General features: G+C 38.5%; 4 protein-coding genes and 1 long non-coding RNA gene across 8 annotated transcripts in view; all 5 read right to left on the reverse strand.

Annotated features, from left to right (window-relative positions):
* Nucleotides 1–17659: 17659 nt before the first annotated feature.
* LOC113646323 lies at nucleotides 17660–19095 on the reverse strand. The gene is made up of 3 exons (XR_003441411.2): nucleotides 18729–19095; nucleotides 18196–18228; nucleotides 17660–17898 (listed from the first exon to the last, which is right to left on the reverse strand). It is a non-coding gene; the product is annotated as an uncharacterized LOC113646323 (long non-coding RNA).
* A 4980-nt stretch (nucleotides 19096–24075) lies between these two features.
* Nucleotides 24076–29471, reverse strand: LOC113646256 (interferon-induced protein 44-like). Its single transcript, XM_047815100.1, has 10 exons — nucleotides 29363–29471; nucleotides 28979–29108; nucleotides 27207–27239; nucleotides 26505–26771; nucleotides 26201–26231; nucleotides 25859–26051; nucleotides 25614–25754; nucleotides 25311–25482; nucleotides 24770–24870; nucleotides 24076–24622 (listed from the first exon to the last, which is right to left on the reverse strand). Exons 3-10 carry the CDS (start codon nucleotides 27229–27231, stop codon nucleotides 24434–24436), a joined length of 1119 nt encoding a protein of 372 aa, XP_047671056.1. The 5' UTR covers nucleotides 27232–27239; nucleotides 28979–29108; nucleotides 29363–29471; the 3' UTR covers nucleotides 24076–24433.
* Nucleotides 29472–30169: 698 nt separating this feature from the next.
* On the reverse strand, nucleotides 30170–37887 carry LOC113646254 (interferon-induced protein 44-like). 2 transcript variants are annotated; one of them, XM_047815099.1, is made up of 9 exons: nucleotides 37785–37887; nucleotides 37183–37214; nucleotides 36904–37016; nucleotides 35926–35956; nucleotides 31949–32141; nucleotides 31693–31839; nucleotides 31390–31561; nucleotides 30883–30983; nucleotides 30170–30740 (listed from the first exon to the last, which is right to left on the reverse strand). In XM_047815099.1, exons 3-9 carry the CDS (start codon nucleotides 36941–36943, stop codon nucleotides 30552–30554), a joined length of 873 nt encoding a protein of 290 aa, XP_047671055.1. In that variant the 5' UTR covers nucleotides 36944–37016; nucleotides 37183–37214; nucleotides 37785–37887; the 3' UTR covers nucleotides 30170–30551. The 2 variants fall into 2 exon arrangements, with proteins under 2 accessions (XP_047671055.1, XP_027008215.2); XM_027152414.2 differs by lacking the exons at nucleotides 35926–35956; nucleotides 36904–37016; nucleotides 37183–37214; nucleotides 37785–37887 and adding exons at nucleotides 32310–32340; nucleotides 32618–32884; nucleotides 33321–33353; nucleotides 34624–34730.
* A 16244-nt stretch (nucleotides 37888–54131) lies between these two features.
* The window catches only part of LOC113646250 (interferon-induced protein 44-like), a 20448-nt gene continuing 2490 nt past the window's right edge, over nucleotides 54132–72089 (reverse strand). Inside the window, exons 1-9 of one of the 2 annotated variants that reach the window (XM_027152406.2) lie at nucleotides 59615–59739; nucleotides 58834–58920; nucleotides 58140–58406; nucleotides 56821–56851; nucleotides 56460–56652; nucleotides 56210–56350; nucleotides 55910–56081; nucleotides 55474–55574; nucleotides 54134–55346 (exon numbers count right to left, since the gene is read on the reverse strand). In XM_027152406.2, coding sequence (XP_027008207.2) covers nucleotides 55158–55346; nucleotides 55474–55574; nucleotides 55910–56081; nucleotides 56210–56350; nucleotides 56460–56652; nucleotides 56821–56851; nucleotides 58140–58406; nucleotides 58834–58873 — 1134 coding nt within the window. In that variant the 5' untranslated portion in view covers nucleotides 58874–58920; nucleotides 59615–59739 and the 3' untranslated portion in view covers nucleotides 54134–55157. Of the gene's footprint in view, nucleotides 55347–55473; nucleotides 55575–55909; nucleotides 56082–56209; nucleotides 56351–56459; nucleotides 56653–56820; nucleotides 56852–58139; nucleotides 58407–58833; nucleotides 58921–59614; nucleotides 59740–72089 lie in introns of those variants that run through there. The other variant, XM_027152407.2, reaches the window with a different exon arrangement.
* The window catches only part of LOC125141467 (interferon-induced protein 44-like), a 19179-nt gene continuing 15434 nt past the window's right edge, over nucleotides 68345–72089 (reverse strand). For both annotated transcript variants that reach the window (XM_047815088.1, XM_047815090.1), the window contains exons 2-10: nucleotides 72023–72079; nucleotides 71855–71925; nucleotides 70798–71064; nucleotides 70447–70477; nucleotides 70098–70290; nucleotides 69853–69993; nucleotides 69592–69763; nucleotides 69053–69153; nucleotides 68345–68935 (exon numbers count right to left, since the gene is read on the reverse strand). In XM_047815088.1, the coding sequence (XP_047671044.1) occupies nucleotides 68747–68935; nucleotides 69053–69153; nucleotides 69592–69763; nucleotides 69853–69993; nucleotides 70098–70290; nucleotides 70447–70477; nucleotides 70798–71064; nucleotides 71855–71925; nucleotides 72023–72079 (1222 nt within the window). In that variant the 3' untranslated portion in view covers nucleotides 68345–68746. The remainder of the gene's footprint in view (nucleotides 68936–69052; nucleotides 69154–69591; nucleotides 69764–69852; nucleotides 69994–70097; nucleotides 70291–70446; nucleotides 70478–70797; nucleotides 71065–71854; nucleotides 71926–72022; nucleotides 72080–72089) is intronic.

Here is a 72089-nt window from a genome sequence, read left to right on the forward strand (position 1 = left end):
AAACACACCCGGTACTCACAGCTGTTTTTTGGACGGCTAATTTAATAGACGTCCGCACTGATGGTGTAGTAATATGATCCAGCTCGAGCCCTTGAGATGAGGCCTAATGTAATCCTCGGATTGACAGAGATAATAAAAGTGTGTAAAAGGGGCATATTGGATTATGTGAAGTCAGTAATTGTGTGTGTGTGTGTGTGTGTGTGTGTGTGTGTGTGTGTGTGTGTGTGTGTGTGTGTGTGTGTGTGTGTGTGAGTGAAAGAGAGAGACAAAGAACAGAAGTGCTACATTAATTAATGCAATCTGATTCTTCAATCTGTTGAGCTGCACATGTGAAATAGGAAAATCGACAGCTGACAGGAAATAGACATCTACCCCCTAAACCGCATACACACACACACACACACACACACACACACACACACACACACACAAACGAGACAGAAATGAAGAACAGACATTATAGGGGGAAAAAATGCCTTTCAGTCTTTAACTCTGTAGTTGACCTGCAATATGTTTCATTCATCTCTTCATCTGTCTCTCTGCGCATATGCATGACTGTCTGTCTGCTTGACCGCATGACTGTCTGTCTGCTTGACCGCATGACTGTCTGTCTGCTTGACCGTCCTCTGATCTGTTCATTTGGCCATCGCCATTAGCAGATTTAACAGTGATCCAGATGACAGCACAAGGATTTTTTTTTCTTTTCCTTAAAAACAGAATATGTCCTCTAATGTAAAAGGGGAAAACAGAGCAGTCATGACACCGTAGTTAACATTCGGAGGAAGAACACAGCCTTGTTTTTCAGTGTCTGTGATGACTCAGATGACCATGGCGGAATGATGAGGGTAATTATGTCAGGCAATTTAAAGGTTGGATCAGTCCAACATGCTGGTCTGGTGCTGATAGATGACCCAGAGCAACGCTGATGATTACCGTGTCTCACTCACTTCTCGCTTTCCTCTCTGTCTCTTTCTGTCCTTCTCTCATCACGCTCACAATGACTCTTTCATTATGGCCATTTTTCTGTCTTTTTTTTTTTAGCAACACATGCATACACACATCACATTCCTGATTAAGGCTTGAAGCCTAACCATGAAAGAATGAAAGATAACTGACCCTAATATACATCTCATAGGAGCTAATATTCAGGTTTTTTTTCTATTTCCCAATAAATGATTTACCGTACGGAACGTAACAGAATTGAGAAAGTTCTGAATCTAATGACTTCTATTATATCAAATGTGACTCTTTGTGACTCGTTGTGACTCTTTGTGACTCTTCGTGACTCCTAGTGATTCTTTTTGACTCTTTGTGACTCTTTGTGACTCCTAGTGATTCTTTTTGACTCTTTGTGACTCTTTATGACTCTTTTTGATTATGACTCTCTGTGACTCCTTGTGACTCTTCGTGACTCTTAGTGACTCTTTATGACTCTTTATGACTCTTTGTGACTCTTTTTGACACTTTATGACTCTTAGTGACTCTTTATGACTCTCTGTGACTCCTTGTGACTCTTCGTGACTCTTAGTGACTCTTTATGACTCTTTATGACTCTTTGTGACTCTTTTTGACACTTTATGACTCTTAGTGACTCTTTATGACTCTTTGTGACTCTTTGGTAAAATAGATTTGTTTGTAAATCTCATCACAATCATCTGCACAAACTCACATTCCAGGACTTCCATTATATCAAATGTGAGGTGGTGACTTTGTGACTCTTTGTGACTCGTTGTGACTCTTTGTGACTCTTCATGACTCCTAGTGATTCTTTTTGACTCTTTGTGACTCTTTGCGACTCTTGGTGACTCTTCGTGACTCTTAGTGACTATGACTCTTTATGACTCTTCGTGACTCTTAGTGACTCTTTATGACTCTTTGTGACTCTTTGGTAAAATAGACTTGTTTGTAAATCTCATCACAATCATCTGCACAAACTCACATTCCAGGACTTGATTAGGATCCAGTGACAAGCCACTGCTGGGGAATTATTTCAACAGCCATCTGCTGAGACTCGAAACAATTGTGATTTGATGGGCTCTTGGCAAATAAACAACAAAGACCAACTATTCAGAGGGACGTCTAGACAGATATTACATAGCAATACAAATAGAAAAGCCTATTACATTGTGAAAAAAAATACAGACCTGGGGACACACTAAAGACACACAAAGCAGACCTGGGGACACACTAAGGACACACAAATCAGACCTGGGGACACACTAAAGACACACAAAGCAGACCTGGGGACACACTAAAGACACACAAAGCAGACCTGGGGACACACTAAGGACACACAAAACAGACCTGGGGACTCACTACAGGCACACAAAAAAGACCTGGGGACACATTAAGGACAAACAATTCAGACCTGGGGACACACTAAAGACACACAAATCAGACCTGGGGACACATTAAGGACACACAAATCAGACCTGGGGACACACTAAGGACGCACAAAACAGATTTGGGGACACACTAAGGACACACAAAACAAAGTTGGGGACACACAAAACAGATCTGGGGACTCACTAAGGACACACAAAACAGATCTGGGGACACACTAAGGACGCACAAAACAGATTTGGGGACACACAAAACAGATCTGGGGACACACTAAGGACACACAAATCAGACCTGGGTACACACTAAGGACACACAAAACAGATTTGGGGACACAATAAGGACACACAAAACAGATTTGGGGACACACTAAGGACACACAAAACAGATTTGGGGACACACTAAGGACACACAAAACAGATTTGGGGACACACTACAGACACACAAAACAGACATGGGACACACTACAGACACACAAAACAGACATGGGACACACTAAGGACACACAAAACAGACATGGGACACACTAAGGACACATAAATCAGACCTGGGGACACACTACAGACACACAAAACAGACCTGGGGAAACACTACAGACACACAGAACAGACATGGGACACACTAAGGACACACAAAACAGACCTGGGACACACCAAGGACACACAAAACAAACCTGGGGACATTATTAAGAATACAGTGATATAACAAACTGATTCAGTTATTCAGAAAGCTGCAAAATGGAAATGTTGGTGCGTTTCTCAGGTTCTGTATCAAGGTCCAGATGGCAATAAATTTTCTTTTCTGGACAACAAATTCTCAGTCCATTGAAGGGGATTTTATGTAACAGCGATGTCACTGAGGTGTAAAGCTAATTTACATCGGTAAGCCTAATTCAGTAAACATTAGCAAATGAATCATCAGTGAAGTGGTGAGGAGTTTATCACTGCTGTTCTCTGGCAGCGATGCCACATGGCACACAATTAATCGGCAGTTTTACATATCAGTAACAATTATTTTTGCAATATCATTTCCTGTATATCACGGACGTGTAGAGCGCTCACACCATGCGCTCCGTACTCCGAATAGCTTCGACTGTACAGTACCTCCTACTTTATCCACCAAAATAATACCATACAATACAACGAGACTAAGGGACATCGTCAGGACATTCATAAACCGTGCGTGCGAAAGCCTGCTCGCATGTTTACAACTGCCGAGATGATTTATTGGAGCAACGTTAGTGTCCGCTGTGCATTTGTTATCATCGTGGCCCGGCTCTCAGCTTAAAGAGCTCATTTATTACATGTTAATGAGTTGTTGATTATAGTACTTCATGTACAGTGCTGCCAAAAATACATGTGGGACGGAGGGAATGAAGATGATGCCAAAAAAAAAAAAAAAAAAAAAAAAGATTTCACCTGGAGGAAAGATTACTGCATGCTGAGTTGAGACCTCGTAATGTAAAAGTCATCACATCGAAGCATATTTGGTTGAAAACTGCTGGATAGCGAGATTGTGTTACTGTCATGCATTTTGTCAGCTTTAGATCATTAACCAGACAAAATGCACGACCGTAACACAATCTCGCTATCCAGCAGTTTTCACTATAAATGTTCGCTATAAAAGGAAACGGCTAGTTTATTAACCGTTCAGGACTTATAAAAGGTCATAACACCTTTATAATTGTAGGGAATGAGAATTAAAGGACTCATTAAATGTCACAAAATGAACAATTCTGGATCAGTGGTTAAACTGGTAAGCTAAATAAATATATAACAGGAATAAATGAATATGTATCGCAGACCTTGATGGCGTTATTGGTGTCGCTGTGAGCTCATGTTGATGAAGGAATCGGGAACACTAGACAAGGTCTGTAAGTGTTGTAAGTACACAGCAGAATCATAAATTCATTAACATTCCTCTGGGGATTTTTTTTTCTGGCTGATTAAAAAGCTGTCACATTATCATAGAAAGAAATTTTATTTATTTATTTATTTTTATTTTTTATATGTCTAGCCAGGTGATGGTTTTGGTACTGAGGTTAGCAAAAGATTTCAATGTTCCTGCAGAGATAGTCAATATGTTTGACTGTCTTTCTTCCCTCTTCATATATACCCAGATTTTAGTGAGTAAGTTTCAGATCTTCCCAATCACGCCCCTCCAGGTGTCACTGTCGTTGCCCACATGGGCGTTGAAGTCCCCCAGTAGAACGACGGAGTCCCCGGTCAGAGCACAAGAAGATGCCATTTGGCCCGTAAGCACAAATAACAGTGAGAGACCCAATCCACATTGCACCATACCCTTACGGTTCCTCCGGCAGGTGGCAGGCCCACAGGAAATCAGCCCCACGTCGCTCCTTTGGGCTGAGCCCGGCCAGGCCTCATGAGGTAAGACCCGGCCACCAGGCGCTCGCATGCGAGCCCCAACCCCAGGCCTGGCTCCAGGGTGGGGCCCCGGTTGCACCATACCAGTCGACGTCACGGACCTTGTTTTATTTTTCCTCATGAGGGGTTTTGAACTGCTGCCCCCGTGACCCGGTTCCGGATAAGCGGTAGAAAATGAATGGGTGGATGGATGGATGGATGGAGTTTCAGATCTTGGTAATTCTCTTGGCCTTGTTATATGGTGAGCTAAATATGTGATTTACGAATATGAAAGAAAGCAGTTAGTGTTTTACCTCAAGATTATTCCTCAAAAAGATGTGGTGGATGGCTTCTCTGTATCTTGTAGGAAACACAGCTAGCTGGTGTGTTGGGGAAGATAGTGATAATGTACTAGACGGCAGTAATAAACTCCCAAAGTAAACAGGCAGGAGAGCCACAACACGTCTTGCATATTTATTTGAATGCATCAAACCTGCTAACCAAGACGGTCACAAAGCATCTACAAAGAACTGCTGGACCTGCCGTCCCGTTTCCTTTGAATATGATCGGTCAGATATTCAAATACACAGTAAAATTTCCTATCCCATGCAGTTTCTTATTTTGCAGCAGTGTTATTAGGTATCTGATTGAGCGACGCCTGGCAAGCTTTTTTTTCTCTTTGATTAAATAATCAGTTCCCAATTGAAGATGAACACAGCGGGTTTCATCGCACTTTCTCATTCACATGCACATTCTATTTGAAGAGTTTGGGCTGAAGTGATTAGTGCTAAAACATTTTAATTAATTTCACCTTTTTATCTCTGTTAAAACATTAACAACTTTTGTTGCACGTCAAAGCAAATTTATCGTTCACTCTGCTGTGTACTGCATTTTGGAGTGCAGAAGGTAGACCGAGTCTTTATGCTGCTGTTTTCCAGACGTCTTCGATTTGGTCTTCATTCGAGTCTTGACGGCTAGTTTATAATAACACAACCTTGTAACGGAAAGCCGTTTCTAGTTCTCCTTGAAACTACTGCAAGAAGAAATGAGCAAAAGTTTGCCTCCTTTAAAAAAAAAAAGATGCAGCTATGATGACAGATGATCCACCGAGACACTTCTGTCTGAGCATTTGGACGTTCATACTCATGGGCACGTTGCTGGCTGTACAATTTCAATTCATATTCGGTTTTATGTTTATACTTCACTTATCAAGAGGCATTGTCACAAAACAGTTTATAGGTATTCAGTTATTTAGATCCCTGTTGTATAAACCATAGGTGAGACTGGGAAAGAAAATCTCCCTTCAGATGTTACGGCGAAGACATCAACGTCCGTATTTATAAAGACGGGTCTGAGAGCTCCTAATTTAGCTTCGATCTCTGGTCCTGAATCACGCTAACGATTCTGAATTAATCTCAGAGCAACTCTGAGCAAGGAAATTACAAACACTTTTATGTTAGAGAAAAGGCGGGGCTTAACCTGTTGACATGTTCCTTAGAAGACTGTGATTGGTTGTCTAATTAAAAAAAAAAAAAAGAGCGCTTTCAAAATCTGGTCTATTATAAACCTTTACTTTGTCTCTATGTTAAAATATTTAAGACTATATGGTGTAGGGATTACGTTCCTGACTGATCAGATTAGAGACATACTAAATGTAATAAAGGTAATGTAAATCTCTATCTCTAAATAGCAGCTGGGCCTGAGATGTGATCTGTAATCTGATTGGTCACAAAAATAATCCCTACATATTATTTTATTAACTCGCTATCATTATTAAATTTTGTCAGCCATTTTCTCCTCTGATAAAGAAACTTGTCATCCTCTTAAAAAGTCCTCCTCACTGCTCCTAACACTTTCTGACCTTATGAGCTCTTTTAAGGGTTAAGATGCTTTATGAAGAACTTTTACCTTTACTACGATCTTCTCTTTAACTTTAAGGCGAAACACCCACGTTTTTCACTAGGAGAAACTCTATCTGAGAATCTTCATGAATTCAGGTCCGAAGGGACTGAAAAGGAAATCAGCTTCTTCTGGTTGGCACTGAATATTCTGGTCATTCTGATTATTTACATTTGTGTAACTAATTATTTTTAATTAGTTCAGTATAAAATCCCAATTCTGTTGATACAAGTCAATGAAATATGGTCATATTCTACACTAAAGAAAGTGTGAAACGTGGGCATTATCTGCTTTTAACTGGGTTAGTCTGATATTTCCAGTTTATTATTGGTGTCTCTCTGAATATTATACATATTATTAGGACTGGCTTAATCATTCTGCAGTGCCTGTGTTAGCTACCATAGGAACGCTCACCAGAATGGTCCACTGGGCTACTGCATCTGCCCCTGCTGGATGTGGGTGTGTGGCAGTGCCAGCTGTAGCTCAGGTCTAATAAATCATCTGTTAGTGTGTGTTGGTGGCAGCCAGTTCTGCAGAATGCTGCATTATTCCTCCTCCTGGCTTTGACAAATGGCTCTCAGATTGTTCGGGGGACAGAATGGCGGTTTGTGTAAACTGTTTTACTTTTTTTCCCCCCACATCTGTGTGTTTCATTTTTCCTCCCCCCATCCTTTGGCCCTATTTTGAGACTTTCTTTCTTTTTGACTCGTTCTTCATGCAGTCTATATTCATCTCCCTCATCCACTCGATCACTCTCTCTCTAAAATAATTATAAGCAAGAGACAAGGAGGAGCAGATTTCAGCAGGACGGCTCCGTTCGTTTATTTTTCTTTAGACGGATGATCTACGTTGAAAACTGGCCATTAATTCCAGGTCTATTGATGTATAAACTGAAAGGTAACCTAGGGGTTAAAAAGCCTGCGTACACGTTCGGCTCTTATGTTCGGGTCATTAACCTGAAGTGGATTATTTTTCCTATAACATAACATTTGGCGACAAATATATGAAAAGAATGAGGGAAAGATTTGTGCTTAATTCAAAAAGGTCCAAATTTGTGTGTAAGTGTTAATTATTTTGTGGTTTAAGACCAAAGCTTTGATTAATAGATGTAAGGATTGTTATTATAATTATTATAATTAGACCTTCTGTGTTACACACTGTGTTTAAACACTCGAACGTTTCACAGAAGCTTGTTTTATCGATCACGACAGGTCTTTGTCCCTCTTCTCTATATTGTTCTCTTTTGTCCAGTTGGTGTTAACATGCAAATCCTCTAAGATGGTTGTCTTTCTACTCTATCCGGCATAATCCCCCTATTCTCATTCCGGCCCTGATTTGCTGCCGCTCACATTAAAGGCAATGATTGATGATATATCGATCATGAAGCTTTTTTCGTTCCGCTAGGTGCTGAGTCAACAGCGATCGGATGCCTTATCTTTTTAAAACACCTTGGCAAACAAACCTTTATTCCCCTTACTTCAAAAAAACTCATAGCTTTGAGGGGTTTGAAATCTACTGTTAATTTTGCATACGTTCTATTGAACACTTGTTTGCTTTGTATTAAAAGGAACATGCCGGCGTGTAAATGTGTGTCATGATTGACTCAAAGTCACGTTGTTTTTAATTAAAAATTAAATAATTCTACCTTTGTTTTTAAGTCTTTTATATGCGCTCTCTTTATCCCGAGCCTATCCACCGTTTTTTTGTCATTTTTGGTGATTTTGTTTTGAACTCTCATCTGTTCCTTCTCCTTCATCATTCCATCTTTTTGTCCTGCTTCTGGTCTGGTCCTAATGGTGTGATAAACATCACTTGATCTGGTGCTTATGTTCAGCCCTTCCAGCTATTTCCTGCCAAGAGCAGTCTGTCAGTAAGCTAAGTGATCGCTTCCATGCCAAGGAGCCGATTCGTGTCTTTCCCGAGGTAAGTAAGGGACGGATGGGGCGTGATTTGCTCCAAGATAAGAGGCTAAAAGCTTGAGCTCACCTTTGTGACTGTGCATTTAACATTTAAGGATCAAAATCCCATTATATAGCTGCAGCATGACAGAAGAGGGAGATTGTTTAGTATGTGTTGGGAAAAGACATGTCCCATAGGAATGAACAGCAGAAGGCAAAGCTGCCAGTGACATCCATTCTCTCTCTCTTTCTCTCTCTCTTCTTTCTCACCCTGCTTTATTCTCATTCTCTCCCTCCTTCTGTGGCCTGGCCCAGTTGAACTGTAGCTGTGAGATGCCCGCCATCATTGCAAAATATCTTATTATGACCTGTCACTAGACTCCACGACACCCACTCCCTTGTGCTCTTGCCCTGATTCTGCCAGAAAAATACCACCACTTCTCATCCAGCACTGTTCCAAGCAAGACTACTTAGGGAAAATGTAGTAAATGGTAAGATAACAAAAAGGGAGCAGAAATAGATGGATAGATTTGAATGGGGAGGAGTAGCAAGGTTAAGGAAAAGGTCAATCGCTTGATTAGTTCTCTAGGGTACGACCAATGAACGAGGCAATCCAAATATTGTATCGACTATAACCTCGTATGTCATAATTATATAGAGAGATATAAAAGAAACAAAAGATAATGAGGCATAAATAGACTCGAATACCAGCACAGAAATTAAGATAACTGTGGGTCATCATGACAGATGACACTAGCCAGGCGGAACAGAACAAAAGAAATGGCTGAAACAAAGGGTAGGTAACGTTATGAAGCAGAACGGAAGATAAGATTTTTTTTTCTATTATTTCCTGGTGCTCTACTGAACTGTTATATATGAGAACATTGATATTGTTAGATCTAAATATGGTTATATCTCTATATTTTTTGCAAACCTTACAGAAATTTAAAAAAAAGTGATTGACCGTGGCATGTCGCTGAGGAAGGAAAACAGTTCAGAGAAAGAAGAAAAGAAAGTTACGATCCAAGGCATAGGATGGAGTAGAGCAGTGTTATGAACCGGGTCAGTGGAGTTATTGATGATGTGAATGTTGAAGTAGCAGGATGAACTATACGTTCGGCTGAGATTCAATAAAAGCCTGGCAAAGCAATCTCCAGACTTGAGGAAGGCATTGACTCCAATAGGTATCAATGCTTATATTTATAATACTGTAATAATGTAATAAGGCCGTCCTTAAAAATATTTTGGTTTGCAGTAACAGTAAAAAAAAAATAAAAAATAAAGTGTCAGTAGGTCTATATATATATTTTCAAGTTTCAATGTAAAAAAAAAAAAAAAAGGACAATTTTGGTGATGGTGATTACGTACTGTAGGTATGACTTTAAACAAATATTATATTAGCATATGGTGACGTTACTGACTGGGTCTTCAACCCGTGCCTTCGGGCGCATCATCGCAAACCTAATTTTGATGCTGGGCAGTTTTTCCAGAACTTTGTGCCAAGTTAAAGCGGTGTCGAGCTGTTTTAATAAATTTTTTAGATGTATTATGGCGCCCGAACCGTCGACTCTGACATTGAATGAGAGAGTGAGACGAAGCGAACTCACAGGCCGTAGTGTGACATCCGGTAACCAATAGTGTAAACATAGATGATGTCAGGGGTTTTTATTTAAAATACGTAGCCTTCGTTTGTATGTAGGCCTAGGCGATTTATATATTTACAACACTTTCTAAAATATAATTAATATTATTTTATTGGTTTTGTATTAGATGTTTGAAGAGTAAAAAAAAAAAACGGTCGGTCTTATCGCAAATTTACAACCGGCAAGTCGGTCGGACTTAAAGCAAAAAATATACAAAATTTGAGTCGGTCCTAAATTGACAGGATCGGTTGGGTTACGGCAAACAAGAATATTTTTAAGGATGGCCTAAGCGTATAAAAATTATAATTTCCTAATGGTTGATATGATTTTTTTTAAATGGAGTTTACACATCGATAACATATTGGTGACTTCATTTAAAAGCTATTGTTGTGGTGTGCAGTACAGAAGCAAACACGTTTCGCTGTCCAAATACTTATGGAGCCGACTTTAAATTTCTCCATAATCATTTACGTCTAAGTTTAAAAGCGTATGATTGCATGACAAGTAAAATCTGTGTCAACATTCACTGGTTAGTGTGAGAGTGGGGTGTAAACATGCTGAGGTAGATAAACTCTGAGTTCTGTAGCCTGGGATTTCTCCCTGAATAAATCATCTATTGGACAGGGACATAAACCAGGGCATGAGAACTGCTGAGTCCACAAAGCTTTCTGTGAACATCAGGAGATACAGTCTCTCTATTGTTCTCCTCAGCAAACCGCATTAAACCCGCGATCATGTGAAGACACACTTCATCGAATCGTCGAATCTTTCGCAATTCACGAGATTGTTATTGCTTTACATGATCATACAGTATGGCCTTCAAAATGACCAGGAGTAAAAGGATAATGTATTTTGAAATCTTTTTTTATCAGACACACAGTTTATAAATGATGCATGAGCATCAATGGTCAATGATTTGTTGGCTATGAGATGCATGAAATGTGTCCTGAAACAGTGCAGTCGTTATTACTTTTTCATGGTGCAGACTCCATGACCTCCACAAGTCCTTGCCTCAAGGTCCAGAAGGCAACTCATTCTGTTTGTGTGTGTGTGTGTGTGTGTGTGTGTGTGTGTGTGTGTGTGTGTGTGTGTGTGTGTGTGTGTGTGTGTGTGTGTTCTCTGTCACTGTGTCATATGGCCATCTTTTCACACACATTGTCAGATGACAAAAATGACAGAACACAAATGCTTGGAAAAACAATACTGTGTCTGAAATACCACAAGGACAGAACACACTCAGGGTGCACTTCACGCCCATGGCTGCTCTGTTCCACTTCCACCGAAAAAGAGCAAAGTCAGGGTAAAAATAAAACTTTAGCAAGCGAGCAACTTGTGGCAGAGACGGAGAGTCAGGGTTTCACCTGCAGTACGCAATGTTATTCCCATTGTGGGTTCACATTGTTGTTCTCTCCTGTGAGAAACACACCTGCTTAGGCTAAAAGGAGTCTTAATTTAATCTTTGTTAGCTGTACATTAAACAAAAAATAAAAAAACATAAAAAAAACATTATCAGATAACACATACCTTTGGTCTATTTTTATTGTAGTAAGTTTAAAATTTCAAAGTTCACTCGTTATAATGTATAAGTTAGATATAATTAGAGCCTATTTCCCAAAGTTCCTTGAATCCTCAATTATAAAACAGATATAAGACATTACTGTTATGACTCATGAGCCTGGACTTTGGCCACGTGCAAGTTGTTTTGTTTTTGCCTTCATCTGCTCCTCCCTGTCACCACACCTGCTCCTCATTGTGTCATCAGCGTCATTTGTATTTAAGTGTGCCGCGTTACCGATGGCAGCGCAGAATCTACTGTTGTCTTTGTCCTGTCTCTAGTCCGTGTCGTGTTTCGTGTTCCTCTGTTATTAAACCCTGTTTTGTTTTGCTATCCTGCGTTTGGGTCCGCTTCCTGCCCCGCGTCATGACAATTACAGTATATACACATCAGTATGAAAATCGATACGGTCCATTAATGTGGAGCTCTCAGAATTATCTACATCATCATATGTTAAAAATCGTTCAAATGATTCACATCAAGAATTATGTACTTTACTGTATATTATTATTATTATTATTATTATTATTATTATTATTATGATGCCAGGTGCCAACCATAGGCCAACGAAGGCATGATCTTAGGTTTATATTCAAGCATTTAGGAGCTGATGATGTACGCATTCTTCAGTCCGAGTTTCTAAAGTGTAGGTGTAAGAATTATTAAAGACGATGTCCGATGCATTCATAGGCTTCAGATCAATCCCAGTGCAACATGGCGATGAACATTTTATGGTCGCTGAACTTTTGAATGTCCAGATGGTGCTCAGAAAAACAATGTGGGCTTTATAGATAATATATAATTGGAGCGATTATGAGAGCAAGGCAGGCCTGTTAGGGCAGGATGGGGTCCATACCACTTGGGAAGGTGCGGCTATTATTTTTTCAGCACAGCACATGGTTTTTAGAACAGGCCTAGTTAATCTGTGTCGATCCAGAGGCAAGGCCAGAGCGCTGACAAACAAAAGGCTAAATGTCTGCTAGCTGCAATGAGTCATCACTCAACTTCCACCATATATTGTGAAACTGTGTTTGTTCCACAAGCTAAACAAAAATGTAGAAATACCATAAAGCCAGAACCTTAGATCTGAAGCCAGGACTGAAAAAAAGAAGCCTTTATTTTTGTCACATATACAATACAGCAGTGTGTAAGTTTTTCTTTAGTGGTTGGAGGCAGCGCACAGCCATGCTACAGCACCACTGGAGCAGAAAGGGTTAAGGGACTTTCTTCTTGAAGGGCCCGAGAGTGGCGGCTCGGCAGTGCTGGGGCTTGAACCCCCATCATCCAAATAGCAACCCAGAGCCTGTCAGTTAAAAGAGGTGCCTTCCTGGATAAAAAGGCCCAAATGCAGGGATAACATAATAAGGGGGTTTTATTGAAGGGGAAAAATAACAAATGGCTAGAAACAATGGAACAGAATAAAACAGACTATTAGAATCTAGTCCAACTAAATTAGTAGCATTTCAAGCAGCATGGAAGGAGAGTCTCCTGGGCTACAGAACATCTCTTAGTGTTGTTAGATCAGCATATCTGTCCACCGTAACTGTCAGGATGCAAAGTTTTAGCTGGGATGCAAATGCAGAACATTAATTATAAAAAGTTTATAATTAGGAATAGTTTGAAAAAAAAAAGAAAGAAAACAGAACGATGGTCACTGGAAGTGCAGGTGATTGCTGAGTGAGAGTCTGTGGTGGCCATATTTGTAGGTCATGGTGAAACTATATATATCTTAAATTTTTACTACATTGATTCTTTTTTCTCCTTATGTTTAACTTCTGTTCTATGTTTATGTTCTGTAAAGCTGCTTTGAGACGAAGCCCATTGTAAAAAGCGCTATACAAATAAACTTGAATTGAATTGAATTGAAGCATTGCTTGTCGTGCGAGGTGTTGTGACAGAACAATGGACTGTAATCTATGGCACAATCGAGAATCTTAAACTATCTTTTATCATTTATTAGTGACTGTTGAAATTGTGCCAGAGTTAAACTGCAGCAAGTTTGCTTCATGTTTGTGATCTTTTTTTGAGAAATAATAATAATGCATGGAGTATAAATAAGCAATGCCGGTCCCTGGCTTGCCCATAACTGTTTAAAGTTTGATAAAAGACATGTTATTTTGTGCTTTCTGATCCAAGTGTCATGTCAAAACTCTGAACCTCGGAAATAGAATGAAAGATTCTTTGTGGAAACAAACAAACAAACAAACAAAAAAAACAATGCAATGACGATCAGGCTTCCTGGTGAATAGTCCATTAAAGAAAGTTGACACAGAGAGAAGAGAGAGAGATGTATATACAGTACAGAGAAAACCCTGTGAGATGAGTGGTGCAGTGAAAGAAAGTGATGAGAGATGCCTGGTCAAAGGCATGACAATTTCTAAAAGTTCAATCCTCTCTGTATGTTTGCTTTTGTGAACTATGGCTCCTGAATTTGTTGCCATTTTTGCTGGGTTTTTGTCTTTGCTCTTACACCGGTGAAAGACGCTGTCTGCATTCCGCCGTTATCATATCCTTTCAGTACGATATTGCTTATTTTTATGTATATATTCATGTATTTTTTTTTTTAGCAGTTTTGGCAGCAGGATGTTTAGAGTAAAATACTGGGTTTGGAGTGACAGTAAGTGTTAGTAAGCGTTAATGTACAGTTACAAGACAGACTGCAAAATCACCGTGGGCATTGTGAGGTGGCTGAGTAATGAAAAGCGGTATAAAATTGCTGTATTGTGTATGTCTGAGATTTTACCAGCAGCTAGGAGAATGACACCAGACTTGCAGGGTCTCCAACAATCAGATGTAATGAATGACAGTAAAATGTCAGAGTGTCAGTGGCTTTTGAAAGCCTAGCATTTATCCAGCGTAGCATTTATCCAGCCTAGCATTTATTTGGCTCATTTAGAGCCTTGATGGGAAAGAAACACTTTCTCACTCACTCATGAATGTAACATAAAATGATTCAATTTTAACCTTACATGTTTTGTGTATGTATGAGTTAAAGGTATCAGTATTTTTTTTTTTTTTTTGGACTTGCCATGACTTTAATTAGAAAATCATTTCATAATGAGATATTACTTAATAATAGCAATAATTTCCACATTCTCTTAACGATATGTGATTAATTGTAGAACTAGGACACGTGAAGTAAAAAGATAAATACACGTAATACATGTGAATAAAAATAATTCCATATAAAAATAGATGCAATCTGAGAATATATGCAAATATAATATAGTTTTCTAGCGACATTCCAATGGTGTGTCTTTGGTTGGTTCTGATCCATCACACATCATAATAATCAGCTGTAGCATCAAAGAAAATATCAGTGTGTGTGTGTGTGTGTGTGTGTGTGTGTGTGTGAGAGAGAGAGAGAGAGAGAGAGAGAGAGAGAGAGAGAGAGAGAGAGAGAGAGAGAGAAAGAAAACCAATCCTCATTCTGGCATCTCCCGGGATTGTACTTTTAGTACAATCACTTATGTCACTTATTCTGCACGTAATTGACTACTTACACATCTGACCACATAGTCATTTGCCCAGTGAATAACATGCTTTAAGGCATCGAGCATCAGGCAGTCCATGTCCTTGTTGATGTGGGTCTCCTCGTGATAGTTGCACACAGGGAAGATACGGTTCGAAGGCACACCCAGTAAATATCTGCACTTTTGCATCCGGATACACACAGCGTCATTAAATTCTGGTATAATATGATAAATAAATATACTCCATTGATGCTTACACATAAGTACTCACTTTATCTCTGATCTTCTTGCTTTTGTAGACGTTGTGCAAATTACCCTTTGTCATCGGACAGATGCAGTCTGCTTTAGTCATGAAAACCACTTGAGCGATTTCTGTAGTGTGGACAGTTACATAATTGAATAATGCAATACATACACACTGTTCTTAGGATTTTTTTTATGGTTGTGAATTTCTATAGTGTTTTATGTGGAGTGTGTGTGTGTGTGTGTGTGTGTGTGTGTGTGTGTGTGTGTGTGTGTGTGTGTGTGTGTGTGTGTGTGTGTGTGTGTGTGTGTGAAAGTGCCATACGGCCCATACTCAGAATTTGTTCTCTGCATTTAACCCATCCAAAGTGAACACACACACCGTGAACACACACCCAGAGCAGTGGGCAGCCATTTGGGGGGTTTCGGTGCCTTTCCCTGTGTGTGTGTGTGTGTGTGTGTGTGTGTGTGTGTGTGTGTGTGTGTGTGTGTGTGTGTGTGTGTGTGTGTGTGTTATAATAAAGGTTACTTTCTGCTATTGGAGCTTTAGAGTTGAACTGAATGAAAAGGACAAACAAAAGAAAAAATGATTGTTTTCTTAGTTGAGTCATGCATACAGGATACAAGGGAGTTGTACACTTTATAATGACTCACATATAAAGTGTGACTCATATTTGATTCTCTAAGCAGACAGTTGACAAACTGACATCCTTCAAACACTTCTGATGGTGTTTATAGTGCTGGATTTTCCTGCTCCGATCGGCCCATAAAGGAGGAAGAGGAGCTGCTCGACTTCATTACAAATTTTAAATGTTTTGAGAGAATTTAACATTTTGTCTTGTCTGAGGAAAGAAAATATACAAGTCCATCAGCTTATATATTAGTTTTATCTCAGTTATAACTATTGCAGCAAATATAGTGTTTATAATGTAGATTCAATATAAATACTATACATATTATCCATCAACTCAGTGCTGTCATACTTATACCAAAGAATGTTTATGGACTTACTTCCATAACATAAGCTTATTATTCACATGTGATTTATACTATCTTATATATTATTATATTATTAGCATAAACAACCTCAATTTCCAATATTGTCCTATATAGGTACTAAATATATATGTTCACAAGTTAATATATAAGGGGAATCTTAGGATTTTTGTATTTCCAAAACACCAAACTTATTAATTGTAGTATGGGTTTGATAGTTTCATTAATAATAAAAAAATAATAATACATGATTTTTGAATAAATTGCTGTCTCAGATTTACTAAATAGGGCTGTCTTGGACTCCTTGGACAGTTCCTTGACAGACCACCAGAGGGCAGGGTTTTTTCTGTCATTGGTTTTTATGCCATACTTATTGTTTTTCCATGTGTGCTTGCACTGACTTGTCTTGTGTTAGTCTTTGCTGTGTCTCAGTTCCAGTAACCATGTCATGTTCTTTACCCCTAGTCTCGTGTTAATTACCAATAGTCTCGTGTTCCTTTCCCCTAGTCTTGTGTTCTTTACCCATATTCTCCTCTTCCTTACCCATAGTCTCGTGTTCCTCCTTCCTAGTCTCATGTTTTTTACCCCAGTCACTTGTTCCTTACCTCTAGTCTTGTTTTCCCTGTTCTCATCTTCCTTACATTTATTCTCGTGTTTTTACCCCAGCCTCATGTTCTTTAGCCTGTGCTCATTTTTTGTTGTGTATTTTTTCCATAGCTTTCTCCATTTGTCATTTTTGGTTGTTTTCATAATAGGAACCCCAGTATGATTTTATCCTGCATTTAGTCAGAGACCCGGATTCAACCCCCACCCATGGTGGTGTCACTGGCTGCAGTTTTCTATTTTGTTTGCTTTTAATTTTTTTTTTTTATTCTAGTCAATCATGAGCTGCACTTAGTGGGAGTATCTTCTGCTTGACTAAAATTGACAACACACACTACGCTAGTGGTATCTTTGGATGTGGTATCTCAGTGGTCACAAGGTGTTGGACTACTAATTGGAAGTTTAAATCCCAGGACCCTGAGCTGCCACGGCTGGGTCTTTGAGAAAGGCCCTCAAACATTGATTGCTCAGTTGTATAAATCCAATTAATGCAACATGCACTTAAAAAAGGTACTAAATGCTATAAATGTGTTCATGAGTTTGAACAGTCAGGGGTTAATTTGGCAGAACTGCATAACTCTCGGTATAACTATATATATATAATAATATATTAATATAATATATAATAATATATTTCAGGAACTTCTAGTTTTGTTTGGAGAAGAGAGTTATGAATAAGAACATGTGTAATAAAGTCAGTTACATTTTATTTCAACATAACAAAAAAAGTAGAGTCACTAAAGTAAAGAGTTCTTACTTACCGACTCTGATATGGGCAGAACATGAGCTGGAACCTGATCTGTTCCTCAGGTTTAAGGTGTAATTTCCTTCATCGCTCTCCTGGGCTTTTTCAATTTCCAAGACATCAAAGTGCCCCAAAGTTTGCTTGAAAACAAGTGTGCAAACATACCAATTCATAGCCATCCTTCACCCATGATGCAGTTGATCAAATTTGCCTTGCATTGGAGAATAATATAATCTCCAACTTTATCAGCCAGAACCGTGACAAAGGCTATTGGAAAGATTTAAAAAAAATAATAATAATAAAAAAATCCAAAAACATTTGAAATCTGAATGAAAGACCTCCAGTAAAGTGTTGTCCAGTTTAATAATACTGTAATAGTTTGATTTAATAATACTCTAATTCAACCTTATGTTTAAATAAATGTTTATGTTACATACCAGGCTTGGATGAAGATGATCCCATGTTTGAATCTATAAAATTGTTGGAAAATATGATGTAAACAAAACGTTTGTGATGGTTACTATGTTAATGTTGATATTTTCACAGTCACAGGGCTGTCAAGTGTCACACACCGGTCTTTTGTCACGCTCTCCCACCACACATCGTATTTCTCGTGCAGAAAAACTTTTTGACTATTTATCATATATTTAATAAGCCGAAGCGCCCAAAACGTATCAGTCCGCACCGCTGTCTCTATGGAAACGGGCAGGAATCGAGCGCGTCTCCCCTGGAGTTCTTAGTCGAGCCTGACACTTATCAGCCAATCAAAAAAAGAGGCTACACAACAGCCAATCAGAAAATAGCACTATTGTATCTGGGTAAGATTTAAGACACAAGTTTTCATCTATCACTACTATTATTTATTGGGCAACATTATATATATATACACACACACACACACACACACACACACACACACACACACACACACACACACACACACACACACACAAAGATTGCAAACACTCACCAGCTTCCATTTTCCGGAGCCAAACCTGTGCAATATACAACCTCGGACTTTTATACGCTTAACATGCTGAGCAGCCATTTTTGTGTGACGCAATATGGGTCACCAGTTCATGCCTGTATAAAAATTTATTGTTTTGGTGGTGAAAGTCTTAATGGGGGTTGGACATGTGTTGAATTGTATGTTTGTGTTTATTTATTCTCATTAATGTAGATGTTGTTGGCCAATGATTGTTGCCCATGTTCCTATAGTTAGAGGAGAGAACCCCCTACCAATTTTAGAATGGTTAGATCCAGGGGCGGGACTAAGAGAATAAAATGGCTCCCACACAGTCAGTCTGGGTGGGTTATTGTAACAGTTGGTGTTTGTAGGTGGTGTACCAAGTAGATGCTATGGTCTTACTGAATCTGTGCACTAATAAATCACCCTTCACATGACTCCAAGCGGCTTCTGTGTCACATTTGCCTCCTATCCCCGGGTTAAATCCTAACACAATGGGAAAAAACATATTCATTAGAGAGGGTATTTTTGATGGTCAGTTTGAACAAAACCTCAACAGGAAACAGCTTGTCTCTGGACGGGACATTGTCCTCAATCATGACCCTAAATATGCCTAGGCTTGTGCTGAACTGTTTTATATGGGAGCAACATTACACATGATAAAGGAGTCCAAAAAGGCAACAAACACAATAAACAACACCAGTCATAATCTCTCTCTCTCTCTCTCTCTCTCTCTCACACACACACACATTAATAAATGGAAATTGAACAAATACTTTGTATTTGATTAAAATGTGGTCAGTGATCCTGGTGGAAACCCCCCCCCCCTTTTTTTTTCATTATCTTTGCTCATATTATATTAGGTATGATCAATCTTTCATTTAGAAACTTTCACACAAAAGAACAAGGTCACACATCCAAGAATGAAAGTTGAGGTCAGTTTGTTGTTCTCCGTCTGCAGTTTAGGACCTATCTTTTTTTGTATGCTTTCTTCCTGAAATGGGAGTGTCAATGGAATTCTAGAGTAAAACTTGTCTGTCTACTCTCCTTTTTGAAGGCTACCAAAGATTGTGATCAGTTAACTATGTGTGATGATTTAGCATGGCACCTTCTTCTGTCTATGCCTACAAGACCATAATTTATACTTTTTGAGTTCTAAGTTTGGATGTAAGGTCATGCTGCCTTTGATAGGATAGGCACTTAAAATTGATGACTTATTCGACAGAATCTTAAGACTTGCTTAAGCCCAAATTACAGTTGGAACTGTAGACACATACAATAGATAGCTTAAAAGATATGACTAGTTCAACATACTGTATATATCAGTATGTTCCCAAGCTATTTTTATAGATTCACACCCATTTGTACAACACCATCACACTGAATGCTGTTAAGGCAGATTTGTCTGGATTTCTAAATACGTTTCCTTGCCATCTGTAAGCATGGCTATGCAAAGATAGAGTAATAAAATAAGAGACTCCACTCTAATGTTATAATAAACGATGAGAACAAATTTGGGGCTGATGCAGTTTTAGCTGTTTCCTTATTAAACTAGTGACATTAATTTGTTATTTATCAGCCAACTCCCTATTATGGAATTTGCATCATTACACATTGTCATCCAATAGTAACAACCTACGATAAAAAATGAACAGAAACTCTGCTTTTGCCGTGAACTAGGTCTTGTTATTCTAGTATTATATAGTTTACAAGGTTGCATACATGTGAAATCCCTTTAACAACAATTACCCAAGCCTAACTATTGAAATGAATGGCTTGAAATCAGTGGTATCAGGCACCAAGATATTACTATAAGTTACAGGGTGGAGCCTCCATAGATTGAACTTTTTGACCAGAACGTCTCACGTCGCTTGATCAGACTGAGATCTGTGGAAAAGAGGTCACATCAACAGAGAGCATTTTCCTGCTGAATAAGGCCACTACTATTAGGGAATGCACCTGTGACGCCTGTGGAGCAGGTGAGCAGCTTTACGTTTCTGTGTGTTAACATCAGTGAGGATCTCATCTGGTCCACAGACACTGATGCAGTGCTTAAGAAGGCACACCAATGCCTCTTCTTCCTGACACAGCTGAGGAAGTTTGGAATGAGCCCCAGCATCCTCAGAACATTCTACACCTGCACTATAGAGAGCATCCTGACGGGCTGCATCACTGCCTGGTTTGGAAACAGCACCGCTGGCAACCGTAAAGCCCTGAAAAGGGTCGTGCGAACTGCCAGCCACATTGTTGGAGGTGAGCTTCCCTCCCTTCAGGACATCTACACCAGGCGGTGTATAAGAAAAGCTCAGAGGATCACTAATGACTCCAGCCACCCATCCCACAGACTGCTCTCTCTGCTCCCCTCAGGAAGACGTCTCCGCAGCATCCGATCCCGCACCAGTCGACTGAGGGATAGCTTTTTCCCTCAGGCCATCAGACTAATTAACAGCCATAACTAACACAGCCTACAGCATACTTCCACAACATGGTATGCTACACACTGCACTCTAACTTCAACACTGGACTACACACACACACACACACACACACACACACAGCATTCATACTGCATTTATACACACTGGACTATACACACACACACTGCATTTAATTTAATATAATAATCTATCTGAAATTAAGCTATCTGTACCACAGGACATTTCTGTATCTATACAGTCTGTTGCACCTTAACACATTATATATATAATATTTATATTTATACTTATACATACATATGTAAGTACATACTGTATATAATGTGTATTGCATTGTAAATATGTCTAGTAGTACACTGTGTGTACAGACTATGCATGAGCTCTTTTCCACATTTGCACATTTCACCTGGTACTAAGCATTTTGCACATTTTTCATGTAAATTGTTCTAACTTCTGTTTCTTAACTACTGTATGTAAATGGTTCTGCAATTTCTGGAGCTCACTCCCAAGAATTTCACTCACCATGGCACATGTGCTGTGGTGATGTGACAATAAAGGTGACTTGACTTGACTTGACTTGATGCAATTCCCATTAAAGGACATGGTCTACAGCAATGTTTAGGTATGTGGTACTTGTCAAAATAACATCAACATAAAAAACAGAACGAACGGTTGAAGAACATTACCCTGCTGCTTTGCCCTCTTTCCATAATGCATTCTCGGCCGGCGATCATTTTATGTGACCAGGCACTATATAAGCACACTGCCTACACATGGTTCTTTCCAGATGGTCTTCTCAATCTGCCTTGAGGTCTTGTTTAGTCATCCCTCCATTGCTCCTGTTTCTGCTCTGCCTGGTTTTGTCTCTGCCTGTTCCTGGACCCTGATCCTGCCTGCTCTATGACACGCTGCCTGGTTGACCATGTTTGTACCCTTTTGCTGATATCTGCCTGCCCTGCATTGCCCTGTTTGTCGATGTACTGGATTATTGGATTGCAGACACCTAAAGTGTTCCGGCTCTCCTCAACACCCTCTTCCAGACCACTAGCTCCTACAAGCAAGAGCTGCTAGATCTCACCATCACTATTCAAGGATTGATGTGTCATTTGAACTTCCAATCTAGACTAGTCTTAACTGAGACCCCTCCAGCCACTGTTTCACCCCATGAGCCACATCTCCCTCACACAGAGTGATTCTCAGACAAACCGGAGCCATGTCAGGCGTTTCTTATGAACTGTAATGTCATACTGTGACATTCTTATGAAGTGTTGAGCTCCAGCCCTCATTGTTTCCTTCAGAGCGCTCCAAGGTGGTGTACGTCATTTCTCTGCTATCTGGCAAGGCTAAGCTGTTGGCAACTGCCAAGTGGGAACAGCAATTCCTGCTCTGTTCCTCCTGCTATGCTTTCTCTTGAGAGCTGAGAAAAGTTTTTGATTCCATAATTCCCAGACTTGATGCTATGTGCATCCCTTTTGAGGCATCTCAAGGCAACCGTTCCATCTCTGAGTTAGCCGTGAACTTTCACATAGCACTCTGACACTTTTTACAAAGGTCACTCTACAGAGGTAAAAGATGAGCTAGCTGCCCAAGAACTGCCACCCGTGATTGACAATCTCATCTTTCTAGCAACCAAAACTGACCAAAGAAGCAAAGAGCGCCACGACGAAAGGGAACCCACTTGGCAGTGCAGAGCCCCGCCAACCCCGTTCCTATCTCCTTCTTGCTCAGTAGACCCAGTTCACAGCATGTGCTGCTTGGCCACCACCATCTGTACTGTGAAGAGACTGGACACATTGTTCTTGCCTACCCGGCCAAAGGGCTAGGCTGGGCACCAAAGGGGAAGTGCGGGAGTGATTTTGCTATGGCCACCTCCAAGCCACTATTAAATGTTTGTCTTAGAATCAGAGAGAGGGGTCATGATCTGGCAGTTTTTGCGAAATTTCTGGACGAATTATTAGCCCAGCAATTGGGGGTTGAGTCCGATCCCCTATCGACCACCTTCTAGGCCTGGGCCCTGGACGACTCTATACTCTACTGGGCATTCCAATGCACTAAGCCCCTGCTGGTTTCAGTTGTGGAGGATCTGGTGTGGCTGTTGTTTTTGCTAATCCCACCTCCTCAGGTCCCTGTCTTATTCGGATTCCCCTGGCTGGTGAAACATGACTCTACTCAAAAGTTTATTGTGGAGGTGGATACGTCTGACCTGGGCATGAGGGCTGTCCTATTCCAGAGAGACCCCAGAGACAACAAACCTCACCCTGCTTGTTCTATTCTCAACACCTCGGCCCCTTGGAGCGGAACTATCAAGATCGCACTAAAAGAGTGGTGCAAATGGGTGGAGGGCACTGACCAACCCTTTCTTATGTTGACTGACTACAAGGACCTGTGCCTGCACTCAGTAAAAGACATCCCGGGTTTTTCCGGTGTTCTGCATTTGGGTCCTCGTCATTCCTGACACTGATAAATTGTCCCTTTAAAAGTAAAATTTTCCTTTTGTTGTACTGAAGCTGTTCCATTTAATGGTTTTAAGCATTAAAGACAAACTGCCCATTTCATCAGCAGATTTAATCTCTGTGAGGGCATGTAGGGTTGTTTGTTCATTTTTTATTTCATAATTCATTCATTCATTCATTCATTCATTTTCTACCGCTTTATCCGAACTACTTGGATAAATAATGATACACCTCATAATATAACTAATGAAATGATAGAACTCTGACACTGACCCTGACTTTTCTTGAATTTGCTTGATGATTAATGTAAAATTTTTTTCTATTTTCAAATTCAATCCACACATTTGCCTCTGAGAATCTGTCAATCAAATCAATCAAAAAACTTTTTAAAATCTGTGTTTATTGAAATTATTGTTGTAGTTTGTTAGAAACCATTTAATTTTACTAACAATAATTTTACTAATAATACATCAGAATTTTTTAAATAAAAAGCAGATCAATGTAACATTCAATATATGAAAATATATCCACATAAATCCTATTACATTACAGAAACTGAGCTAAATATAAAAGATTTAAAATGTCTGAAAAGCTCCATGTTAGCATTACACTCTTTATTCAGGCTGTGATACTGATGCACAATTCCAAATCAATTCTATAATCAAGTAAAAATCCTTTACCAAACTATTTTATATACTAAAAAGCAAAAATTAATTGTAATCATTAATATATTTGCATTAATTATTGGATTAATATGAATATCTGATTAACTTATTAGAGAAGCTTTAAAATTGTTTGTCACTTATCATGTGAACTTTCTTTATTCAAAGATTGGTTGTTGGTGTGAACTCTTTTTGAGCACATAGTCATTAGCAAAGTAGATAATCTTTGTTAAGGCATCAAGCATCAGGCAGCTTATATCTTCATTCATGTGGCTCTGCTCATGATAGTTCAAGACAGGAAAGATACGGTTCACAGTCACACCCAGTTTATAACTGCATTTCTGCATCTAAACACACACACACACACACACACACACACACACACACACACACACACACACACACACACACACACACACAAATACAAATATACATATGATGTCAAAATTTGTAGTTATGAAACTCTACAGTTTTCAATAAGAAAAATGACTCACATTCTCTTTGACCTTCTTGCTTCTGTAGACGTTTTGCAGGTTCTTCTTGGTTATTGGACATGCGCGGTCGACTCCTGTCATGAAAACCACTTGAGGTATTCCTGTAGCATCATCAGGAAACACACACATAACAATTCAGTCATTTCAGTGTAAAACCTTAGAAGTGTGCTGGATTTTTGCAGTCTGACTAATGATTAGTTTATTGGATTTATGTTTCTGTGCTAAAATTTCTGCCAACCAAAATGATTTTTTTCCAGTTCCAAATGTTTGTAGGTATTCTAAACTGCAGACAATCTTAATTTATATGTTTTGTACAGGTAATATGATCCAGTTATGCTATTATGGAGAGCGAGGTTTTGGTCTTAATGTAGAAATGAGAATCATGTGAGTCAGAGTATCAGAGCAGTCAAGATTTTAATACTGCTGTTTTATTTTTATTGTTACACAAATGGAGAGGAAAGGAATGAATTGATTAAATGTAATTAATTAAAAAATAGATTTAATAAATTTAAATATATTTTAAATTTCATGACTGACTCACCCATGCTGCTTGCTGCTTTTATGACACTCTTCATTTTTTGCATAAACTTTTCTTCTTGGGTTGAAATTGTGTCAGCTGGCATGACGAACACCAGGCAGTGCATCTGATCACTCAGGGTGGGGTTTTTATTGTAGTAAAGGCTGTTTTCAGACAGTGGAGTTTGAGGGTTGAACTGAAAAAAAGAGGGTTCAATAAAGACTGTTTATACTTGTAGTATTTTCTAGTGACATTTGTTATTTATGCATAATGTGATTAGGGCAAACTACTGTAATGTGAATTCAATAGAGAGTAAGTGTTACACACCGGGTAACCCTCTTTAATGTGACCTTTTAAAGCACTGATGATATCTTCACTGAGGACTCCAGAGTCTGTTTCCGCACCCATTATATCATTGAAGACAAACGGAAATGATCCTTCTTCATTTGCAAATTCAAATCGTTCATACTGTAATGTTACAGAAAACCATGTTAAAGTTTAACTAGATAACTGTCTCATTCATACAAAGTGAAAGGATGTCACACACATAGAACTGTGTAATATAGACTCACGTGTAGAGTATGAGTCTCTGTTGATCCTGCAGCAGCCAGACAGTTGATAAACTGACGGCCTTGAAAAATGGATCTGATGGTGTTTATGGTGCTGGACTTTCCTGATCCAACTGGTCCACAGACGAGGAATCGTAGCTTTTGAACTTCATTACAAATTTGAAATGTCTTGAGAGACTTTAACATTCTCTCTTGTCTGAAGAAAAAAGGTGATTCCAGCATGTTTATATTTACTAATTAGATTTTTATAAGATTTCATATTTAACTTTTATATTTTTGTGCAATCCACTGTGCATGTGCCATCGTCTAAGATCTTTATGGATAATGGTACGTTTGTGAACTTACTTCCATTCCACTGTCCTCCATTCTTTTGTAACTGTAAAAACAACACAATATGAAGATGATGTGAATTAATATTAATATTAGTATGCATATAACTTCACTAACAGTATATTCCCATTCTTACGAGCTGCATTGTAAAAAGAAATTACGCCCTCCTTTATTTATTAATGATGAAAATGTTTAAACCTGTACAATTCTCACCATTATATAGTCATTGCTATGTATTTGTCTGATTAGGAATAGTTATTATTAGCATTACTCTAGTTAACTGATATCATTTAATGTAATAATGACTTCTGTTACTTACTGATTCTCACAAATGCAGAGCATGAGGTGAAACCTAATTTGTTGCTCAGGGTTACGGTGTAGTTTCCTTCATCACCGTCCTCAACGTTTGAAATTTCCAAGACACACTTTGTACCAATTTTGCTCACTTTGTGCTTGCCCTCAACACAAAGCAAATTTTGGCCATGCTTTTCCCATGAGACTGTTACATCTTCTCTGTTTGCCTGACAGGAAAGAATAATATCCTGTCCATGTTCAACTTGTTTCTCAGCCAGAACTGTGACAAATTCTGTTAAATGGATAAGAAAAATGTAAAAAAATTCAAATATTATAAAATGTATATAGATATATGTTTGTATTTCAGGTCATGAGCATGTCGAGCCAACCGTACACTCCTCAGGATGCTTAAAGAATCTTTTAGAATTTTTCCTTTCATATATTTTCAAAATGCTGAAACTTAGATTTAAACATTTATTAGTTCATCTGAACCAGCTAACGTGTGTTAGATTAGGCCATTGTCATGTACAGAGCCCAAACTCCCAATATCTCTGTTTAAATTACTGAATAATTATTTAATTATAACACATTCAGAATTATAATTAACAAGTTATTCTGCAAGAATGCACCAGTTCCAGAGTCACTGTGGTAAATTTCTGATATATTTCAGACCCTAAATTAACATTAGACCGTGTTGAATGAAATGTTTCAGTTTGTGTTTACATACCAGGTTTGGTTGGAGTTGATCCCATGATTGATTCTATATTGAAGAAAAAAATTAAATATTAATAAGATATTGAGAGCATTGAGAGAGTCTTTACAGGAAGCACCACAAACTGGTTTGGGAACAGCACTGAGCAGAACAGGGAGGTTCACGAGATGTGTGTAATCATCATCTACTCTCATCTGCCTGAACTGTTATCTGTCTAGAGTAAACAGTACCAGAGCATGACCAGGTGAATCCAGCTTCATAGATCATAGTGAAATATTTCAAACTTCAAATATTTTTAATATTTAAACTTCTGTTCCTCAGTGGTGAAATAAACTTCTAACCTTAATCCTGACAGCAGAGTACATCAGTCTTTAAAATGGCTAAAGGTTTCATGAAGATTTTGACTAACTTCTAAACTCTAACTAAAAAAAAACAACCTTTATTTACACTAGCACTTAGACATCTACTCTGTGCACCTTCTTCCCATAGGACTTAATTATTTTGTATGAAATCTTTTGTCTATTTTATAACAGACAGTCAAAATGCATTTTTGTAGCACATCAGAAAGTGTATGGTTGTGTTTGGTTTAATAAAATCTTAACTTTATGGTACTAAATTCACATTAGAAACATTTACAGTTGCATTTGAATCATATTTATTTTGGCATTAGATACTGTAGCCCTGTAGAGCATAGGTCACTAACAGGCGGACCGCGGTCCGGGTCCGCACCCAGAAGCTGTCCAATACTGTCCAATCTTTACGGTAGTGGTAGTGGAAACACACAGACCAATTGCACGCTATACCATTCAGGAAAATCAAGTCTGTGCATTCCTGACAGATAAGAGAGAATTAGAGTAAAGTTATACATGAAAGAAAGATAGCGATACATGTAGAAAACTATGGGAGAGAAACAGATGAGTGAGACAGAGAAAGGGAGAATAAAGAACAAATGGCACTCTCCAAAAAAAGAAAAGTGGACAGTGAAAATAGACCATTAATTTGAACCAGTATGTCTCATATGTACAGAACCTGGGGCACTTATTAAAAGTGGCAATGTGAAATGCCATTATGAGACAAAACACAAAGGTTGTGAACAAACATATCCACTCAAATCTGAAGACAGCGTCCCTGAGACAGCTTGTCCCTATACATCCTGACCTGCGAGGCAGCTTTCACTACAATGAACATAATCAAAACTAAATATCGTACCAAGCTCACTAACATGCACCTCTGCATGTGTATGAGAGCGGTCCTGACTCCATTCAAGCCCAGGTTTAAAATCCTGGCAAGCCAAGCTAGAGCTCAGTTCTCTCACTGAGATATAAAAGAGAAAGTTAAGCACTTTATTTAAACATACACAATTTTCACATTTTATTTATATTCTCTTATTTTGAAATTTAGCCTTACTTTTATTTATTTAATGAGAGAACGTTATACATATCTACAATCATACGTATGTTCAGTTCTATGTTACGTGACAATAAATATTGTCAAAAGGTTTTTGAATTGTACTGAATTTATTTGATTTGACAGTCAGGTATTGATTGCTTGAAAATGTTGATACAACTACTAGGCTACTTAAATATATATCACACTAACTTAGACATTATCATCTATCGGACCTTTGCTTCAAGAAATTTTCTCTTACTGGAACACTTTTTTAATTGAATACCTCTTCTGTAGAGAATGAAACAGTGATGCAGCAAATCAAAAGAAAATAAAAGAAAGTAAATGTGTAGTACAGTACTATGTTGTACCTGTTATAAAAGACACTTATGAACACTTACCTTGTGTGAAGCTCCGAGTGAGATTTAAGGTCTGCTGTTCTAAGTGTGCAGCTCAGCTCGTCTTCCTCTCGACTGCTGATTCTTCTTTATCTTTTGCTGTTATAAAGTGCAGAGGTGAAGGGAAAAATAACTGAGAAAATGAAAGTAAAAGGTATCTGTCAGCTACAGATAACTTGAATAATCGCACATTTTTTATTATTGACATTTACAGCGTTTGGCAGACGCTTTTTCAGAGCATTTCCGAAAAAACAAAAGTGGGAGGTATCTGGCAGTTTTTTTAGCTAGAATCATTGCATGTTTCAGTCCCTTATTTCTACAGAATTAAAATAGCTTAAAAGTACTAATTGTTCATGAAATATATTTTAAATTTCATGACTGACTCACCCATGCTGCTTGCTGCTTTTATGACACACTTCATTTTTTGCATAAACTTTTCGTCTTGGGTTGAAATTGTGTCAGCTGGCATGACGAACACCAGGCAGTGCATCTGATCACTCAAAAAAAGGAACACCTCAAAAAAACACTCAAAAAAAGGAACACCCATTAAAAGGAACACCTTCAAAAGCTGTTCCTTTTAATGGTTTTAAGCATTAAAGAGAAACAGGCAATTTCATCAGCAGATGGAAGCTCTGTGAGGGCATATAGGGTTGTTTGTTCATTTTTTATTTCATGATTTTTATATGATTTATATACATGATTTAATATTTACAATAATGTTCTGTTTGTAGATTTCTTACATATTTAAGATATATTGAAACTCAACTACTGTGATGTGATCTAGAAATTGTGAAACCTTTCATGATCACTTGGTAATAAATAATGATACACCTCAAAATATAACTAATGAAATGATAGAACCCTGACTATTCTTGAATGATTAATGTTCAAATTTTTAATTTTTTTTTAATCCACACATTTGTCCATCAATCAAATCAAACAAAGAACCTTTTAAAATCTGTCAGTTTATTGAAATGATTGTTGAAGTTTGTTAGAAACCATTTAATTTTACTAACATTCTCTGGTGGCCATCACCGGGATTTCATTTCATTCACTGTAAGTGTATATTTACTGTAGCAGGAAATGTTTGTTGCATCCTTTGTATTGTTTAAGCTAATTATTTTGTAATGGCTTATAAAGTTTCATTATGTAATATTTACATTTTATTGGTAAAAATGTGATCAAACACATGGGTATGCATTGTAGAGTTTTATTCACACATTAATAATAACACATCAGAATTTGTAAAATAAAAAAGCAGATAAATGTAACATTCAATATATGAAAATATATCCACACAAATCCTATTACATTACAGAAACTAAGCTAAATATAAAAGATCTGAAATGTTTGAAAAGCTCCATGTTAGCATTACACTCTTTATTCAGGCTGTGATACTGATGCACAATTCCAAATCAATTCTATAATCAAGTAAAAATCCTTTACCAAAATCTTTTATATACTTAAAAAACAAAATGAAATGAATTCATTAATATATTTGCATTAATTATTGGATTAATAAGTAACTCATTAGACAAGCTTTAAAATTGTTCGTCACTTATCATGTGAACTTTCTCTATTTACAGGTTGATTGTTGGTGTGAACTCTTATTGAGCACATAGTCATTAGCAAAGTGGATAATCTTTGTTAAGGCATTGAGCATCAGGCAGTTTATATCTTCATTCATGTCGATCTGCTCGTGATAGTTCAAGACAGGAAAGATACGGTTCACAGGCACACCCAGTTCATTACTGCATTTCTGCATCTAAACACACACACACACACACACACACACACACACACACACACACACACACACACACACAAACACACACACAAATATACATATGATGTCAAAATGTGTAGTTAGAAAATTCTACAGTTTTCAATATGTAAAAATGACTCACATTGTCTTTGATCTTCTTGCTTTTGTAGACATTTTGCAGTTTCTCCTTGGGTATTGGACATGCGAGGTCTACTCTTGTCATGAAAACCACTTGAGGTATTCCTGTAGCATCATCAGGAAACACACACATAACAATTCAGTCATTTCAGTGTAAAACCTTAGAAGTGTGCTGGATTTTTGCAGTCTGATTAATGATCAGTTTATTGGATTTATGTTTCTGTGTTAAAATTTCTGCCAACCCAAATTAATTTATTCCAGTTCCAAATATTTCTAGGTATTCTAAACTGCAGAACATCTAAATTCATATGTTTCATACATGTAATATGATCCAGTTATGCTATTATGGAGTGTGAGTTTTTGGTTTCAATGTAGAAATGAGAATCATGTGAGTCAGAGCATCAGAGCAGTCAAGATTTTAATAGTGCTGTTTTATTTTTATTGTTACACAAATGGTGAGGAAAGGAATGAATTGATTAAATTAATATTACTGAGTTCATGACTGACTAACCCATGCTGCTTGCTTCTTTCATGACACTCTTCATTTTTTGCATAAACTTTTCGTCTTGGGTTGAAATTGTGTCAGCTGGCATGACGAACACCAGGCAGTGCATCTGATCACTCAGGGTGGGGTTTTTATTGTAGTAATGGCTGCTTTCAGACAGTGGGGTTTTATCGATGAACTGAAGAAAAGAGAGTTCAATAAAGACTGTTTATACTTGTAGTATTTTTTAGTGACATTTGTTATTTATGTATGATGTGATTAAGGCAAACTACTGTAATGTGAATTCAACAGAGTGTAAGCGTTACACACCGTGTAACCCTCTTTAATGTGACCTTTTAAAGCACTGATGATATCTTCATTGAGGACTCCTTTATTGAGGTCTGTTTCTGCACCCATTATATCATTGAAGACAAACGGAAATGATCCTTCTTCATTTGCGATTTGATATCGTTCATACTGTAATGTTACAGAAAACCATGTTAAGGTTTAACTAGATAACTGTCTCATGCGTACAAAGTGAAATGAATTCACACACGTAGGACTGTGTAATATACAGTAGACTCACACGTAGAGTATGACTCGTTGTTGATCCTGCAGCAGCCAGACAGTCGATAAACTGACGGCCTTCAAAAATGGACCTGATGGTGTTTATGGTGCTGGACATTCCTGCTCCAACTGGTCCACAGACAAGGAATTGGAGCTCTTTCACTTCATTACAAATTTTAAATGTCTTGAGAGACTTTAACATTCTCTCTTGTCTGAAGAAAAAAAGGTGATTCCAGCACATTTATATTTAATAATTAAATTATTATAATATTCCATATTTAACTTTTATATATTTGTACAATCCACTGCTCATGTGCCATCGTCTAAGATCTTTATGTATAATGGTACTTTGCATATAACCAAAACATTTGTGAACTTACTTCCATTCCACATTCCTCCATTCTTTTGTAACTGTAAAAACAATACAATATTAGCATGCTATGAATTAATATTAATATTAGTATGTATATAACTATACTAACTGTATATTCCCATTCTTAGGAGGTGCATTGTAAAAAGAAATTATGCCCTCCTTTATTTATTAGCGCTGAAATTTTTTAAACCTGTACGATTTTCACCACCCATTATATAGTCATTGCTATGTATTTGTCTGATTAGGAAAAGTTATTATTAGCATTACTCTAGTTAACCGATATAATTTCTTGTAATAATGACTTCTGATACTTACTGATTCTCACAAATGCAGAGCATGAGGGGGAACCTCCACTCTTTTTCAGAGATACGGTGTAGTTTCCTTCATCACCGTCCTCAGCGTTTGAAATTTTCAAGTGAAATTTTTTACCCTCATTGCTCACTTTGTGCTTGCCCTCAACACAAATCAATTTTTGGCCTTGCTTTTCCCATGAGACTGTTAAATCCTCTCTGTTTGCCTGACAGGAAAGAATAAAATCCTGTCCATGTACAACTTGTTGATCAGCCAGAACTGTGACAAATTCTGTTAAAAAGATAAGAAAAATGTGATTAAATTCAAATATTATAAAATGTATATAGATATATGTTTGTATTTCAGGTCATGAGCATGTCGAGCAAACCGTACACTCCTCAGGATACTTAAAGAATTCTTTTAGAATTTTTCCTTTCACATATTTTCAAAATGCTTAAAATTAGATTAAAACATTCGTTAGTTCATCTGAACCAGCTAACGTGTGTTAGATTAGACCATCGTCATGTACAGAGCCCAAACTCCCAATATCTCTGTTTAAATTACTGAATAATTATTTAATTATAACACATTCGGAATTATAATTAACAAGTTATTCTGCAAGAATGCACCAGTTCCAGAGTCACTGTGGTAAATTTCTGATATATTTCAGACCCTAAATTAACATTAGACCGTGTTGAATGAAATGCTTCAGTTTGTGTTTACATACCAGGTTTGGGTACCGGTTGTCCCATGATTGATTCTATATTGAAGAAAAAAATTAAATATTATTAAGATATTGAGAGCATTGAGAGAGTCTTTACAGGAAGCACCACAAACTGGTTTGGGAACAGCACTGAGCAGAACAGGGAGGTTCACGAGATGTGTGTAATCATCATCTACTCTCATCTGCCTGAACTGTTATCTGTCTAGAGTAAACAGTACCAGAGCGTGACCAGGTGAATCCAGCTTCATAGATCATAGTGAAATATTTCAAACTTCAAATATTTTTAATATTTAAACTTCTGTTCCTCAGTGGTGAAATAAACTTCTAACCTTAAATCAAGTCTGTGCATTCCTGACAGATAAGAGAGAATTAGAGTAAAGTTATACATGAAAGAAAGATAGCGATACATGTAGAAAACTATGGGAGAGAAACAGATGAGTGAGACAGAGAAAAGGAGAATAAAGAACAAATGGCACTCTCCAAAAAAAGAAAAGTGGACAGTGAAAATAGACCATTAATTTGAACCAGTATGTCTCATATGTACAGAACCTGGGGCACTTATTAAAAGTGGCAATGTGAAATGCCATTATGAGACAAAACACAAAGGTTGTGAACAAACATATCCACTCAAATCTGAAGACAGCGTCCCTGAGACAGCTTGTCCCTATACATCCTGACCTGAGAGGCAGCTTTCACTACAATGAACATAATCAAAACTAAATATCGTACCAAGCTCACTAACATGCACCTCTGCATGTGTATGAGAGCGGTCCTGACTCCATTCAAGCCCAGGTTTAAAATCCTGGCAAGCCAAGCTAGAGCTCATTTCTCTCACTGAGATATAAAAGAGAAATTTAAACACTATTTTATACATACACAATTTTCACATTTTATTTATATTCTCTTATTTTGAAATTTAGCCTTACTTTTATTTATTTAATGAGAGAACGTTATACATATCTACAATCATACGTATGTTCAGTTCTATGTTACGTGACAATAAATATTGTCAAAAGGTTTTTGAATTGTACTGAATTTATTTGATTTGACAGTCAGGTATTGATTGCTTGAAAATGTTGATACAACTACTAGGCTACTTAAATATATATCACACTAACTTAGACATTATCATCTATCGGACCTTTGCTTCAAGAAATTTTCTCTTACTGGAACACTTTTTTAATTGAATACCTCTTCTGTAGAGAATGAAACAGTGATGCAGCAAATCAAAAGAAAATAAAAGAAAGTAAATGTGTAGTACAGTACTATGTTGTACCTGTTATAAAAGACACTTATGAACACTTACCTTGTGTGAAGCTCCGAGTGAGATTTAAGGTCTGCTGTTCTAAGTGTGCAGCTCAGCTCGTCTTCCTCTCGACTGCTGATTCTTCTTTATCTTTTGCTGTTATAAAGTGCAGAGGTGAAGGGAAAAATAACTGAGAAAATGAAAGTAAAAGGTATCTGTCAGCTACAGATAACTTGAATAATCGCACATTTTTTATTATTGACATTTACAGCGTTTGGCAGACGCTTTTTCAGAGCATTTCCGAAAAAACAAAAGTGGGAGGTATCTGGCAGTTTTTTTAGCTAGAATAATTGCATGTTTCAGTCCCTTATTTCTACAGAATTAAAATAGCTTAAAAGTACTAATTGTTCATGAAATATATTTTAAATTTCATGACTGACTAACCCATGCTGCTTGCTGCTTTTATGACACACTTCATTTTTTGCATAAACTTTTTGTCTTGGGTTGAAATTGTGTCAGCTGGCATGACGAACACCAGGCAGTGCATCTGATCACTCAGGGTGGGGTTTTTATTGTAGTAAATGCTGCTTTCAGACAGTGGAGTTTGTGTGTTGAACTGAAGAAAAGAGAGTTCAATAAAGACTGTTTATACTTGTAGTATTTTCTAGTGACATTTGTTATTTATGTATGATGTGATTAGGGCAAACTATTATAATGTGAATTCAATAGAGTGTAAGTGTTACACACCGTGTAACCCTCTTTAATGTGACCTTTTAAAGCACTGATGATATCTTCACTGAGGATTCCAGAGTCTTTTTCCGAACCCATTATATCATTGAAGGCAAAAGGAAATGATCTTTCTTCATTTGTAAATTGAAATCGTTCATACTGTAATGTTACAGAAAACCATGTTAAAGTTTAACTAGATAACTGTCACATACATACAAAGTGAAATGAAGTCACACATGTAGGACTGCGTAATATAGACTCACGCATAGAGTATGACTCGTTGTTGTTCCTGAAGCAGCCAGACAGTCGATAAACTGACGGCCTTCAAAAATGGATCTGATGGTGTTTATGGTGCTGGACTTTCCTGTTCCAACTGGTCCACAGAGGAGGAATCGGAGCTCTTGAACTTCATTACAAATTGTAAATGTCTTGAGAGACTTTAACATTCTCTCTTGTCTGAAGAAAAATAGGTGATTCCAGCATATTTATTTTTACTAATTAAATTATTATAATATTTCTTGTTTAACTTTTATATATTTGCACAATCCACTGTGCATGTGCCATCGTCTAAAGTATTTATGGATATTTTTTTGGATAACTTTGCATATAACCAAAACATGTTTGTGAACTTACTTCCATTCCACTGTCCTCCATTCTTTTATAACTGTAAAAACAATACAATATCAAAATGCTATGAATTAATATTAATATTAGTATGTATATAACTTCACTAAGAGTATATTCCCATTCTTAGGAGTTGCATTGTAAAAAGAATTTACCCCCCCCCCTCTTTTTTTTATTTATTAGCACCCTTAATAATAACTGCATTGTCCTCACCAAGTTTGGCGTAAACCAAACAATGCATATCACCAAAAACCCCTCATAACAACTATTAAACCTGGTGATGCATGGAGGATTTATCAGACATGACTGCTATCCTGCTACAAATCGATCATCACCTGGTGTCCTTCACCATCACTCTCCCTATCCTACCTAAAACTAACCCTCAGCCCCTCTCTCTTACCCACCTCAACCTCCACTCTGTCTCCCCTTCTACTGTAGCTTCTGGCACTCTTTCGTCTCTTCCTGATCCTGACTAATTTTACTCAATACCCTTGGACTTAGCCACAGACACTTCCTCTCCTCTTTTTTCTCAACAATGTACTTTATCTGCCCTCTGTACACTAAACCAAAGAAAACTACTTGTGTTGTGCAACAATTGAAGAGAGCTAAACTCATCCAAAAGAAAGTGAAAAAACTTGATGCAGATCTTGACTCTTACCTCAGGATGCTTAAAAATTATTTTAGAATTTTTCATTTCAGATATTTTCAAAATGCTTAAAATTAGATTTAAACATTCATTAGTTCATCTGAACCAGCTAACGTGTGTTAGATTAGGCCATTGTCATGTACAGAGCCCAAACTCCCAATATCTCTGTTTAAATTACTGAATAATTGTTTAATTATAACACATTCAGAATTATAATTAACAAGTTATTCTGAAAGAATGCACCAGTTCCAGAGTCACTGTGGTAAATTTCTGATATATTTCAGACCCTAAATTAACATTAGACCATGTTGAATGAAGTGTTTCAGTTTGTGTTTACATACCGGGTTTGGTTATAAATAATCTCCTGATAAACTTTGCCATTCTTGAGAATGAAAACAGCAAATCAAAAGAAAGAAAAAAGGAAGTAACTTTGTAGAACAGAACTTGGTTGTATCTGTAATAAAAGACACATTTGAATGAGAATATAATGATCTTGAAATTAATAGCAACAAGACAATCAACTGGTTCCAGAATCACTGTGGTATATTTCTTATATATTTCAGACCCTAAATTAACATTAGACCGTGTTAAATGAAATGTTTCAGTTTGTGTTTACATACCAGGTTTGGGTAACGGCTGTCCCATGAAGACTCTATGTTGAATAAAAAAATTAAATATTATTAAGATATTGAGAGCACTGAGAGAGTCTTAACAGGAAGCACCACAAACTGGTTTGGGAACAGCACTGAGCAAGACAGGCAGGTTCACGAGATGTGTGTAATCATCATCCACTCTCATCTGCCTGAACTGTTATCTGTCTAGTGTAAATGGTACCAGAGCATGATTCCAGGTTCATAGATCATAGTAAAATATTTCAAAACTCAAATATTTTTATTATTTAAACTTCTGTTCCTCAGTGGTGAAATAAACTTCTAACCTTAATCCAGACAGCAGTGTACATCAGTCTTTAAAATGGCTAAAGGTTTCATGAAGATTTTAACTAACTTCTAAACTCTAACTAAAAAAATAAAAAACTTTATTTACACTAGCACTTAGACGTCTACTCTGTGCACCTTCTTCCCATAGGTCTTAATTATTTTGTATGAAATCTTTTGTAAGTTTTATAACAAACAGTCAAAATGCATTTTTGTTTGCATATGAGATAAAGAATTGAGTGTTTTCTATACACTACACATGATCTTTCTAAATGAACATAACTTACCTTGTGTGAAGCTCCAAGTGAGATTTACGGTCTGTGTGTGTTTCTCTGTCTGCTGTTCTAAGTGTGCAGCTCAGCTCGTCTTCCTCTCGACTGCTGATTCTTCTGTATCTTTTGCTGTTATAAATTAAAGAGGGGAGTGAAGCGTTACTGAGAGAACAAAAGTGAAAGCATCTGTCGAATTTTTATAACTTGAATAATAGCATGTTTATTTTTTATTTATATTTGCAGCGTTTGGCAGACGCCCTTATCCAGAGTGACTGGTTTTACTTCTCTATTATTGAATACATTAACTCTGCTTCACTAGGTTAATATACTTAAGATTCCATGAGCCTAAAACACTGTTCAAAGTTTTTTTTAAATACACACATAAAAGAAACAGGGGAGAAAATGCTAGTTCAAGTATTTCATGAAGCATTTCATTTTGTAGAAATTAGGGACTAAAAACAGGAACATGAGCATGTACATTCTGAATCTGCATGAATTCCCTGCACAGTAATCATCATCATTTACTATGACTCTCCATATCCTTAGTATAAAGAGTGATTATCTCAGTGAGAAGGTCAGCAACAGGGGAAGGAATAGGAATGGTGGCTTCATTCAAAAGTTGCACGACCCATGTAGAGATTGATGCTGGAAACCAACACATAGGTTCATAGCGCCTTTGTAAGCATGAACAGACTCTGGCTACTTAGTTAATGAGTAATTTGATGGCTACTGCACTAAAAATATTCTAAGAAACAGAACATTCATTCATTCATTCATTCAATTTCTACCGCTTATCCGAACTTCTCGGGTCACAGGGAGCCTGTGCCTATCTCAGGCGTTTTTGGGCATCAGGGCAGGATACACCCTGGACGGAGTGCCAACCCATCGCAGGGCACACACACACTCTCATTCACTCACACACTCACACACTACAGACAATTTTCCAGAGATGCCAATCAACCTACCATGCATGTCTTTGGACCGGGGGAGAAAACCGGAGTACCCGGAGGAAACCCCCGAGGCATGAGGAGAACATGCAAACTCCACACACACAAGGCGGAGGCGGGAATCGAACCCCCAACACTGGAGGTGTGAGGCAAACGTGCTAACCACTAAGCCACCAGAAACAGAACAATGGAAGAACAAAATTAAATCATAGAAGGAAAAGTTTTGATAAGCACCAAGCCTCCAAAGTTCAAGAAGTTTATACATACCCATGGCAAAATGCGAGTTGTGTTGAAGAAGAAGCTCAAAGATGAGAATAAAGACTAAAAGCACATAAAACCAACGTATAAATTCCATGGCCTGATGACGTAGGCATCAACCTGTCGGTTTGAAAACATAGGAATGGGCCCCTAGGTTGAAAGATAATGGGAAATTTAGATGGCTGAATGCATAGGTAAAACATTGAACATTTGGAAATAATGGAAAATTTCTAGAAGTCAGAAAAAATTATTATGGAAGCCAAATTACGATTGGATAATTGGGGGGGGGGGGGGCATATCAGAACTGTATATAAGGTTACTGTAACCAGCAGTACATGAATGTACAGGTGAATGTAGCGTATACAGGACAAACTTGTATCCCTGTTACCAGCTGGTTGATTGCTGTCTATATGACTATCAATAAACCTACCTCAGCTGAATCCAGTCTTCGTAAGTTTGGCTGATTATTTCTTCTTTGAATTTCAACATAGAACTGTTGTCTAAACTTATAGTTAAATTGCAGGAGCTAGCCTGGGCCAATGAAAGTTGGAGGCGATTTTTCTTCTACATTGTTTTGGTGAGCCGAGGCAGGAGAGTCTATGGGGACCCCAAACCCCGGATATGGGGAGGGATAGCACCGCTGTCCAGATCAGACAACTTTGGCCATTATAGAAAAAGGTAAGCAGAACACCTGTTAAATCAAAGTTTCTGCTATAGTCTTGTGTGGTCTGTACGGGGCATGACTCTCCAAAAAGAACCTAGCAAGAAATTTTGATTGATTTATAAAACCCAAAAGATTTTACTGTATGTTTTATGTGAATATAAAGACTGGATTTGAAAGAGTTGTGCAAACTCCTTCAAAGAGTTTCAAACACATAGAACCAGAAACCACAGCACTGAGAAAAAAGGAAGATCGACAACTGCAGGAGGAACTGACAAAGTCACTCAACCGACTGGAACAACGATTGAAACGTACTGAGGTAACAGCAACAAATGCTGAAAGGGTACTGGATAAAAGAATGGAGCAAATGAAGACAAATCAATGCTAGAGAGTGTGCCTGACACCTTGAGGACAAAACATCAGACAGATGTAGGATTTGTTAAATCAGCAGTCAGCAGGTCAAGTGCAAATTCAGGTTAAACCCAATGTTAGGTTACCTTACCAAAGACAATACCCATTGTCAATGCAGGCAAGAGAAGGGATCAGACCCACAATTCAAGGGTAACTTGAAGCAGGCATCCTAATGCCAACTAACAGCCCTTGCAACACTCCCATATTTCCTGTCAAAAAGCCCAACTCTGACAAATGGAGGCTTGTGCATGAATTACGGCGGTCAATAGGGTAGTACAAGCGGAGACACCCATAGAGACTGACCCGCACACTCTCCTGTATAAACATTCCAGAATATTCAAAATGGTACACGGTAATAGATTTATGTTCAGCCTTTTTTGCCTTTTGTGCCATTACATCTAAATTCGAGAAATCTGTTTGCATTTACATACGAAGGTCAACAGTATACGTACACAAGGCTCAAACAAGGGTACTGTGAAAGCCCATCAATTTTCAACCAAGTGTTGGCAGAAGATTTAGCCTCGATTGACATCTCTAGTGTCCTGATTCAGTTTGTTGATGACCTATCAATATGCAGCCCAACCAGAGAGCAGTGCAGGAAGGACTCACAGGCAGTACTCAACATGCTTGTGGAAAATGGCCATAAAGTTAGCCGAGAGAAACTGCAGTTTTGTAAAGAGAAAGGGAATGATGAAGGAAATGTAGCAGGCTATGCAATTGTTGCCCCCAGCCACAACCTTTCATCCTTCGAGTCAACCCTGTGTGGCCAAATTGGCAGAACTGAAGGCATTGACGGCTGCATGTACACTGGCCAGTGGACAAACATGCACAATTTACACTGAGTCCGCATATGCGTACGGGGTGTATCAATTATACGGCCCAATCTGGGCCCAACGATGGTTTCATAGAGCAGATGGCTCGCCGGTCACACATGGTCAGGCCATTTCAGAACTACTACATGCCATTACACTACCAGCAAAATTAACTATTGTGAAGTGTGCAGCACACAAAATGGATGGGACATTCGTATCGAGAGGTAATGCGGCAGCTGACGAAGCCGCTAAAATGACAGCTTTACAGCGGATACATAAGCCCACCCAACAGCACATGCAGATGCCAAAAACGATAGTCAAAATTTTTTGCAGAGAAGTAATACCCCGATTTGGAATTCCTGACAAGATCAGTTTGGTTAATGGTATGCATTTCTTGAACAAAGTAACATAGGCCTTGCGATTAAAACACAGGTTTGGATGTGTATATCACCCACAGTCACAAGGAATGGTGGAAAGGACTAACGGGAAACTAAAAGCAAAACTTGCTAAAATCTGCACAGAGACCCAAATTGACATGGGTACAAGCACTACCGTTGGCTTTGATGAGCATGCGTATGCAAACAAACCGCATCACACATTTAACACCACACGAAATTATACGGGTCTACCCATGCTGGTGCCATACTTAAGGGGCCCCTACAAAGGGCCCATGCTTGAGCAATTAGAAGAAGGACTTGCCAGTTATGTAAAGCATATAACCCAAATACACACTTTGTTTCAACCGGTAAAAGGGGCAACGGAGGCAAGAGCTATAGAACTACCCAATGACCTACTAAAAATTGGACCAGGACACTGGGTTTACATCAGATCCTTCAAAAGAAAGTGGAACGACATGAGATGGACAGGACCGTACAAGGTAACACTAGCCACACCAACAGCTATAACGGCCAAGGCTGGATGGTATGGGGTGTTGGGATCAGTGTATACTCCGTCAACCTGCAGGACCTGGCCCCAGCAGTGCTTCAGCCGGTCATCCTCTTCCTGTTCCTTGCCAAAACCCCTCTCCTGGGTGGCCTGTTGAAACAGCTAAGAGAGAGGGTTAGTAAGCGACTGGGACTCACCTGGAGAGAAGTCTCTGGCATCATGTTCCTCCCGAGCCATACAGACCCGGAGGTCCCAGACCTTCTTCTTTTTTTCCGGTCCACTGTTGGTAGTGGACTTCATGGGGGCTGCAAACTCTGGCCAGTCATGTTGTGATTGCAAGAGGGGAACAGGGAGATCTTGGATAAGGCTGACGAGAAGTGGCCACTCTCCTGCTTTGCTCAGGATCTTAACCTGTGCAGTAGAGACCAACTGGGTATTGCCATGGACATACGAGACCACGAGAGTCTTCACTTTATGGGGTGGGGAGTATGGCCAGCTGGGCCAGCATGACCGTACTCCACGAATCCAAGAGCATGGACACCAGGTGGCCATTTACCTCCACAGTAAGGTGTGGGCCCTTTGGAATGGCGGGGGTGTGCAGGCCACAACTTGTGAGCCATTGTTTGTGGGCTTGGGTTGGGGCCTTAAGGTGTGGTTCAGTGGGCATGGGCTCATCGATCGGTCCGAGGGCAGGGAGGCTATCCAATTGTTTCCTTTCCCAAACCCGTTCAGAAGCTTGTTCTTTTTGGGGCTGAGAGTGGCAAGGGCTGTCCTGGAAGTCTCTTCAAGCCAAGTTCTAGGGTGGCCTTGGCATGTTCCAGAGTGCTCAGGAAGTCTTTGGGGTTCTCTTTGCCCTTCAGCCCTACCGCCGTCTGTTTCTCAGCCGGTAGTGCCCGTAAGAACCGGTCCATGGCCACTCGTTCCACGTCCTCCTTGGCGGTGAGTCGATCGTACTGCAACCACCGCCTGACGAAATGCAGCAGTTCATCCATCTGTGGACGGGGGGTTGCTGGTCAGCTCATAACGCCATTTATGAAAATCTCCAGCTGCAGTTACGGGGGATAGACCACAGCAGACAAAAATTACCTCTTTTACTGCCTAATAATCTCTGGCGCTCTCTGGATCCAGCGCATAATCTCCACTGACAAATGGGGCTAGGGCGTCAACCTAGTCCCGCTTAAGCCAGCCCTCTCGGTCTGCGGTACACTCGAAGGTGTCCAGGAAAGCTTTCATCTTGTCTTCAGCGCTGAGCTTACTGAGCCTGAGCTGAGAGTCGTGGCCGGGATTAGGGAGGGGAATCAGCTGGCAATTTGAAGTCCTGGATCAGCTGAATGTGTCTGTAAAAGATTATAAAAGAGACAACAAACATTAGTACTGTTAGGCATGCCCCCTTTTCACCTCTCTAGCAGCTGAGCCTTGCTTCCTGCTGTGCTTTCCTCCTGGAGGGCGAATGCTCCAGAGGCGCTCCTGATTGGCCGTGCTTTTCGGCGAGAGTTTTGGCCGCCTGCCACGCTCTCACTCCCCACAGCGCTGAACATGGTTCCGAAGATAGGGAGCTCGCGATTAGCGCCGCTGGCCAAGTTGCTGAACCGCCATCTTTTACTCTCTCCCTCTTCTTGGCTGCTAATGCAACGGGAGAAGAGAGTTTATTCCTAAATGAATTTGCGGCGGTTCATGTGCCGCCGACACACATGATACAGAAAATCTCTACCTAAAATGGCTAGCGTATACTGCCAAGGAAACTGTGAAGACAGACTGTGTGATATGTGCAAAGAAACCTGCCAGCTAGGGTGGAACCAATTCCAAGAAACCTAGCAACTTGCAAGATCCATAGCTGCAAACCTTTGTCAACATGCTCATACCAGGGATGTGTCCCTTTCTGTCTGAATCGTTTTTTCGACCAGTCAGTAGGAACGGTGAAAAGACTGGTAGGTAAGCCTGTGGAAAAGCCGATAAAATATGCCGACAAACACCTCTATGAAGAAAGTTGTGAAAGTATAGCCTCGCTAGTAACAAGACCAGCAGTTCACAGGCCATCTGGAAACATAAAAATAGCACATAACCTACAATTTCCCCATTGCTACTGGGGATATGGACACAAAATGCTAGGAGAAGTAAAGAATTGTGAGGAAGTGTGGGAAGCCAAACAAGAGTTTTGTTTTTTTTGTGATCAACATTTTTTATTATTATTTACTTATTACAAAACATCAAACTATATACATCAGATGCCATGATTAAGAGATAATATTGTACAACAGTATATAACATAATATTAAGTTCAAAGCCCTTATAGTCGTTTAAAGCATTGCCCCCCTTTTGCAGCTTTTTCGCCTACATGACCTACCCAACAAAAAGTGGTACAGCTCCCACATACTTTGACACACAGGGGTGAGCCTGGTCTCATTTGAAAGAAGAGATTCTCTAGTTTCAGAAACAAGTTTCAGATTGGCCTTACTGGCACAAAGTTACAGGGGTTTGAATGCAGGTTTTTATTTCCGCCTGGGTTGTTTACCTGATAAACTCATTAATCTTATTTTTCTGGAACATGTTAGGGACCAAATAACAACTGAGAGTCATAGCCACATGTCTTGGCTTTCACCAAAAAAAATTTCCAGTCAAAAGACCCAAAAATGGCTTCAATAAAAATATTTTTCTACGGCCCTGGTCGTCGGGTGCAGCGTTTTTGTGTACTTGTTTACTATATAACTTTGACATAAAAGGCTGCAGGCTCAGTCTGAAAAGCCATAAACAAGCCTAGACTCTCTCTCTCTATCACTCTGGTGTGAAAACAGGCCTGTAACTTGACACCCTGAGCTGTGAGAGGGACAAAAGGTCAAGGATTACGCAAGAATTCTTCTGCGCATCCAGTTCACGGAGACACAGGCAAAGAATGTAAGGCATGTCGCATAGCGTTGAAATCGTCTGCTTATTGGCTAAACAGCTGTATAGGTCCCAGCCCATTTCATTGCTATTGGAAGGAGTAATTGTCAGTCAAAGCGGGTTCCCAAAAATTAGGTCATGCCACCATTGGCTTCCCAGCCGTCTATCTCTGCCATACAAGCACCGATTGGCTCAAATGAGGGCTTATTTGATTCGTTAGGACCTGGGCTATAAATACGAGAGATTTTGAATTTTTGAATATCCCAATTAGGAGTTAGAGCGGCAAAACAAGATGATGGCGCACTTCTGTTCAATTTGACCAGTAAAATTTCAGCTATGTCTTCCCAGTTTCCGATAGTCCGATCTTTTGCACCATTGAGTTTGGCTGTGGTACATTCTAACAGAACAATGTCTCTGAAGAAAGATAGCCAGATGAAGTTTGTAGAGATGGATGTTTCAAACCACAGTTTCATAACAGCCGTACTGGTCGCCAAGAGTATCCTTTTTTGACCAGTATTTAATTTAAGAGTCGAGTCATCTAGTAACAGAAGAAGTAGTGGATCCTTGGGTATGTCCATATACAAGATGTCAGAGAGGGTGGAGGATACATAAGTCCATAAGGCAAGTATTCTAGGGCATTCCCAGAACATATGCATATATGAACCTATTATAGAGTTATTACAAATATGACAATAGGGATCAGATCTAAACCTCATCTTGTACAGAACACTAGGAGTAAGATAAGCCTTATTAATAGATTTGTAATGGATCATCTGGTGTGCCAGATTCTTAGAGGCCGTGAAACAATTTCCCCATACAGTGTCCCAGACGGGTTTGGCTAGGTCTTCACGTTCCCAGGAATATGTGGCTATAACAGATGAATATTGAGAACAAAGAACTGAGTCATAAATTTTGGATACTAAGCCACTGGTAGGGATCTTAAGGTCCAGCCAATCCCAAAGGGGATGTATCTGTAACTCGGAATACCAGGGGACACCGTATGCTTTAAGGGCTGATCTTAATCTTAAATATAAAAAAAAAGAAAAACCAGGTATAGAAAATTCTGTGCTTAAATCTTGGAACAACTTGAGGCCTTTATCATTAAAGATGTCACTTAGAACATAAGTACTAGAATCACACCAAGCTTTGAATACAAATGGCTTGTTACCGGTCTGTATATCAACATTGTGTCAAATAGGTGTTGATTTTGTATATAAGAAGGGACCACCCTTGATTTTTTCAATCTGTTTAAAAGTTTCTAAGGAAAATTCAATTATAGGTTCAAGCTTCTTCCTGAAATCTTTTGTTAAGGTAGAGAATGGTAGATCTTGTAAGCAAATCGGATGGACAATGTTTGCTTCTATGCTGCGCCATGTAGTTAAAGAGTCCGGGTTAACCCATACTTTAAGTGGTCTCATCTGGAAAGCCATCTTATATAATTTAAAATCCGGAAATGTTAAACCTCCATCGGGTTTCTTATGTTGCATTGTTTTAAGTCTAATTCTGGGTCTTTTCTTATTCCATATAAATCTACTAATGGCCGCATTAAGTTCTTTGAGAAAACATTTAGGTGGTGCATTTGGTATAGTGGAAAATAGAAAATTAACCCTTGGCAGTACATTCATTTTGATAGTGGATATTCTTCTGTGAAGAGCTAAACATAAGGGGGACCATCTAATTAATCTTCTTTAATCTTGCTCAGAAGAGTTTAATAGTTATGTTTTGAAATTTGGGAGATTGGGGATGAGATGTTGATGCCCAGATAAGTAAATTGTTGGACTATAGGAATCTGAGATGATAAATTGAGATATTCCTGTCTTGCTGAATCATTAAGAGGCATTAAGGCGGATTTACTCCAATTAATTTTATAACCAGATAATGCACCGAATGTGTCAAAAAGACAAACATTCAGGGACTGATGAAGCTATATCAGACACATAAAGCAAAATGTCATCTGCGTAGAGAGAAATTTTGTGTGATGTATCTACACAAATAATGGGATGAATAGGGACTGATGCACTGCTTGTGCTAGCGGCTCTACTGAAAGTGTAAAAAGAAGAGGCGATAGTGGACAGCCTTGACGGGTGCCACAACCCAAAGTAAAGGGGCAGGATATCATAGAATTTGTTATTACACTGGCTGAGCAGTTACTGTAAAGAGTTTTGACCATATTAATGAATCCATAACCTACTTCTAGGTGTTCGAGGACCACCCATAAGAACCCCCATTCAATTCTAACGAAGGCCTTCTCCGCGTCTAGTGATATGACTGCGGAGGAGGCTTCATAGGATTCCGATCCGTGGATGATGAGAAAAAGTCGTCTGATATTATCGGAAGCAAACCGGTCTTTAAGAAATCCGGATTGATCATAATTAATAACCTTACCGATACATTTGTTGAGCCTAATAGCTAGGGTTTTATCGAGAAGTTTTGCATCAGTGGCAATTAGGCTAATGGGCCGGTAACTAGCACACTCTAGGGGATCTTTTCCTTTCTTAAGTAGCAGAGTTATAAGAGCTGTGTTTTGGTCTCTATGCAAAGCATTATTTTTAATCGCGTAATTTAGGGAGTTAAGAATAAGTGGCGATATAATGTCCCATATAGAAGATATTAATTCAGGTCGAATTCCGTCATTACCCGGGGCTTTGTTCTTTGCCATAGAATCGAGGGCCAGTTTTAACTCTTCAGGGGATTTAGTAGCTCCTGATGTTCTGCATCAAACTTAGTTAGATGAAGCTGTTGATGGAAGGAGATATATTGCTGGGGCCTGCTGGAGGAACTAGAGGTGTATAGTTGCTCATAAAAACATTTGAAAATCTGATTAATATCTTCAGGCTGTGTGTAAATAACATAATTTTTCTTCACTGCTTGTATGATTGCTTTAGATTCTACTTGTTTGATCCTTGCTGCTAATAATCTGCTTGGTCTCTCCCCATTAAAGTAATATGACTGCCTTGTGCGATGCATAATGAATTCTGCTCTATGTAAAAGTAAACCTTTCAGCTCAGACTGAAGTGCTCGCAGTTCTTCTGCCTTATGTTGACTATAAGTATTTTTAAGTTCTCGTTCTGTCACCTGAACTAAATTCTCCAATTCGTTTCTGTGACTGTTCTTTATTTTCTGACGATGGGAAGAAAAAGCGATACATTTTCCTCTTATAAAACCAACCTCCCATAGAGATTGAGGATTGTTTATTGAATCTTTATTTAATTGAATAAAATCAACTAAAGAGGCACGTAGTTGCGTGATAAATTTTTGATCGTGAAGTAGGGAGGTATTGAATCTCCAGCGCTTATACCCGGTTAGGAGGGGGTATGGAAGAAGGCTTACGGTCACAGGGGAGTGATCTGAGAGAAGAAGAGGTAATATATCGGTGCTGTCAATAAATGGAATATAAGCAGGCGATACCAACAGGTAATCAATACGAGAAAAGGTTTTGTGGCATGCTGAGAAAAAAGTTAAATCTTTGACCTTGTCATTTTTCAGTCGCCATATGTCACATACATTAATTTGTTTTATAAAATCTTTAAACATCTTAGAAGAGGCTGGATCCGACTGTGACATACGAGACCTATCAAGTATAGGGTCAAGCACCGTATTGAAATCACCGCCTATTATAAGGTGATAGCCATTAAGGCTTAATATCATTTGTGTGAGTTGTTGATAAAATACATTGTTGTATTCATTGGGGGCAATAACTGAGATAAAGGCGTATTTATCATGGGACCAAGTACCTAGTACACATGTAATACGGCCGTCCGTATCACTCTTAGTATGATGAATATGTAAAGTGAGATGACGGGCTATAAGTATCATGACCCCCATGTTTTGAAATCTGTTAACATCACCTGCTTTCAAATGAGATTCTTGTATCAATGCAACGGACACCTTTTTAGATCTTAAATAATCTAAGCACTTTGTCCTTTTGATTGCACCATTTAGACCATTGACGTTCCAAGAGATTACTTTAAGAGCCATAGATCAAAAACAGCATTATATACATTTTAAATGAAAAACAAATCCATGTGAACTTACGAAAACATATCATGGCATCTGGAACAGTAAAGGAACAACAGTGAGAACAAAATGAAAAGTCAGTAAGCAGAGAGTGAAAACAAACTCTCCTATCCGCCCTGAAATTAACACACATGGGATACGTGGCCAGTATAACAGTTGGTCACCCGAGCCCGGAAGTCACCTCGGCATCACGATTTATCCAAAACTTTCCTGACACAGCCGCCCCGTATACAGTATTGCCATCTTTACCTTCAATATCACGGACTGGCTTCCATTAACGCTTCTGCTGAGGTGTTATTACGTGCCGACGTGGGGGTGGCGAAAGCCTGTTGTTGAGCGAGATACGCTTCCCCCTCCGACGGCGTTTGAAGGAGTACAGTTGATCCGTGGTGTTACCTTTACTACAGAGGGATAGATCATAAAGGAGGAGATCCCTATCTATGAGCTTTTTCCTGCATAAGTTCATCTCTCGTCTCTGAGCGGCGGTCTGATTACTGTAATCCGGGTAGAAGTAAAGCAGATTGCCTTTGTATGAAATTTGCCCTGTGACGCGAGCACCTTTAAGGATGGCGTTTCTATCTTGGAACCGTAGTAATTTAAAAATTAGTGTTCGCGGGCCCTTTCTTTTGCAATCGCCAGTGTAAATTCGGTGCGCTCTTTCTATTTCAAACCTGCCGTTTTGAAGAGTTGGAATCCATATCGGCAACTGAGCTTGTAGATAGCCGACAGGATCGCTTCCTTCTTCTCCCTCTTTTAGTCCGACGAGCCGCAGGTTGCTCTGTCGGCTCTTATCCTCCAGTCTCGCCATCTTGTCTTGTAGCATAACCACGGCCTGCTTGACTTCGACCGAGTCTTGTTTCACTTTTCGTACCGCGGATTGGATGTTATCGAAATTGTTGCTAATCGCTCTCATCTCTTTTTCAAGAGAGCCCATTCTTTCCGCCATCAGTTGAATCTCCTCCCTGAAAATTTCTCGAACCACGCCAAGCTGTAGCTTTAGCTCACCAGCCACCATATTGCGCAGCTTCTCATCGTCTGGATCTTTCATCCGTTTTTTCTCTGGGGAGGATAGTGAGAGTTGTCGTTTAGCCATTGCCCTTTAAAGGTTAAACACTGGAGGTAAAAGTGTTAGGTTTGTGTCAAGATTGTAGCGTTTCCGGATGATTTAATAATGCAGAAGTGAAGAGCTCCAAACTCAAGTGGCCATCTCTGTCAACAGGTCACGTGCTCCATCGCCAAACAAGAGGTTTGACAGAAGCTCCCAGAACAATGGGGAGGAATTTGTGCCCCAGTAATCCTGATTGGGGCCCTGAGGGTTCTCCCAATAGGACAAACAGAGAATCCCATGGCAGGACGATGGAAAAGATTCAGCTATGTTGAGGACAAATCTGTATACGTCGACTGGGCAGGGGTTCCTGTAGGCCTCCCCGACGATTACAGAGCTCAGGGACAAGTAGCCGTGGACAATCTTGTAGTGTTTTTTCCATGGTTTTAAAGAATCCTGCAGAATGGATCAGCAGCGATTTGTAAAAGCTACTATCCTAGCCTTTCAGGGAATCAAGAGACAATTACATGCAGTATCCGTAATGGTATTGCAAAACAGTTTGGCCATCGACACAATAATATCACCTGATGATGGAATGTGTAGCCTAATCAGAGATGAATGTTGCTCAATAATACATGCAGGGGAAGGAGGCAATCTCACTGTTGCCCTCAAAGCACTGGAAGACCTGTGCAATGAGCATGTACGGAACACCTACAAACCAGATGTGAAAGGAGAAAGTTGGTTGTACTGGTTGTTCTCAGGAAGTTGGAGGGCCACTCTAACACGAATGGGGATGGTGATGGCAACATTCTTGTTAATATTAATGCTAATTACCTGTTGTGCGATACCTTTGGTTCGTAAAATGATTATCAATGCCACGCAATCCCTGTTTGGACAGAATCTGCAAATTGTAGAAAAGAATGAACCAGAATACATGGAAATGAAAACCCTCGGGGAATATGACATCCATAGAAAGGCACAGGTTTGCCCAGAGAATATAAGATTTATAAGATTAAAGATTTCTTATAATATTAAGAAATAAAATGTAAATATGGTATATGCTAATAAAAATTTATACAAATAAAATAAATAAATAAATAAATATGAGAAGTAGAAGGACATCCTGGTGGATGAACTTGGTGAATCCAGACTGACACACTGGGAGAACCCAATTCCCTGACAGGCAGACTACATTACCATGAACAGAAAATGGGTAGCTGCAAGGGAGAAACAGGTGTATGGACCCTTAAAAAAAGTGGGCAATTCAGATCTGGATGACATACACAAAATATCACTTGATGTGGGAGACATCGTATGGGTTCCAGGTGGGCGGACTACAATGGTTCTTAAACACACAAACGTGGAAGAACCTGGAGATCATGACAATTTGTGCAGGGACCGATAGACTGTGGGCTAACCTACCGGTAAAGGTAGAATATCTCTTGGAAGCTAGTGTATACCATGCACAAGGGCAGGGATGCAGACTAGAGATCAGTGTGAATTTCTCCTCTGTTCCCCACCAAGCCCCTCTACGTGGTGCAAAGCCACAGCGTTCTAAGAGATGGCAGAGGTTAACGAAAAAACCCTGCACAAGAAGAGTGATAAATGAACACTGATGTGACATATAATGAATGTAACATGTCAGGGTGTAAATATTTGTATATACTGTAGAGTCCAGGTAATGAATACACTGTCAAGCACAAATGCTGGCAAGGTGAGAATCTTTCCCCTATCGATTGGCAAGTATGAGAGGGTTTCTGGACTAAGACTTTAAATGAATGATGCATGCATATGGTATATATGGTAATTGTAATAGCATGAAGTAAGATATGCTTCCCTTTTCCACCCACTGCTTTTGCAGCCACAAAAGGTGGGAATTATGTGGGAATTTTTTCTCTAAAATAATGTAAAGGAGAACGTGAAGTAGGGAAAAGGTGAGAGAAGGGAAAACATAAGAAAGTTAAACATTATACAGTGCATAGGCCATTAAGCTCATGGAGGTGAAAAGCAAATGTGTCAATAAGTCGACTATGACTCTCCATATCCTTAGTATAAAGAATGATGATCTCAGTAAGCAGGTCAGCAACAGGTGAAGGAATAGGAATGGTGGCTTCCCTTTAAAAGTTGCTCGACCCATGTAGAGATTGAAGCTGGATAACAACACAGTTAGTGTTACACTTAGTAAGCATGAACAGACTCTGGCTACTTAGTTAATGAGTAAACTGATGGCTACTGCACTAAAAATATTCTAAGAAACAGAACAATGGAAGAACAAAATAAAATCATATAAGGAAAAGTGTTGATGAGCACCAAGCTTACAAAGTTCAAGAAGTTTATAGATAGCCATTGCAAAATGCGAGTTGTGTTAAGATACCCCGCCTTGGAATGCACTTATTTAAAACATTCACATCTAATTCCACATAACCTATATAAGGAATATCAAGTCCATTAGCAGCTTTTAGACCAAGCCACTCACAATCTTGCTTTTTTACATGAGAAAGATATTTATTGAAGAAACTCTCGGTCACAGTCGTGACCATAGAACCTGTGTCCACTAAACATGGAACATTCACATTATCCATCTTAACACCTAAAGCAGGACATTGTCCTACTAACCGATCATAAACTGTAGAATCTGCACAGGAGCCCTCTACCGTTCCTCCCAGCGTATGGCTCAATACGCTGGGGGTCACTAGTTTTCCGACAGCCCAGAGGGTTCTCTAACTCGTTTCCCCCCCATTAGTATCCAAAACAGTATCACAGTACCGAGCAATATGCCCAGGTCAGTTACATTTAATACAGATTGGTCTACCATCAGGTGCACGCTTAAATTGATTGTTCTGACCAGAAGGTTTACTAATAGCAGGAGTGAGGTGATTTACCAACAAGTCATTTTCATACATCAATCATACCCAACCAAACAAACAAAACAAATAAAACAAAACATACCTTAGCAAAGCAAAACCAAACAAATCCACGATGATCCTGAGCTTCAAACTCTCACATTCTAAAAACAGAATAAAACACCGGGACTCCCGGGCCCACACATCTACAAGCCGAGCAACCCAGGCAATTGCTAACAGGACCCCATCTGCTCTTCGCATTCGCCTGTCCTTTAAATAAGTGCGGCTTATTAGCAGTCTGTAATGGAGTTAGAGACCCCACCCCTCTTTTTGTTACCTTGTTACATATACACCTGTATAGGGTTGCTTACAAGTCCACCTTATCAAAACTTAATGCTCTTTACCATTCTGCTATCAGGTTTGCCCCAAATGCTCCTTTCAATACCCATCATTGTGCTTTATATTCATCTGGCTCTCCCTTCACAATCGCCGTAAAATTCACTGGTTCACCTTCATTTATAAGACTGTTCTCGGCCACTCACCTCCTTACTTAGGTCACTTGCTGCAGCTAAAGCCTGTCACATATAACACCCGATCCTCACTTCATTTTCAATTAAGCATTCCTAAAACCAACTCTGAGTTTGGTCTTGCATCTTTTCAATCTGCTGCCGCTCGCGACTGGAATGCTTTGCCAAATACTCTCAAACTGGATAAATTCATTCTAATTTCATCTTTTAATAATATTATCATATTTGTTCACGGATATATGCAGTTGCCTGTCTACAGTACATAATTTTATTTTAAAATGTATTTATGTAATTGTTAACCTGTATGTATTTTAATGTTTTGTATTTATTTTAGCCCTACCTACTTCCCTTTCCCTAAGTGGTTATTCCGCTTGTCAGGCCGCCATTGTAAATAAGAACCTGTTCTTAATGACTTGCCTGTAAAAATAAAGGTTAAATAAAAAATAAATAAATGATTCTTCTTTCTCTTTTGCTGTTTGCTGCATAGGGGAAGTGGAGCATTTCTGAGAAAACGAAAGTGAAAGGTATCTGGCAGTTTTTTTTATAGCTCGAATAATTGCATGTTTAATGATTCCTCATCTATGCTGGAACATTCTTAATTATAGCTCATGAATAACAAACAATTGAAACTTTTAAGCTATTGTAATTATGTAGAAATAAAAGACATGTACATGTACATTCTGAATCTGCATGCTTATGCTTGTCTTGAATTTCCTGCACAGTAACCGTGGTAACCATCATCATAAACATTGTTCTTATATTGTTATTTTTTCTCTGCTGTTTTATCATTGTCCTGGGTTTTATATCTTTATGTCTTTTTATTTATATATTTATATATAGTGGTGTGAAAAAGTGTTGCCCCCCTTCCTGATATTTATAATTTTTTTGCACATTTGTCACATTTTAATGTTTCAGATCATCAAACAAATATAAATATTTGTCAAAGATAACACAAGTAAACACAACATGCAGCTTTTAGATGAAGGTTTTTTTTATTATTAATGGAAAACAAAATACAGACGTTTTCACACGGGGCCATGTGGGTTTGGATTTTGTTTTCCCTAAATAATAAAAACCTTGTTGTTTAATTTTATAGTCAGATTGCAGGAGCCAGCCTGGGCCAATGTAGGTTCGAAGTGAGTTTTCTCCTACACTGCTGACCAGAGAAAAGCAAGACACTCTGTAAAGTCTGCTTCAAGAGTTAAAAGTCAAGTACCGTGACTTGATCTAGAGGTCGGTGAAACCTTTAATGATCCCTTAGTAATAACTAATGATACACCTCATAATATAACTAATGAAATGATAGAACTCTGGGTTAGGGTTTTGTGACTCTGAGTTTTCTTGAATTTGATTAATGTCAAAAGAATTTTTTTTCTATTTTCAGTCAATCCACGCATTTTTCTCAGAGAGTTCGTCAATCAAAGAACTTTTTAAAATGTGTCAGTTCAATTGATTTATTGTTGCAGTTTGTTAGAAACCATTTAATTTTACTAACATTCTCTGGTGGCCATCACCGGGATTTCATTTCATTCACTGTAAGTGTATATTTACTGTAGCAGGAAATGTTTGTTGCATCCTTTGTATTGTTTCAGCTAATCATTTTGTAATGGCTTATAAAGTTTCATTATGTAATATTTACATTTTATTGGTAAAAATGTGATCAAACATACATGGGTATGCATTGTAGAGTTTTATACACACATTAAAAATAATAAATCAGAATTTTTAAAATAAAAAAGCAGATAAATGCTTAACATAACATTCAATATATGAAAATATATCCACACAAATCCTATTACATTACAGAAACTGAGCTAAATATAAAAGATCTATAAAACTGAGCTATATCTAAAATGTCTGAATTAGATATACCTCCATGTAAGCATTACACTCTTTATTCAGGCTGTGATACTGATGCACAATTCCAAATCAATTCTATAATCAAGTAAAAATCCTTTACCAAACTCTTTTACAAATTCAAAAAACAAAATGAAATGTAAGCATTAATATATTTGCATTAATAATTGGATTAATATAAATTCTCATTAATAACTCATTAGATAACCTTTAAAATTGTTTGTCACTTTTCATGTGAACTTTCTCTATTTACAGGTTGTTTGTTGGTGTGAACTCTTTTTGAGCACATAGTCATTAGCCCAGAAGATAATCTTTGTTAAGGCATCGAGCATCAGGCAGTTTATATCTTCATTCATAACGATCTGCTCATGATAGTTCAAGACAGGAAAGATACGGTTCACAGGCACACCCAGTTCATTACTGCATTTCTGCATCTAAACACACACACACACACACACCTTTTTAACTAGTCTGAGCCAAAACACAAACACAAATATACATATGATGTCAAAATTTGTAGTTAGAAAACTCTACAGTTTTCAATATGTAAAAATGACTTACATTCTCTTTGATCTTCTTGCTTTTGTAGACATTTTGCAGGTTCTCCTTGGTTATTGGACATGCAAGGTCTACTCTTGTCATGAAAACCACTTGAGGAATTTCTGTAGCATAATCAGGAAACACACACATAACAATTCAGTCATTTCAGTGTAAAACCTTAGAAGTGTGCTGGATTTTGGCAGTCTGATTAATGATTAGTTTATTGGATTTCATATTTCTTTGTTAAAATGTTAGCCAACCCAAATAAATTTATTCCAGTTCCAAATATTTCTAGGTATTCTAAACTGCAGACAATCTTAATTCATATGTTTCATACATATAATATGATCCAGTTATGCTATTAGGGAGAGGAAAGGAATTAATTGATTAAATGTAATTAATTAAAAATATATATTTAATAAATTTAAATATATTTTAAATATCATGACTGACTCACCCATGCTGCTTGCTGCTTTCATGACACTCTTCATTTTTTGCATAAACTTTTCGTCTTGGGTTGAAATTTTGTCAGCTGGCATGACGAACACCAGGCAGTGCATCTGATCACTCAGGGTGGGGTTTTTGTTGTAGTAAAGGTTGCTTTCAGACAGTGGAATTTCAGAGTTGAACTGGAGAAAAGAGAGTTCAATAAAGACTGTTTATACTTGTAGTATTTTCTAGTGACATTTGTATTTATGTATGATGTGATTAAGGCAAATTACTACAATGTGAATTCAAGAGTGTAAGTATTACACACCATGAAACCCTCTTTAATGTGACCTTTTAAAGCACTGATGATATCTTCATTGAGGATTCCAGAGTCTTTTTCCGCACCCATTATGTCATTGAAGGCAAAAGGAAATGATCCTTCTTCATTTGCGATTTGGAATCGTTTATACTGTAATGTTACAGAAAATTATATGAAAGTTTAACTTGATAACTGTCTCATGCATACAAAGTGAAATAAAGTGACACACATAGGACTGTGTAATATACAGTAGACTCACGGATAGAGTATGACTCGTTGTTGTTCCTGAAGCAGCCAGACAGTCGATAAACTGACGGCCTTCAAAAATGGATCTGATGGTGTTTATGGTGCTGGACTTTCCTGTTCCAATTGGTCCACAGACGAGGAATCGGAGCTCTTGAACTTCATTACAAATTTGAAATGTCTTGAGAGACTTTAACATTCTCTCTTGTCTGAAGAAAAATTTGATTCCAGCATATTTATATTTACTAATTAAATTGTTATAATATTTCATATTTAACTTTTATATATTTGTACAATCCACTGCGCATGTGCCATCATCTAAGATCTTTATGGATAATGGTACTTTGCATATAACCAAAACATGTTTGTGAACTTACTTCCATTCCACTGTCCTCCATTCTTTTATAACTGTTAAAACAATACATTATTAACATGCTATGGATTAATAGTAATATTAGTATGTATATAACATCACTAACAGTATATTCCCATTCTTAGGAGGTGCATTGTAAAAATAAACTAGAATGTGAATGGTGCCTGCATGTGGCAAGTTCCCCTCATCGTGCTGAGTATTTTGATATATGACATGTCCAAATTGTGCTAACTTCTTGATTCTGCTTATTTTGGGGGCGGGGCTACACGTGACATTATGTGGTGTCGACTGCTGTCACCAGAATACCTGGTGGGGTGCCAATACTTTTGGAATCATTGGGTTGATAGTGTGGAGTTGATAGTTACATGTATTGAGAGTCTCCTTTACATCTACAGTCACTAGGAGAACACAGAAGAGAAGCCGTGCCTGAGCATGCTGCGTGTGTACGAGATTAAAGGGATTTTAGGAATTTCCCATTCCCATATCTCTAGCACACCTCTCCTCAATGAGCCGGTCGATTTGACACCTCATTCTTGGGTCTAGGACAAAAGCTAAGACAAGTTACGTGCCAAAATTTTGTCCGGAAGCCGGAAGAATTATAACCAGAACGCACATTTCCTGAAGAAAATGGGAATTGTGCTTGCACGTGGCAAGAGACAAGCATGTGACATCATCTGAATACTCTTGAGGATGTTTTCCTCATTGTGCTGTGTTTTGATATGTCACATGTCCATGTTGTAAAAAGTTTTTTGATTTTGCATATTTTGGGGGCGGGGCTGCGGCACAACCGGAAGGCCGGTCAGTACACCAATTTAAACCTTTCTTCAGAGTATCACCCTAAAGGAACTGGCTGAGTTTGGTGTAGAGAGTTCGAAAACTTGCCGAGTTATAAACCTCCAAAGTTTATAATGGGAGTTTATGGGAAAAAAGGCCATTTTGAGACCCCTGTACCGGAAGTACCGGTACTCGGATCACTTAGAAAAGTAATAGCACACGTCTCCTCAATGAGCCGGTCAATTTCACATGTCATTCATGGGTCTAGGACAAGTTAAGTGCCCGAAGTTTTGTTCCGCACAATAGTAAAAATGTTGCTTTGCAAGCACCATTAATAATAAGTATGCAGGATAATAAGAATGTTGCATTGCAAGCACAATTAATTACACCCTTCTTTATTTATTAGCACTGAAATTTTTTAAACCTGTACGATTTTCACCACCCATTATATAGTCATTGTTATGTATTTGTCTGATTAGGAATAGTTATTATTAGCATTACTCTAGTTAACTGATATCATTTCATGTAATAATGACTTCTGTTACTTACTGATTCTCACAAGTGCAGAGCATGAGGTGGAACCTAAACTGTTGCTCAGGGTTACGGTGTAGTTTCCTTCATCACCCTCCACAGCGTTTGATATTTTCAACTGAAATTTTGTACCCTCTATGCTCATTCTGTGCTTGCCCTCAACACAACGCAATTTTTGGCCATGTTTTTCCCATGAGACTGTTACATATGTTGTGTTTGCCTCACAGGAAAAAATAAAATCCTGTCCACGTTCAATTTGTTGATCAGCCAGAACTGTGACAAATTCTGTTAAACAGATAAGAAAAATGTAATTAAATTCAAATATTATAAAATGTATATAGATATATGTTTGTATTTCAGGTCATGAGCATGTTGACCCAACCGTACACTCCTCAGGATGCTTAAAGTATTCTTTTAGAACTTTTCCTTTCATTTATTTTTAAAATTAGATTTAAACATTCATTAGTTCATCTGAACCAGCTAACGTGTATTAGATTAGGCCATCGTCATGTACAGAGCCCAAACTCCCAATATCTCTGTTTAAATTACTGAATAATTATTTAATTATAACACATTCAGAATTATAATTAACAAGTTATTCTGCAAGAATGCACCAGTTCCAGAGTCACTGTGGTAAATTTCTGATATATTTCAGACCCTAAATTAACATTAGACCGTGTTGAATAAAATGTTTCAGTTTGTGTTTACATACCAGGTTTGGCTATAAATAATCCCATGATAAACTTTGCCATTCTTGATATTCGATACTGTAGCCCTGTAGAGAATGTGCAGGTTGTATCTGTAATAAAATGCATGAATGAAATGAATAATAATGATCTTGAAATTAACAGCAACAATACAATCAACTGGGTCTTGTTTATTATGGTTTAAGATCATAAGTAGAGGTGTGTGTGTGTGTGTGTTCATGTGTGTTTTGTTTGCATATGAGGTAAAGAAGTGAGTGTGTTTTCTATAACTTAATGTTATTGACTTAATGTTGCTTTATCAAAGCATTATTCAGTCAATTTTACTGTATTGTTCAACTTGTTTTTTCTGGATACTTTCTGTTAAAAATTTGGTCAAACTCACAAAGTTGTTCAATATTGCTGCAAAAGTTATAGGTCTTCCAACACCTAACCTTATAGAACTCAATAACACAGCTATCGGACACTTTGCCATTTCAATAGATTCCACAGATCCACTAAATGATTATCTAGCCCCACTGCCCTCAGGGCGCAGGTACAATGCTCTGAGGTGCAGGGTGCCTGCTTTGGAAGAAGCCTGATTCCCTCAGTCATTAAGTACGTTAACAGCAGACAACCCTGAGTGTTATTTTGAATGTTTCTTGACATATGTGTATTATGACTGTTTATGTTGTGAGTGTCAAACAAGTGCAGTGTTGTGGAAAAGAATTTCCCCTTTGGGGACAATAAAGTAAGTAAAGTAAGTGTTTTCTATATTACACATGATCCTTTTAAATGAATATAACTTACCTTGTGTGACGCTCTGAGTGAGATTTAAGGTCTGTGTGTGTTTCTCTGTCTGCTGTTCTAAGTGTGCAGCTCAGCTCGTCTTCCTCTCGACTGCTGATTGTTCTTAATCTTTTGCTGTTATAAAGTACAGAGGGGAGTGAAGCATTACTGAGAGAACAAAAGTGAAAGTAGCTGTTGTATTTTTATAACTTGAATAATAGCATGATTATTTTTTATTGACATTGGATAAGGGCGCTTGGCAGACGCCCTAATCCAGAGTGACGTACAAAACTGGTTTTACTTCTCTATTATTGAATACATTAACTCTGCTTCACTAGGTTAATAAACTTAAGATACAACATGGGGAGGCATAGCGCCGCCGTCCAGACCAGACAACTTTGGCCAGTATAGGAAAAAATAAGCCCCATACATCTCGCTCATGGTAGCAGAAGGATTTGAATCAAAAGATTTAGGACCAATGATTAGGGAAGCAGCACAGGAGAGTGAAAGTCGACGCATAATCCATATATACATCTCGTCCAGACAACAAATACATATGAATCTCACAAAAGGCAGTAGATAGCGTGGTAGCTACACACACGGATAGAAAGGCACATACAGTTGTCATCGCATACACTAACAGTCATGACAGAGAACGGAACAAATGAAGATGAATCATTGCTAGAGAGTGTGCCTGACACCTTGTGGACAAATCATCAGACAGATTCAGGTTAAACCCAATTTTAGTGTACCTTACCAAAGACAATACCCATTGTCAGTGCAGGCAAGAGAAGGGATCACCCCCATATTTCCTGTCAAAAAGACCAACTCTGACAGATGGAGGCTTGTGCATGACTTACGGGCGGTTGATAGGGTTGTACAAGCAGAGACGCCCATAGTGCCTGACCCGCACACACTAATGACAAATATCCCAGAAAACTCAAAATAGTACACAGTAATGGATTTATGTTCAGCCTTTTTCAGTGTGCCATTACATCTAAATTCGAGACATCTGTTTGCATTTACATACGAAGGTCAACAGTATATGTACACAAGGCTCCCACAAGGGAACTGCGAAAGCCAGTCACTATTCAACCAAGTTTTGGCAGAAAATTCAGCCTCGATTGACATCTCTAGTGTCCTGGTTCAGTTTGTTGATGACCTATTAATATGCAGCCCAACCAGAGAGCAGTGCAGGAAGGACTCAATGGCAGTACTCAATATTCTTGCCGAAAATGGCCATAAAGTTAGCCAAGAGAAACTGCACTTTTGTTAAGAGAAAGTTGAATACCTTGGCAGGGTATTACAAGGAACAAATAGGTCTCCCAACCCAGCCCATGTGGAATCATTATGCACTGCCCCAAAACCTCAAACAGTAAAACATTCTTTCTTTTTCTATAGAAGACAGTGGATCTGTGACTTTGCGTTAAAAACAGCTCCTCTGCACGCACTGATACATGCAGCAGATCAGAAAAAAGAAAAAGCATCCCTTGCTTGGACCACAGAGGCCCCTGCAGCATTTGAGTTGCTAAAGGGTGATCTTTGTTCTGCACTAGCATTGGCTGGGCCAGACTACAGCAAACATTTCACCTATATGTCTCAGAAAAACAGGGTTTTGCAACTGCTGTTCTACCTCAACAACAGGGTCAGGGTAGGCAGTCGATCGCCAACGGTACATCCCTCGATAACATAGAGAAGGCAATGCCTCCTTGTTACAGAGCATTAGCAGCGGCTGCTTTTGCTTATCAAAAAGCGTCTTTGATTAGCATGGACCTCCCAACAACCCTGTACATGACCCATGCCTTGCATGCTTTCTTGACAAGTCCTGCATTTGTAATTACCCAAGCACGTAAAACAGGGTATGATGCAGTTCTTTCAGCACCTGAATTAACAATCCAGAGGTGTCGTACAGTAAATCCAGCAGACAGAATGGTGACCCCATTAGAAGGAGAGCCACATGACTGTCATGTTGTTTTAACAATGCACATTTGAAAGCATGTCAAGATCTTGAGAATCTATCACTGCCATATTAAACCCTAACTTATTTTGTCAACGGCTCATGTTTTAGGGGAATGGAAGGGAACGTAGCAGGCTATGCAATCGTGGCCTCCAGCCACGACCTCTCATCCTTCCATACTGTCCAAGCCCTACCTGTGAGTCAAACCTGTTTGGCCCAATTGGCATTGACGGCTGCATGTACACTGGCCAGTGGACAAACATGCACAACTTACATTGACTCCACATATGCCTACAGGGTGTGTCACTTACATGGCCCAATCTGGGCCCGGGAAGGGTTTCATAGAGCAGATGGCTCGCCGATCACACATGGTCAGGCCATTTCAGAACTACTACATGCCATTACACTAGCAGCAAAATTAGCTATTGTGAAGTGTGCAGCAAACAAAATGGACAGCACATTTGTATCCAGAGATAATGTGGCAGCTGACGAAGCTGCTAAAATGGCGGCTTCACAGTGGATAGATATCCTGCCAATTACACTCCCACAGGACACTCCTCCACCAGAGACTAACCTAGTATCTTTAGCTGAATCTCAGAATGCAGCCTCAGTCCATTAGACTACATGTTGGAAAGAAATTGGAGCTTGAAGGCATAGTCATTCTGGCCTGTGGCGAGGGCCACATGGACACTATACTCATATCACTATTGACTACCCTAATCAATACAGCGCATGGATTAGACCATTGCACAAGGGGGGAGGTAGTAAAAAGGCTTAAAAGAACATGATGGTCACCATTCTTAGGCCCAACAATGCAATAACTAGCTGTAAAATATGTGCCATGTGTAATATCAGAAAAAACTTCGCAGCTTCAATAGGACACAACCCACAGCCAGATAGTCCATTTTGATGTGTCTAGTGATTGATTTCATTGACATGATTGAAAGAAAAGAAAGGAAAAGGTACGTTTTGGTGGTAGTGAATAGGTTAAGTAGATGGGTGGAAGCCCACCCAACAGCACATGCAGATGCCGAAATGGTAGTAAAATTTCTTTGCAGAGAACAACCCTGATTTGGAATTCCTGATAAGATCAGTTCAGATGATGGTATGCATTTCTTGAACAAAGTTGCCAACAAAGTAACACAGGCCTTGCGAATAAAACACAGGTTTGGATGTGTATATCACCTGCAGTCACAAGGAATGGTGAAAAGGGCTAACACAAAATTGCAAAAAGCAAAATTGGCTAAAATCTGCGCAAAGACCAAGAACTCAACTGCAGGAAAATAGCAACAGACGGGAACCAGAGAACAACTGAAACATGGCCCCAAGAGACACTAGAAGAATAAACCAGACATCTGCAAAATTGATAACGATAGCAATAGCCGCCATACTCATAATAGCAGCAGGATCACTCAAGTCAAGTCAAGTCACCTTTATTGTCACATAAAGGTGACTGAGGAAAATAAAACGGACAAAGGTCCAGATGGACTGTACTCAAATATGGAAGATGAATGCTGAAGGCACAAAAGACAGCAAGGCGAAATTACAAACCAACAAGAGGAACCAGGCAGAGAATTGGTGGTCCCAATTCCAGGAAATCTAGAAACTTGTCATATGCATAGCTGCAAACATTTGTCAACATGCTCATACCATGGATGCGTCCCTTTCTGTCTGAATCATTTATTCGACCCGTTGGTAGAAATCTGTGAAAAGACCAGTAAGTAAGCCTGGGGGAAAGCTGATAAAATATGCCGACAAACACCTCTATGAAGAAAGTTGTGAAACTATAGCCACGCTAGTGCAAGACCAGCAGTTCCCAGGCAACCTGGAAACATAAAAATAGCACATGACCTTCAATTTCCCCATTGCTAGAGGGGATATTGACACAAAATGCTAGGAAAATTGTGAAGAAGTGTGGGAAGCTGACCAAGAGTTACAAGTAACAGCCTTGGAGTTAAATGGAAGCATGATAAAAATTTCAGGTAAAGAAACGGTAAAGAAAGGAACGCTGCCAATAGCAGATGTATTCTGGTATTGCCGACAAGGGAAGTCACTACGACAGAATCTCCCAGAGCAATGGGGAGGAATTTGTGCCCCAGTAATTCTGATTATTTCCATGAGGGTTCTTCCAATAGGACAAACAGAGAATCTCCAGCCAGGAAGATGGAAAAGATTCAGCTATGCTGAGGACAAATCTGTATATGTCGACTGGGTGGGGGTTCCTGTAGGGGGTTCTCCGATGATTAAAGAGCTCAGGGACAAGTAACTGTGGACAAGCTTGTAGTGTTTTTTCCATGGTTGCAATCAAAGAAAAATGCGGAATGGATTAATTTCATATGGTATAATCAGCAGCGATTTGTAAAAGCTACTATCCTAGCCTTTCAGGGAATCAAACAACAACTACATGCAGTATCTGTAATGGTATTGCTAAACAGTTTGGCTATCGACACAATGATAGCACCTTATGATGGAGTGTGTAGCCTAATCGGAATGCATGCAGGGGAAGGAGGCAACCTCACTGTTGCCCTCAAAGGATTGGAAGACCTGTGCGATGAGCATGCACGGAACACCTACAAACCAGAGAAAGTTGGTTTTACTGGTTGTTCTCAGGAAGTTGGAGGGCCAATCTAACAAGAATGGGGACGGTGATGGCAACATACTTGTTAATATTAATGCTAATTACCTGCTGTGTGATACCTTTGGTTCGTAAAATGATTACCAATGCCATGCAATCTCTGTTTGGACAGAATTTACAAATTGTAGAAAAGAATGAATCAGAAACATGGAAATGAAAACCTTCAGGGAATATGCCATCCATAGAAAGGCACAGGTTTGCCCAGATATAGCATCTGGCACCGTTCATTTTAGATTTCATGTCCCAGGCACCCTAAATTTCAACATCTACTCCTCAATTAACCGATGACCACTCCGTTTTACGATTTTATTGAGGGCTACACTCCACAGCATCACACACCCACACCTGGAGTCTCCACAAAGACCAGATAACCCCATGCGACTCATTGGGGCCTGCAAACAGAACTCTCACACACACACACACACACACACACACACACACACACACACACACACACACACACACACACACACACACACAACACAATGAGACATTCCTTTTACTAATAAAACCCAAGATAAGGTACTCTAAGGTTCTCATTCTTATAACCCTTTTTGTAATGTGTTTCTTCTTTTAAGGCTTGCCTGACTTGAAATTATTTGCTCCTTAATTTCCTGACAAGGGTATATTTTATTCATGTGTCAGAAAACAACATTGTATTTAAAAATCCGTTATACTCTATCATCATATCTTACTGATCATGGCATGTTAATGTATACCTGTTCTAATGCCATATGCCCCTTTAAGGTCTGATGTCAGAATGTATACGAAGCTATCGTTTTCTTTTTACTTCCCTAATGAAAGTGCATCTTGTTTATGTTTCATTTTTGTTTCTTTGCCTTTATCTTTGCCTTGATTAATGATCTATGTATGTAATGTACCGCTGCCTTCATACCATCATTACCCTTCATGTTTAGTATCCAAATGACCACAAAATTATCGGTTACTCATTTTTCAAGCACTGGTGTATTTTATTTGAGCACGAAAGGCGCCGTACCATCTTAATACACCCTGGATCAAACTTTAAAGTCATCTAAAAGTTTGATAGCTAAACCACGCCCACAGACACCTGAAACAAAGGGAGTTTTTCCCTTCAAAATCCTGACCAAAGTATTGGTCATCTTCCCAAAGATGGGTGGAGTTCGCGACCTTTAAATTGTCAGAAACACCACTAATTTAAGTTTCTGTGACGATTTCCCAGTTAGGGTGTGATTAATTTTTAAGTCTAAGCTTGCCATTTCCTTTCCTTCCTTTCTCTAGTTTCTTCTTTCCAGTCTCTTCGTCCCTTTCCCCAATTTTAATTTCTTTTGTTTTATTTTATTTTTCATTTTCGTTTTCCCTATTTCTTTTGTTTGTTTGTGTAGATAGTTTTATGTTGTGTTTGTCTCATTCATTAAATGTCATAATTTTGAGCCACAGGTGATTTGTCTCTGAGTCTCGCTCACAAATTAAGGTACCTGCAACATCGGGTCTGAACTACATGCTCTATTGAGTTAACTTAATTTAAATTACGGTATACAGTAAAAGGAAAGCGAATCTTTCTTGGCCGGGAAGATACCGCCTTCATAGAATTAATAAAGGTACGCGGCCTGTTCGCCGGACGAACAGACCAAATAAGCGTAACCTTAATTCCAGTACCGTTAATTTCAACTTAGGTTAAAATACTTAGAAGCCACTATAACATGTTATAGTTACTTATAAATATTTACCTTGCTTCGCGAGCCAAAATCGCTACACAGAGAATATAAGATTTCTGTAAATAAAATGTAAATATGGTATATGCTAATAAAAATTTATACAAATAAAATATATAAGGATAAAAATGATTAAGAAAAAAATGATAAAAATAATAATAAAACAAAATAATATAAAAAATAAAAAAATAGAAAAATAATAAAACAAATAAAACAAATAATAAAAAAAAGATAACAAAAACACATATATACAAATTAAAAGAAGAAAAATGTAGAAAAGTTAGGGATCATAAAGTAAACATTGTATAAAAGTACTTTTAATCTAGAAACAAGAATGGTGTTATGTGGTGTTTTTCTGTCTTTTGTTTCCCATAAATAGCAGGAAAATTGTGATGAGAAAATGACGAACTTAGTACAAACGGAGAAGGACATCCTGGTGGATGAATTTGGAAAGTGGAGACTGACACACTGGGAGAACCCAATTCCCCGACAGGTAGACTACATTACCATGGAATGAAAATGGGTAGCTGCAAGGGAGAAACAGGTGTATGGACCCTTAAAAAAGGGGGCAATTCAGATGTGGATGACATGGTTCTCGTTAAACACACCGATGTGGAAGAACCTGCAGATCATCACAACTTGTGCAGGGAACAATAGACTGTGGGCTAATCTACCTGTAAAGGTAGAATATCTCTTGGAAGCTATACCATGCATAAGGGCAGGGATGCAGACTAGGGATCAGGGTGAAGTGCTAGTAACCTCTCCCCTGTTCCCCACCAAGCCCCTCTACGTGCTGCAAAGCCACGAAAAAGGTTAACGAAAAAACCCTGCACAATAAGTGATAAATGAACACAGATGAAACATATAATGAATGTAACATGTCAGGGTGTAGATATTTGTATATAGAGTCCAGGTGATGAATACACTGTCAAGCACAAATGCTGGCAAGGTGAGAATCTTTCCCCTATCGATTGGCAAGTATGAGAGGGTTTTTTTCGCTCACCTCTGGACTAAGACTTTAAATGAATGATGCACGCATGCGGTATATATGGTAATTGTAATAGCATGAAGTGAGGTATGCTTCACTTTTCCACCCACCGCTTTTGCAGCCACAAAAGGGGGGATTTATGTGGGAAATTTTTCTCTAAAATAATGTAAAGGAGAATGTGAAGTAAGGAAAAGGTGAGAGAAGGGAAAACATAAGAAAGTTAAACATTATATAGTGCACAGGCCATTAAGCTCATGGAGGTGAAAAGCAAATGTGTCAATAAGTCGAATATGATTCTCCATATCCTTAGTATAAAGAGTGATGATCTCAGTGAGCAGGTCAGCAACAGGTGAAGGAATAGGAATGGTGGCTTCCCCTTAAAAGTTGCTCCACCCATGTAGAGATTGAAGCTGGATAACAACACATAGGTTCATAGCGCCTTAGTAAGCATGAACAGACTCTGGCTACTTAGTTAATGAGTAAACTGATGGCTACTGCACTAAAAATATTCTAAGAAACAGAACAATGGAAGAACAAAATTAAATCATATAAGGAAAAGTGTTGATGAGCACCAAGCTTACAAAGTTCAAGAAGTTTATACATACCCATGGAAAAATGTGAGTTGTGTTAAAGAAGAAGCTCAAAGATGAGAATAAAGACTAAAATGGGGGCATATCAGATCTGTATGTAGGGTTACTGTAACCAGCAGTATGTCGGTGCAAGTAACGTCTACTGGACAAACTTGTATCCCTGGTACCAGCTGGTTGATTGCTGTCTATACGACTGTTAATAAACCTACAGTACCTCAATTGAATCCAGGCTTTGTGAGTTTGGCTGATTATTTCTTCTTTAAATTTCAACTTAGAATTGTTATTTAATTTTATAGTCAGATTGCAGGAGCCAGCCTGGGTCAATGTAGGTTGGAAGTGAGTTTTCTCCTACAGTGCTGACCAGAGAAAAACAAGACACTCTGTAAAGTCTGCTTTGAGAGTTAAAACTCAACAACTACTGTGACTTGATCTAGAGGTTGGTGAAATGATCCCTTAGTAATAACAAATAATACACCTCATAATATAACTAATGAAATCTGATTAATATAACTAATAGAACTCTGGGTTTGTGTTTATTGACTCTGAGTTTTCTTGAATTTGTTTGATGATTAATGTTGAAAGATTTTTTTTTTCTGTTTTCATATTCAATCCACACATTTGTGACAATCAAATAAATCAAAGACCTTTTTAAAATCTGTCAGTTCATTGAAATTATTGTTGCAGTTTGTTAGAAACCATTTAATTTTACTAACATTCTCTGGTGGCCATTACCGGTATTTAATTTTATTTACTGTAAGTGTATATTTACTGTAGCAGGAAATGTTTGTTGTATCCTTTGTATCGTTTAAGCTAATTATTTGGAAATGGCTTATAAAGTTTCATAATATTTACATTTTATTGGTAAAAATTTGATCAAACTTTGTATAGTATGCATTGTATAGTTTTATTCACACATTAATAATAATACATCAGCATTTTTTAAATAAAATAGCAGATAAATGTAACATTCAATATATTAAAATACATCCACATAAATCCTATTACATTACAGAAGCTGAGCTAAATTAAAAAGACTAAAAAAGTCTAAAATGTCTGAAAAGCTCCATGTTAGCATTACACTCTTTATTCAGGCTGTGATACTGATGCACAATTCCAAATCAATTCTATAATCAAATAAAAATCCTTTTCCAAACTCTTTTATATACTTAAAAAGCATAATTAAATTTAAGCATTAAAATATTTGCATTAATTATTGGATTAATATGAAAATCTGAGTAACTCATTAGAGAAGCTTTAAAATTGTTTGTCACTTATCATGTGAACTTTCTTTATTCCCACCTTGATTGTTGTTGTGAACTCTTTTTGAGCACATAGTCATTAGCCCAGTAGATAATCTTTGTTAAGGCATCGAGCATCAGGCAGCTTATATCTTCATTCATGTGGCTCTGATTGTGATAGTTTAAGACAGGAAAGATACGGTTCACAGTCACACCCAGTTCATAACTGCATTTCTCCATCTGGACACACACAATCACACACACACACACACAAACACACACACACACACAAATTTACATATGATGTCACAGTTTGGAATTAGGAAAATGCAGTTTTCGATGTGATAGATTACTCACATTGTCTTTGATCTTCTTGCTTTTGTAGACGTTTTGCAGGTTCTCCTTGGGTATTGGACATGCGTAGTCTACTCTTGTCATGAAAACCACTTGAGGAATTCCTGTAACATAATCAAAAAACAAACACATAACAATTTAGTCATTTCAGTGTAAAACCTTAGAAGTGTGCTGGATTTTTCCGGTCTGATTAATGATTAGTTTATTGGATTTATGTTTCTGTACTAAAATTTCTACCAACCCAAATGAATTTTTTCCAGTTCCAAATGTTTCTAGGTATTCTAAACTGCAGACAATCTTAATTCATATGTTTTGTACATGTAATATGATCCAGTTATGCTATTATGGAGAGCGAGGTTTTGGTCTCAATGTAGAAATGAGAATCATGTGAGTCAGAGCATCAGAGCAGTCAAGATTTTAATAGTGCTGTTTTATTTTTATTGTTACACAAATGAAGAGGAAAGGAATGAATTGATTAAATGCATTTAGATATTAATACATTAATACATTTAGATATATTTTAAATATCACGAATGACTCACCCATGCTGCTTGCTGCTTTCATGACACTCTTCATTTTTTGGTTAAACTTTTTGTCTTGGGTTGAAATTGTGTCAGCTGGCATGACGAACACCAGGCAGTGCATCTGATCACTCAGGGTGGGGTTTTTATTGTAGTAAGGGCTGCTTTCAGACAGTGGAGTTTGAGGGTTGAACTGAAGAAAAAAGGGATCAATAAAGACGCATGATTTGATTAGGGCAAACTACTGTAATGTGAATTCAACAGATTGTAAGTGTTACACACCGTGTAACCCTCCTTAATGCAACCTTTTAAAGCACTGACGATATCTTCATTGAGGATTCCAGAGTCTTTTTCCGCACCCATTATATCATTGAAGGCAAAAGGAAATGATCCTTCTTCATTTGCAAATTCAAATCGTTCATACTGTAAAGTTACAGAAAACCAGGTTAAAGTTTAACTAGATAACTGTCTCATGCATACAAAGTGAAAGGAGGTCACACACATAGGACTACATAATATAGACCCACGTGTAGAGTATGAGTCTCTGTTGATCCTGTAGCAGCCAGACAGTTGATAAACTGACGGCCTTCAAAAATGGATCTGATGGTGTTTATGGTGCTGGACTTTCCTGCTCCAACTGGTCCACAGACAAGGAATCGGAGCTCTTGAACTTCATTACAAATTTGAAATGTCTTGAGAGACTTTAACATTCTCTCTTGTCTGAAGAAAACATATTTATATTTACTAATTAAATTATTATAATATTTCATATTTAACTTTTATATATTTGTACAATCCACTGCGTATGTGCCATCGTCTAAGATCTTTATAGATAATTGTACTTTGCATATAACCAAAACATGTTTGTGAACTTACTTCCATTCCACTTTCCTCCATTCTTTTGTAACTGTAAAAACAACACAATATTAACATGCTATGAATTAATATTAGTATGTATATAACTATACTAACAGTATATTCCCATTCTTAGGAGGTGCATTGTAAAAGGAAATTATGCCCTCCTTTATTTATTAGCGATGAAATATTAGTATGATTTCCACCACCCATTATATAGTCTTTATTATGTATTTGTCTGTTTAGGAAAAGTTATTTTATATATAGTTATATAGAATAGTAGAATATATTAGAATAGTTCTTAGGAATAATTATTAGCATTACTCTAGTTAACTGATATCATTTCATGTAATAATGACTTCTGTTACTTACTGATTCTCACAAGTGCAGAGCATGAGGTGGAACCTGAACTGTTGCTCAGGGTTACGGTGTATTTTCCTTCATCACCCTCCACAGCGTTTGAAATTTCCAAGACACAATGTGTACCATTTTTTCTCACATCATGCTTGTCCTCAACACAACACAATTTTTGGCCTTGCTTTTCCCATGAGACTGTTACATCTTCTGTGTTTGCCTTACAGGAAAGATTAATCTTCTGTCCATGTTCAACTTGTTTATCAGCCAGAACTGTGACAAATTCTGTTAAACGGATAAGAAAAATGTAATTAAATTCAAATATCATAAAATGTATATAGATATATGTTTCTATTTCAGGTCATGAGCATGTCGAGCCAACCGTACACTCCTTAGTATGCTTACAGAATCTTTTAGAATTTTTCCTTTCACATATTTTCAAAATGCTTAAAATTAGATTTAAACATTCATTAGTTCATCTGAACCAGCTAACGTGTGTTAGATTAGGCCATCGTCATGTACAGAGCCCAAACTCCCAATATCTCTGTTTAAATTACTGAATAATTATTTAATTTTAACACATTCAGAATTATAATTAACAAGTTATTCTGCGGGGGCACGGTGGCTTAGTGGTTAGCACGTTCGCCTCACACCTCCAGGGTTTGGGGTTCAATTCCCGCCTCCGCCTTGTTTGTGTGGAGTTTGCGGGTTTTCTCCGGGTACTCCGGTTTCCTCCCCAGGTCCAAAGAAATGCATGGTAGGTTTATTGGCTTCTCTGGAAAATTGTCCGTAGTGTGTGAGTGTGTGAGTGAATGAGAGTGTGTGTGCCCTGTGATGGGTTGGCACTCCGTTTAGGGTGTATCCTGCCTCAATGCCCGATGACGCCTGAGATAGGCACAGGCTCCCCGTGACCCGAGAAGTTCGGATAAGCGGTAGAAAATGAATGAATGAATGAAAGTTATTCTGCAAGAATGCACCAGTTCCAGATTCACTGTAGTAAATTTCTGATATATTTCAGACCCTAAATTAACATTAGACCGTGTTGAATGAAATGTTTCAGTTTGTGTTTACATACCAGGTTTAATTGAAGTTAATCCCAGGTATAACCCTATATTCTTAAACATATTGGTATTAGATACTGCAGCCCTGTGGAGAATGAAAACAGTCACACAGCAAATCAAAAATTAGTAAATGTGTCCCACAGTACTAGGTTGTACCTGTAAAGACACTTATGAACACTTGCCTTGTGTGAAGCTCTGAGTGAGATTTAAGGTCTGTGTGTGTTTCTCTGTCTGCGGTTCTAAGTGTGC

This window comes from Tachysurus fulvidraco, chromosome 6 (genome assembly GCF_022655615.1).
Source record: "Tachysurus fulvidraco isolate hzauxx_2018 chromosome 6, HZAU_PFXX_2.0, whole genome shotgun sequence".
In the NCBI taxonomy this organism is placed as follows: domain Eukaryota; kingdom Metazoa; phylum Chordata; class Actinopteri; order Siluriformes; family Bagridae; genus Tachysurus; species Tachysurus fulvidraco.

Excerpts from the sequence above, each read along its gene's own strand:
- LOC113646256 (XM_047815100.1), bottom strand. The coding sequence starts at position 27,231 with ATGGGATCAACTCCAACCAAACCTG. Across the intron at positions 26,052-26,200 it reads TGGAGGACAGTGGAATGGAA|ACAAGAGAGAATGTTAAAGT; the intron begins GTAAGTTCACAA and ends TTTTTTCTTCAG. Across the intron at positions 25,483-25,613 it reads ACATTAAAGAGGGTTACCCG|TTCAACCCTCAAACTCCACT; the intron begins GTGTGTAACACT and ends TCTTTTTTTCAG.
- LOC113646254 (XM_027152414.2), bottom strand. The coding sequence starts at position 33,345 with ATGGGACAACCGGTACCCAAACCTG. Across the intron at positions 32,341-32,617 it reads CTCTGCATTTGTGAGAATCA|TTACAAAAGAATGGAGGAAT; the intron begins GTAAGTATCAGA and ends TTGTTTTTACAG. Across the intron at positions 32,142-32,309 it reads TGGAGGAATGTGGAATGGAA|ACAAGAGAGAATGTTAAAGT; the intron begins GTAAGTTCACAA and ends TTTTTTCTTCAG.